The sequence below is a fragment of the Artemia sp. Qi Xiang Cuo genome, chromosome 19, assembly GCF_049724085.1.
Source record: "Artemia sp. Qi Xiang Cuo chromosome 19, ASM4972408v1, whole genome shotgun sequence".
In the NCBI taxonomy this organism is placed as follows: Eukaryota; Metazoa; Arthropoda; class Branchiopoda; order Anostraca; family Artemiidae; genus Artemia; species Artemia sp. Qi Xiang Cuo.
Genome location: NC_142812.1, coordinates 33972623 through 34044711, shown reverse-complemented (window position 1 = coordinate 34044711; position 72089 = coordinate 33972623). Strand labels below are relative to the sequence as shown.

General features: G+C 36.1%; 3 protein-coding genes across 3 annotated transcripts in view; 2 read left to right on the top strand and 1 right to left on the bottom strand.

Annotated features, from left to right (window-relative positions):
* Positions 1–11191: 11191 nt before the first annotated feature.
* LOC148940765 (uncharacterized) lies at positions 11192–11914 on the bottom strand. Its single transcript, XM_089105068.1, has one exon. It carries the CDS (start codon positions 11912–11914, stop codon positions 11192–11194), a length of 723 nt encoding a protein of 240 aa, XP_088961194.1.
* Positions 11915–22689: 10775 nt separating this feature from the next.
* Positions 22690–53081, top strand: LOC148940764 (uncharacterized). The gene is made up of 3 exons (XM_089104944.1): positions 22690–22781; positions 43864–44501; positions 51774–53081. Exons 1-3 carry the CDS (start codon positions 22768–22770, stop codon positions 52079–52081), a joined length of 960 nt encoding a protein of 319 aa, XP_088961070.1. The 5' UTR covers positions 22690–22767; the 3' UTR covers positions 52082–53081.
* An 8403-nt stretch (positions 53082–61484) lies between these two features.
* Positions 61485–72089, top strand: part of LOC148940762 (kinetochore-associated protein 1-like) — a 340431-nt gene continuing 329826 nt past the window's right edge. The window contains exons 1-2 of the mRNA XM_089105067.1: positions 61485–61680; positions 71232–71479. Of these exons, the coding sequence (XP_088961193.1) occupies positions 61492–61680; positions 71232–71479 (437 nt within the window). The 5' untranslated portion in view covers positions 61485–61491. The remainder of the gene's footprint in view (positions 61681–71231; positions 71480–72089) is intronic.

The following is a 72089-nucleotide window of genomic DNA, read 5'->3' as shown; positions in this document are numbered from 1 at the left end:
ACGGAAAATGCAACTTTTTCAAGTCAACGGCATTTGCAGTTGACGCCAGCACTCGGCACTGGCGCAAGAAATCCAAACTATCGTGAAAATAAATGGCAAAATCGACAAACAAATGTAAATCATTTGGCTAGAGATTCCATGGACATATCTAAATCTCTATTGCAGACGCCGATGTATGAAATAAATCCTCAGGGAAACGTGTCAGGCCCTCAGAAGAATAAATTGGACCCAGAAGGGGCCCAGAATATTTTATAGGTCCAATCCAATAATAGTACCGTCCTTTAGTGATATTAATAATAAGTTACCTATATTTAATGATTTTTATGTTGCAAATATTTACTTTAAGACTTTAATTGACTCTGGTGCAACGGTTAATATCATAAACTCATACGTATTTAATAAGTTGCCTCCGCAAATTAGGCGTCAGAGGAATTTTAATAATCCCAATTTAACTAGCGTGACAGGGCATAAATTTGATGCAAAAGGTTCAATGCGCCTAAACGTACAAAGGGATAATAGAATCTTTCCGACAAATTTTAAAATATGCAATAACTTTCCATATCAGGCCATTATCGGTGCAAATTTTTTAAGGTCGAATAAGGTATTATTAGACAAGGAATTTCTACCTTAAGAAATTGTAACAGAGGTTACGAAGAGAATGTAACGGTAAATAAAATGTCTGGCGGTATAATGTTGCAATCTTTTGAACCTCATGTCTTGCTACAAAGAGGACATGGCATAATCAGAAATTTGTTTAATTATTCTGAGAGACATTGCAAAAATGAAGTAAATTTAAATAATAAGTGGATTGAATCTGCAAAAATGAAAATAGGAGATATGCGACGATATAGGTCGAATGAAATCAAGGAAATAGTTTAATTATGGAAAAAAGTAGTGAGCCCTAATGCGGTTCAGATGCAGCCAATGTTATTGGCGGATAGCGCCAGTCTAAATTTAATAGACAATGAAAATAAAGAAAATATTATGGATTCGCAATACGGAAAACAAAAGTCCCTCCCAAAACGATGCAAAGAATTCAAATATCACAGATGATTGAACCAGTGGATAGCAAATCCAAAATATGGCTCGCAATCCCGTCAAATGAAATTCTTGAAAATCTATTATGCGAAGAACAGATTATATCTCACGACAAAGGAGAAGGTTTTATTTGGGTAACTAATAAACACGAAAATGATACAATTACAATAAAAAAGGGAACATGTTTAGTGCAAATCCAAGTTATCTCGGAGAATGATTTAGATAGATGGGAAAATTCCAAAAGAAACCTAGTTAACGGCATTAAAACCTCAATTAACAAATACCCTCTAACTAAATCGCAATTCTTAAACAAATTTAATATGGATCATATTACGGACTTAGAACTTAAGCAAAAATTATGCAAATTACTATGTAATTTTAAAGATGTATTTTCCGCATCTGAAGGTGACATCGGACTGATACCGTTTTATGAACATTCAATTCTAACGACCGGTAATCCTGTCGTGAAACAGCCATATCGTGTGCCGTATAAGCACAAGGACACAAGGAGTGGTTAAAAAATAAAATTCATGAATTAGAAAAAATGAAATTATACGCCCAAATATAAGTCCGTATTCTGCACCAGTGGTCTTGGTACCAAAAAATAATGGTGATCTTAGACTTGTAGTAGATTATAGAGCCCTTAACAAACAAGTAGTTAGCGATAAATTTCCTTTACCAAGAATAGATGAAATCCTTGACTCTATCTAGAGCAAAAACAAAATTTTTACTTCTTTAGATCTTACCCAAGGCTACCACCAAGTGAAAATAGCCAAAAAAGATGTCTATAAAACTGCGTTTTCTACAACTGAATGCGGCTCCTATGAATACTTCAGAGTATCTTTTGGACTTAAGACAAGTTCAAGGGCGCTAAGTAGACCCTTATTACACCTATTAAGAGGATTAAAGAATATCATTCATTTTGTTGATGATGTCATACGCGTAGGAGAAAACGCTGAACAACACTTAGCAACATTAGCTAATGTGCTCGAGAAATTCAGAGAGGGCAATTTAAAATGCTAGCCCGAAAAAGTAAATTTATTTCAACCTAAGATTAAATTTTAAGAAGTAGTGGTGACGCAAGGAGAGATATCCCCAGAACGAGACAAAATAAAATGTGTTGAAAACCTAAAACCCCCTAGAACTATGAAAGAATTAAGAGGAATTCTAGGTCTTACTGGTTACTTTAAAAAATTCGTGCGCAATTACGCCCAAATTGCGAAACCCCCCACGGAATTAACTTAAGGGGACTCCCAAAATGTTACCTGGTTCCAGGAAGCTCAAACTTCCCTAGACCGTCTCAAAAAGGCACTCACTTCGGAACCAATACTATAGCTGCCTGATTTTTAAAACGGACAATTCGTGGTCACAACCGATGCTAGTTTGAAGGACATTGGCGCTATTCTTTTGCAAATAATCCATGTAGAAAACCCTTATCCTCTAGAGGGAACGCCTAAACAAAAAATAATAGAAAAAGGTATATGCTATTCGAGTAGAACTTTATCAAAAGGTGAAAGTAGTTATTCCGCCACCAACTTAAAATTATTATCTATAATCCATCACTTGGACAAATTTAGACACTATTTAATTGGTAGAAAATTTATACTACGTTCAGACCATAAAATCCTGCAGTACCTGCGCACTTAGCTAGATGGATTTGGAAAATCCAAGACCTAACTTATGAATTTGAATATATAAAAAGTAAACAAAATACGGCCTGAGATTTTTTGTGTAGACTCCCAGAAAATATGCCGTTGGTAAACAAGGAACCCGAAATTTACATCATCAATACTAAGCGCAAAGACAAATACAGGAAAAACAAAGCTACATACACCGTAAGAAAAAATAAGGATAGCCATGACCCCTTGTCTTTAGAAAATATATAAAGAAATAAAAAAAGGACGAAATGTGTTTAGCATTTATTAATTATTTTGTGAATGATGATGAGTTGCCAGATAAAATCAGAACTCTTAGAAAAGAAATAGATCATGTTTACTATGATCTTGATGCAGAAATACTATGCAGAATCGTGACTACTGAAGTTAAAAGAAACAAAACCTCAATAATACCTTTACTACCCCAAAACTTAATAATATCTGCATTCGAATATTTTCATTCGGATATAGGTGGACATTTAGGAATAACGAAACTTTCCATAGATTAAAACAATATTTTTATGTGCCGTCGTCATTAACAAAACTTAAAGAATTTGTAAGTACATGCGAAGCGTGTAATTTAAGAAAAAAACCCCAAGCTTATCCTAACCCCCCAATGGGAAGAGTCCCGGTAGCGAGATTCCCCTTCGATAGCGTCTCATTTGATTTATATGGAACCAGTGGAGGCTTACCTGTTTCCAACAGAGGCCATACTTGTATTCTTTCTGTTATAGATCACTTTTCTGAATTTACTTTTGCTAAAGGATTAAAGAATCAAGGCGCTTACGCCACGAGTAAGGCGTTAGCGAGATTATTTTTAAAATTTGGCATTCCAAATAAGGTTATAAGTGATAACGGAATAAATTTGTTTCAAAAGTAACAAAAGACTTAATGAGTTTTCTTAACAGAGAGAAATTGGTGACATCCCCATATCACCCACAAGGTAATGGTAAAATAGAAACTAGGCATAAAATATTTTCGAATGTATTAGGCATTTATACAAAAGACAACAGGAACGACTGGGATCAATTCTTACCTTATTTAACTAACATAATCAAAACTGCTTATTCAGAAACAACCAAAGACAACCTTTTTTATTTATTATTTGGTTGCGATTTTAGAATCCCATATGATGAGCTTATTGAGTCTCAGTAATATTACAATAACACAGAGGATTACAAACAAGAGTTCATAAATAGGATGAGGAAAACTTATAAGATAGTTAGGCAAGAATTGGAAAAATGTAAAATAAACCAAGAGCTAAGAAACCAACCCAAAGTCAAGGGAACATAGATTTTAAGATAGGAGATTACGTTTTCTTATAAAATGAGGCAAAGGCGGAAGGCAAGAAATTTTCCAATAAATATTCTGGACCGTACAGAATAGGCAAAAAGTATGATAACGATTTTACCTTTAAAATGGCGAACCCCGATAATGGAAGAACCTATAAGGCATATGTTAGTCGAATAAAAAGAGCCAAATTCGCGGAAAGATGGGTACCGCGTCCCTCGTCTACCGGTTCGTCAGATGCAGAAGACGAGCCCCCTAAATCAAGATCGGCTGAGCTAAAACCCTTTAATTTCAAGCAAGACTATTTCGAGAATGATAGTGACGAGTAAAACTTTGAAGAATTTTTAGCTATGAAAAATCTAGTTATTCCTAAAAGAAAATTCCTAATACCAGTGAGAATAAAAACGCCAAAAAGCCAAAAAGTTCATCATCGGAGAGAGCAGGAAAATTACATTATACGATATCTCCGAAAAACCAATTTTTTCCGGATAGAATTTCGACCTCTTGCCCCCCCCAAAGATTTTCAGACGATATGGTATCCCCAGCAACCCCAATAGAGAGACCCCTGTCGCTACAGGAGGAATTGAACAGAGATGTAGAAACTCTGGGTATTACCGTAAAGAAAACTCCTCCCAAAGATACAATCAAAACAAATCTGCGAGAGGTTTTGGATCTAATAAATTTACCCATAAAAAAAGGGCAAAGTACATTGCCTTGGAATCAAACTCCCAGGGAGGCCCGGCAAGGACAATATCATGATATAACTATGTCCAAGGTCAAGCCTAGACAATGGACTTCATGGAGGGAAACACTAGTGCAAAGAATGCCCCATCCCCCTGAAGACATTGCATTTAAACAATGGCGGAACCCCGCAAAAAATTTTGATTCCTCTCAGAGTTCTCAAGAATCTTTCAAATCTCCCGAGTTGAAAACTCATAGCAAGGACATAGAGAATAAACTTCTACTTCCAGAGGAGTAGAAAATTACGAAGGAAGGGCAGGTGATACCACACAAACGCAAAGTGCCACTTCTAAGAGTTCAATGCGAAATCATCGGAAACCAGTTCTGAAGAGCCTGGCTGTTAATCACCCCATATGATAGTTAAAGAAATAGGGAAAGCAAGACCGACTTCAGCGGCCGCGCACGTAAAAGAAACAAAATTAAAGGGGCAAGAATTTTTGAAAAAACAATACAAAAATTTTGATCTTATATCGCTAGCAAAACCTAAAAAGAAAAAACCGAAAGAAACAGAAGAAAAAGTAACTACACAGTCAGGTAGAACGGTTAAGAAACGGGGCAGATTGAATTACCCTTAACAATACAAAAAAAAGATTTTTAATAGTTTGGTGTCATGAAGGAATAATAATTTAAGAACTTGTTGCGAATGAATAAAAATTATACAGCTACAAAAATACGATTGCTACGGAGGATTGTGTCTACTTATTAGGAGCTACCCGGAGGGTGGTGGATTTCAAATCCCTTACGAGAATCAACTGTACCTCTACAAAAATGAACTAATCAATAAACAACCCAAAATGAACCCAGTTATTGAGATTAAAGACGGATTCCATATCGTGGGAAGTTTGGGTTCTGTTTCGCCTACGAACAGTGTTTTGTTCATTTAGTTTGGCCTAACAGTTCCTATGCTCCTCTACGACAGTCAACTTGTATTCCTATAAAGTGGCCAAATTTTAGTAATGGTGATAATCGTTTCTTACCACTTACATTCCTTACAATATTAGTAGACCGAGGGCATAACCTACTAAATGGTGGAAATTTTCTTAAAAGTTTGTATAAAAATTGCTCGAACAAAACTAAATTGTGAATGCATCCACTCATAAAGGCATATCACAACCAGGGTAAAGCTAGGATTTCCATAACCATTCTAATCCTAAAATACTTTTCATAAACAGAAATTCTGTCTTACGCTTACAAATCAATTTTGTTCAGGCAGTGTCATAAAGCAACTCAAAAATTGAATTGACATAAAATAATAATAATAAAATAGTAAATAAATGAATTTTGCAAAAATGGGTAAAATTAATGATAAATTAATTCTAGAAACAAAAAAAGATGAGGCTTAAGAATATCATCATAATCCTCGTTGTTCACGCAGCCACCCAAGATATCGTAAAGCATGGAGTAATATTCAAGCATGAAAATTCATTGCTAGCTAGCCATAATGCATGGAAAATCTTTACGAAATTGGACCCCAAACCCTTCGAAACCTTGTTTCAACAAGTAACAAGACCAGAGACTAACGTACGTGGATAATAGATACGGATTATTCTCAAACAATTTTTGTTGGAACATACTACTGACCGTATATTTCGTATTCGCGATTTCGCTGACCATGAGAACCTTATTGACTTTTAATTATGGAAGAGTTTTGAGACTAAAAAGGCAAAACCCAAAAGAACAACCTGGGGAAATGACTGAAATGCAGAAGTTAAACCCGGAACGCCAAAAGAACTTCTAATCCAAGAACTAAGAAAGACATTAGAAAACAAGTGGGCACAGGGTCTCCACTCGTCCTTACTATGTCCAGTTCCCACATTAGAAGCGTCGTTTGCGTAAAACCGTGCGGTCACGACGCTGCAACATGCGTTTCTTAAACAGCACGGATGTGCGTGAACAATGAAGGCATGAAATATGTTGTAAACTGAGACCTCAAACTAAATGATGTAGTGTAACTTATGTTTAAATGGCTGTTTTAAAAGGGTGTGTAATAACGTATACTAAGGTAAATAATAAGAGACCTTACTTAAAGTAACAATGTCATTTTGTTAAAATCAATACATGTGCATTAATATTGGCATTTGCTTAATATTGCCTTGTAGCGTAACGTTAACCATTAAATGTAACCAATTATATTACTTATTATGTATTATGACGACTTGTTTTAAAGAACATGTGATTCTGCCTATTAATTTTTATTCCAGGAATTGGAATGACATATTGGAAATCAATCATTACAAAACTTAGTTCAGTGCAGATGCAACCCAGTAGCATCTATCTTCATCATACCTCAACCATCGTAGAGTACTCACAATAAATTCCAGGCAATTTTCATCCCAGCTTTGTTTACGAAAAATACGGTTACGTTTTTGATCGTTTCCACTCGATCACAAACCATATTATGTGTCAGGTAACACTATCTAATGAATCTCAATTTCCAGTGAATTTTCGAACTATATAAACACATCAGTCCTGAGAGCCCCATCGACCAGTGCAAGATATAAGTACACAAATATCCCCCGTGATAATCCTTATGGACCCATGCACCATACAACTGTAAAGTTATGATATTTGATGAGCACAGATTATTTGCATGTCGCAGATTCACGCGTTGAATTCCTTTCGACAATTTCTCTAGACCCATCCTATCACCTCTGTCAAATGCGAAAAGTTCCTATCTCTGTTATCCCATAAATGTTACGAGACAGTTTCTGAAAAATGGACCTGGAAACCAACCACTGAATTACAGAAACCAAAATTAACCCCAGTGACTGACCCCTCAGTGACAATATACTCCTCCCACAAGTTAAAGACAATATGTTGAAGAAGTCACTAAATTTTGATGTCAACCCAATCCAGATCCAAACATCAATTCCCCTGTGATTAACCAAGGAATCACCGCAAAAGCTGATAAATTCAAGCCATGAACGAACAATTTTATAAGAGAACTTAATCTCCAAGTGCACAAACGAACAATTTTATACGAGAATTACATTCTCTATGTACTTTAAAATATCCCAAGAACGATATACGGAGAAGAAAATCAACCCATCTATTATCAACGCAGTCCCAGTGTTCAACCCCTTAACGATAAAGCACCTTATGAACTATCCAAAAACAGCAGGTGAGAATGAACTCTGCTATCAAAATTCCACACACCTGTACCTGGGAGCATCATTTCCCGTTTAACAATTAGAGAAAGCGTTTTGTCCAAGACGAACATAACCATGCTTGAACTGTTCTGTGAAGAAACTATATTGTAAGTGTTTTAAATTTTTTTGCCAAGACGAAAGGAGTGAAGGACCATAATTTACAACAGAAGGAGTGATTACGCTAAGAAACACGTAAGGTGGTGAAATAGGTGTGAATTTACACATTTCACATTTTAATAGTTTTGATAAAAAATAGTTTTGAAAAACAACTTCGATAACTTATTATCAGAATTATATAACGAACAAACCCAGTGAAAATGCTTTAATGATTACCAGTGAATGTAGTGAACATATTATTATATTCTTTAAGTCGTTCATTTATTTATATATGTATTGCTAGTAACTTAGACAGAGTTAATGTAAAATCGATGCATTTCCCCATTAATTTAGCGTAGATAGGAAACATAATTATCCTATAGTTAGCAAAGGATAAAACTTGTAAAAGATGAATTTTCAAAAAAATTCTTGTAGCAATAGTAGAATAGTCCCAACCACATAAAACATTTCCCATGATAATGTTTGATACAGTAGGAAATGTAGGAGTCACCAGTGTTAGATGTAGAAAAACCAAAATGAAAAATCTTTAGTATAGTAGCTAGGCTAAACCATAGATAATCTTAGTCCGATAGAGGAACTTTAGAAAGGGATATATAATAAAATAAAAAAAGTAATAGAGAAAATTTTTAGCACTCCTGATTAAGCTTATATAAAAGTATAAAATACCGCAATGTAAATTAAAAATACGTAGGACAAAAAGTAAATAAATCATGAATATTTCAAAAACCCAAGGGCAAGCAAATCCCAATTACGAGACGTCATCAAATAATGGGAAGGGTAATATGTACCGTGAGTAATATGTGATATATTTAAAATACAAAAAATTAAATTCTTTCCTTCTAAGGATAATTCCGACATAAATTAAACTTCCCCTAATTAAGCTTAAATCCCGTTTCAAAGAGTCTAAATTCTTAATCAGCAATACAAAAACTGCATTTTAGTCTCAACCAAACGTCAAGGCTGATCACGTAAGAAAGTTTTTAATTTCATAAAAATACTCGGCAATAAAAAATCACTAAATGCAAAATTTAATGGAATCATAAGTTATCATAGCAGTGTAAATGTTTAGTCATCAAAATATTGAAAACAAATATTTGTATGGGTAGTTAGCATAATTTGTTTAGTTTGCAAACATAATTACAATGTAGCGGGCCCTCCAAGGAGTTGGGCCAATCGTGAAATAGCTCTTAGCGTGCAGAATCAAGAATAGTGTTTTATAATGTTAGAAAAGTGTTTTTCGGACTATTATTAAGTAGAACCCAGGCATTATGATTACAGACATTATGTTCCTACCGAAGTGAAGCCTTGCCCATATACATACATTGTTGTACACCTTAAATGTAAGTTCAATAAATCCATTACTTTTCTATTTGTGTTTGTTCTTATTATATGCCCGTATCTCATCGCACTGTAGATAACTAGTTCAATTGTACTCCATAGGCAGTGCCCCCTAAGGAATCTGATTTGGAGTTAATTCGAGGAAAAGAGGTTACACTTTTGTAGTTACATATTTTATTTTCTCTATAAGATTGAGAGTGGCGCGGTCACCCATTTACCTTACTCCCCATTGCTGTGGCGCAGTCCTCGATGGCACAATTGACACAATCCTTAGCGTTACAAGTGGCACGATCAGAAAACTTATAAGGTGCAAGTTCACAGCTTTAAACCTCAACGGCGCAGAGGGCGGGATCGGTATACAGATAAACCCCTAAACATCACAAGAGGGCAGCTACCCCCTTCCCCTATACACACGTCGTATTGTCCCCAAATAGAAATTTTGAGATAGCCATTCTATTCAAAATAGTCTTAATATCATATAACATGGCTTTTGGGGTTGAAACAAACCCCATTGATCAGGAGCAAGGGTTGTAAGTTATACCCAGGGGGTTTTAATGTTTTTATGGAAGGGATGGTTATTTAACTTCAGAATAGACTCAGTGTTTGTCCCTGAAAAACTTGACTTTGACTTAAAGCTTCTGCTGGTGGACCAGCGTAGAGAGGGAAAGATGTGACTCATCGGCTCCATTCCGACCGGTCCTGCGCAAGCTTGGCATCAGTACCGATCATGGGGAGGAACTGGGTAAGGTTTTTCCTCCCCCTAAACCGGGGTCTTCCACGGGGGCGCTTCCAGCCATTTTGAGGGGATCAAAATTGAAAAGGTTGCTGACAGGGGCTTCTTCTGGCATATGCATTAAGTGGCCAAGCCACCGTAGAGTTCTTACGGCAATCTGACAAGAGTTTGGTGTCTGATCCGTTAGTGTCAGCAGTCGGGTGTTTGAGACGAAGTCGTACCACTTGATCCCTTTGATTCGTCTTAGAACGTTTTTTTTGGGCCAAACCTATGGCATCACGAACAGGAGCAGCTGCCGGCCAAGTTTCAGCACCGTAGAGAAGGACTTGCGTTACAGTCGTGTTGTAGATCCGCATTTTGTTTTTCGGCTAATGTTGGGCTTTGACCACAAGGAGCGGCATAATCGAGCCATAATAGCCGTGACTTTCACGATGTGCGACTGTACTTCCATTTCAATAGAGCTGTTATCCAAGACGGCAGATCCATGGTAAGTAAAACACTTGACAACTTCAATAGTGTGTCCTAATACGTTGAATGTTGGTGAGTTGGCGGAATTTCCTGTCGGGTCAATGATCATTATTTTTGTTTTCTGCCAGCTAATATGTAGTCCCACTTTCAGGTTTTCTTCCGACAGTGTACTGAGAGCTGCCTCGAGTTCAGCTGCAGAAGTACATATCAGGGCAATATCATCTACGAAGTCACAATCGGCTAGGACTCTATCACCCTGTTTCAGTCCAAATTGGAGCCGATTTGTGTTTCCATCCGTGACATAATCAATCGCCACGTTGAAAAGTTGAGGAGCAGCAAAACAGCAGCAGCTTTACACCAGCATTTATTTCGAATAGTAGGCTTCGGCGACCATTAACCTGGACGGATTATTTTGTACCAGTGTAGAGCACCTTGAACAGAAGGCAATATTTTTCAGGGACATCCGTTTGTTTTAGTATAAGCCAAAGGGACTCACGGTCGATCGAGTCGAAAGCTGCTTTAAAGTGAACAAAGGTGATATATGCTGTATGCTGCAACTCACGGACTTTCTCTATGACTTGGCGAATAGTGTATATCTGCTTGGTCGTTGATCTGTTGGGAATTAAACCTGCTTGCTGAATCCGGCGGCACTTAAGAATGAACTAAATACTTTTATCCAGCAAAGTCATGGTGAATAGTTTGCCAGGCACTGACAGGAGGGTGATTCCTCTGTAATTTGAGCAAACGCTACGGCTACCTTTCCACTTCCATAGAGGGAGGATTATTGCTTCCTTCCTCTCTTCAGGTATCAATTCGGTTGACCAGATGAGGGAGAACAGCATGTGCAGCCAAAGTAGCATTGCAAGTCCTCCGAACTTCAGCAGCTCGATGGTGATCCCGCAGGTTCCTGGTGCCTTGTTGTTCTTCATTCTCCGCAGGGCATTTTGTATCTCTTTTGCCGAGGGAGGATCAGGCTCTGGTATATTTTTATATGTTGTTTGCTGAGTGGATGCAATTAGGTTGGGGTCAACGTTGATACTTTCGGCGTTTAGGTTTGCGAAGTGCTCCCTCCATCGATTAAGTTGCGCGTTTTCATCTTCAAGCATTTTGCCAGAGACGGATTTAACTGCGCCTATCTTTGGTGGTTTCCCATCGCTAAGGTCTCTGACAAGCTTGAAAAACGACATGGCGTCACCTTTTCGTGTCGCATCTTCTAGTTCTTCAGCTTTTTTATCAACAAATTGTTGTTTATCACGGTGAAAAATATTGTTTCTGATCCTGTTTAGCCGTCTGTAGGAGGGCATATCTCCAGCCAACCGCGCTTTCCAGCGCTGTTCAATGATTTGCAGCGCTTCTTGCGATAGCCAGGGCTTCTTTGAATACATCATACGATAGACGGTATTAGTGGCAGTTTCTAGTACACTCTTTTTATAAGTCTTCCAGAACGTGTCTGGGCCAACAAGTGTATCCAGGCATTCAAACTTATCCTGAATTTCAACTGAGTACTTTTGGTGGAATGTCTCAATTTTTAGTTTCTGGGTGTCTTTATTTGTCTGGCGCCGTTCCAAAAAGTCCAGAAATTATGTCTTTGAGGACGATACTCCCCCCACAGACCTCAGCGCAAGAGTTGTAAGTTATGTCCTGTGGGTATATAAGGTTTTATAGAAAGCTTCGTCGTAAAAACTTCAAGAAGGGCTCATTCGATTGGAAATTGAAAGGACTAGTGCCCTATTTAATAGTCGAAAGTGATTGGAGGTCAACTAACGCCCCTCTCACGCCCACCATTTCCCCAAACACATCCAATCAAAATTTTGACATAGACATTTTGTTCAACGTAGTTGAAGTTCTGAATATTAGGTCTTTGCCAGTGTTGTCGTAAAAACTTCAAAAAGGGATCATTCAATTGGGAATTGAGAGGACTAGTTCCCTTATTAATATTCAAAAGCGATCGGAGGGTGAATTCCCCCCCGCCCATCATTTCCCCAAATACTTCTAATCAACTTTTTGATATAGCAATTTTGTAGAACACAGTTGAAGACTCCGTAAATTATGTGTTTGGGTATTACAACCCCCCACAGCCCTCAGGGCTATGGTTGCAATTTATGCCCTGGGGGCATATAATGTCTTATAGAAAGTATTGTCGTAAAACTTCAAAAAGGGATCTTTCGATTGCAAATTGAGAGGGTTATTGCACATTTTAATAGTCGAAAGTAATCGGAGGGATAATCCCCCCTAGAGTGGCTTTTTATTTAGCGACAGGTCAAATAAATCACTAAGCCTAAAGGCGCATTACTGTTGAGCAAGCAAAATTTTCCGCAAGTATGTCGATATACAAACCTGTCCTCTCACGTAACATTCTATGTTCAAGCTACTTGCCTGGAGCTTCTTTTGTTAAGTCTGACTAGGTTTAATTTGTTGAAACAAAGAATTACAGGCCTATTTTTTCTTTTTTATTAATTTTGTTTACAAAAAGAAACGTCACTATGTTTTGATATTTTTTTTCACTCTAAACTTTTTTTTTTCTTCAATTCTTGTAAGGTTTCTTAGTTCAGCTCCTGCATAAGGGTTGAGGGGTCTTATCTCCCCTAAATTGGAGGTGATTAGAAATTATATAAAAAAAAGTTTTCAGCTGAAACTAAGGACCAACATTAAAACTTAAAATAAACAGAAATTACTCCATATAAATAAAAAAGGTCATAGCAGTTTTGTTTCTAAATTAAATTTTAATAAAAAAAAGCATAGATTAATTTAAAAGCAAAGTTTTTCCGAGGTAAGTAAAGAGCGAAGTTGAAACTCAGAACGAACAAAAATTATTATTTCAAAGCCTATCTACATATATAAATAAAATTAAGGCAAATAAATCAACTGGTGATATTTTCCTATGATTTTAGGACTACAGAAATTTAGCGCTTTAATGAAAACACAAAAGCCAAGTATAAAAAACAAGAATATTGATTTAAGAGTCAATAGTAAATACATAGCCTCACAACAGCCAAATAATATCAACTCTGGAAATCTAGTTATTTCTCTCTATAAAACGGAGAATTTCAAGTTGTCATGCAAATTCTTAGTCCTACTATTAATACGATTTCTTCACTTCGAACTTGTCTACAAAGTAATCATGAAACTTCCTTTTCAGATCCAAAACGACAGTCAATCATTGAACTGAGCTCATTGTGCAGAAGTTATGCCAAATTAAACGAAAAAATAAACAAATCAACAATCTGAAAATGCCTTACTTTTATACTGTTAAAAGTGCCATTAAAAGGTTTACTTTTACCGTACCATAAATCCTATATTATTCTTTTGTTTTTTCAGTAAAGCGCTAGTTTTCTGTAATCCTACAAAAATAGGGAAGTATCACCATTTGATTTATTTGATATATGTTGGATGCAGAAAATAAGAAGCAGATAATATAAGACTGATTTATAAACCTCTCAATAGTCTTTTACCGATCATGAAATCAATAAATATTACTAAACAATTGTAATTCTTTAAAAAGCAAATGAGCTTGGTTTTCAGTTGTTCAGTAGTTCATTATTTTTAGTTTTTTTGAGAAGCAAGGTGGGAATGTTCTTCAGACAAAAGAGAGGACAATCAGAAAAAAACACATGTTTTTAATTCATTCTTGAACAAAAGCACGAAATATCATTTTTGTTTTTGGCACGACGGTATATTCGCACGCTTCTTTATAACAATATTCAAAGTTGAATCTGAAAAGCGGTTACAATACAAAACTACAGATGTAAATGTATGAAGCGTTTACAATTTCAGTTTCAGCATTCACTATCTTTTATGAAAGTCCCGAAGAGTGTGAATCGCCAACAAAAAAGATTGTTTACAAATAATAAATCTGTCATTTCCACATACTAAATTCGTTAAGTCACGAAGGGATTTCTCATTGTTAGCCACCTAACCAGAAATGAAATAGAGACATTTGAGAGCATGAAAAGCGAAAGACTAGATATTATTGGCAGATGGGAAAAGTTGGAAAGATGACTTCTTACCTGTTACCTGTTATGCCGGTGCCAATATTCTAATTCAGAAATTGCTTGCCTGTTGTGCAGGATTAATAACGTGAATATTAATTGTGAAATTAAACATGACAAATCAAAAACAAATAAAATATCTTATCAAAAACGTTGCAGCAGACATCTCGATTCATTTATCAATAGTTGAACCTGAGGGAAGCTATTAAATAAAAACAAAGTTTTTATGAGGGAAGTAAAGAGCGAAGTTGGAACACAAAACGAACAAAAATTATTACTTCACGGTCTATCTAATATATATATATATATATATATATATATATATATATATATATATATATATATATATATATATATATATATATATATGTATAGCCTACAACCAACTAGTGATATTTCCCTAGGAATTTAGCATTTTAGCTAAATTAGGAATTAAGCATTTTAGGAACATTTCATGATTATTTTGTAGACAGGCTCGAAGCGAAGCCATCTTGATAAGGTTAGGACCATAGACCAGTTTTAGAATTTGTCTCATAGCTTGAAAGTCGCCGTTGTATAGAGAGAATAACCAGATTTCCAGAGTTCATATTATGGTTAGTTCATATTATGGCTCATTTGTTCGTGATTTCTAGTAATATTGAAGCACTCTTTATGCAATTTAATATTGTATATTACTCACTATTGGTATTATAAATTGTAAGACCAGCTAAAATAATTTTTTCAGAAATTTTTTATTTTATACTGAAAGTTACCGATATCACAGCTGGTTTACGACTATGAAAAGCTTTATAGACTAATTTGTTGTTGTGATGCAACGTAATCACTTTTGACTCTAAATAAGTATTCTTTTTTTACTTGGCTTTTGTGTTTTCAGGAAAGTGCTAGTTTCCTATAATCCTACAAATAAAGGGAAATATCATCACTTGGTTTATTTGTACTAATTTTATTAATATATGTTTGATAAACCGTGAAGTAATACTTTTTGTTCGCTTTAAGTTCCAACCTCGCTCTTTACTTTGCTTAGATTTTTTTAAATCAATCTTTGCTCGTTTTTTATTAAAAACATTGGTAATTAGAAATCTTAGTCGCCCAATCGCTTTCAAATCCTGTGGACATGATCGATCATAAATCTTTTAATCATTTTTGGTCTCCAATAGCCTTCAAGTGGCCCAAGTGGCCTTCAAGTGTTAGACTATCTAAATCACCCTTATTGTATAACTATCTGCCTTAGTTCTGCCCTAGGCTGATAGATTATCATCAAAAGATGAAAATAATCATTTTTATACAGCTCTGAAAAAGATCTACCAGCTTTCCCCCTCATGGAGACTATCTAGCTCTCGAGCCTTTCATCATAAAAGGATTACAAAAGTTTTATAGGTTAAATCTTCCTGATTCATCCAATATAGTTCCGAATTTTTTCGAACTAACGAGAAAACATGCACTCTTCTATTATCTAATGAACTGCACACTAATATTCAATTCTGATTACTAGTATGATCAATTCTGCATACTAGTAATCAATTTTGACTCATGGATCCGAATTTACTTTCACGGTACCAGAAAATGCAATAATACCCGGGGCATTCCAAAAATTTGTGAAATTTTCGTCAACAAGGTAATGGCAACCGTCTAAATCAAACAGTTCGTGATAAGTGTTAGCAAGGAGCGACCCGGCTCAATAGTAACCAAAACTCTAAAAAACGGAACTTTGATACCAATAGATATCAAAAGAATCAGCTTTTTATGCTGATTTCAAGTATATAAATATCATTAAGTTTAATTTTACCCATCAAAGGTTCCGAACCTAAGAAAATTTTCCTGATTTTTTTTTTTTTTTAAAGGGAAACAACCCCTAAAAATCAAGTAATCTCATTATCTCAATGAAAATGACACCCATTCAGTGTATCAGAGAACACTGCTGTATAGGTTTCAAGCTCCTATTTGCAACAATGTGGATTTTTTTTTCCAGAAAAAAAAAATCACGAATGCTTGTTTATTTGGTTTTTTCCCCAGGGGCGATCGTATTGACCCGGTGGTCCTAGAATATCGGAAGAGGATTCATTAAAACGGAAATTAAAAGTACTAGTGCCCTTTTTAGGTGACCAAAAAAACTGGAGGGCAACTAGGCCCCTTCCCCCATCCCTTTTTTCCCAAAGTCGTCCGACCAAAATTTTGAGATAGCCATTTTGTTCATCATAGTTGAAAGCCCCAATTGCTATGCCTTTGGGTATAACATGACCCCCCACAGCCCAAGGGCAAACGTCTCTAAGTTATAAAACTTGCCCATTATTTGCGCATAGTATTTATTATTGGGATGAAGGCATAATTTTCGGGTGAGGGGGACACATTTTCTGCTGGGTGTTTTTCCTTGAAGGAATTTTCCATGGGAAGGAAAGTTTCCAGGGAGTGAACTTGTCAGGGGGAATTATACGAACGGAGAGTTTGCCAGAACTTTTATACAAAATTCTTTTTACATGTCTTGCTTTCTCTTTTCCGTCTCAATTTTACGAGCAGATTGGTTAAGAGTAACTTTCCGGGGTAAATTATCACCGGGATTGAATTGTCTAGACGAGATTTCCGTGGGAGGGGGCTTCTCCACGGAGGTGGGCTAGATTTCCTGGCATTATTTAAAAACCGATCAGAAATCAAACAAAAAACAAGTTTTTTCAACTGAAAGTAAGGAGCAACATTAAAACTGAAAACGAGCAGAAATTTTTACGTATATAAAGGGGGTTGCCCCTCCTCAGCACCTAAATCTTTACGGTAAAGTTTGAATTTTGTCCCAATTCTTTAATACAGACTCCTGAAGTACAGGGGCCGTTTAGTTAGATCAATAAAATATTTTTTTTTAAGCACTGACAGACTTCAGCTCAAAGAGCGAGGTGTTGAGGAAGGGGCAACCCCCTTTATATACGTAATAATTTCTGTTTGTTTTAAGTTTCAGTGTTGCTCCTAACTTTCAGTTGAAAAAACTTGTTTTTTTTATTTAATGATTGTGAAGGAGTTGTGCTTCTAGGACTTTTTAGAAGACTGAAAGAATCTCTAGATTGTCCTAAAAAAAGTCTAAAGAGATGGAAGCATCACCTGGAAGAGCGATTTTGCAATGAAGGAGGTTATGTTGAAAAATCTATTGCAATATTGAATGTTGTAAATCCACTGTTTGTTGAAATATCCATTGTAATAGAAAAATCAACAAGCAATTACAAGATTCTACTTAGTTTTTTAATGCTCTTGTACTATCCGAAATATGAGCAATAATTTTATGGAACTAACGGAGTTTTCCTGAAAAACGTCAAGTTTATAACAAAAAGTTTTTTGTTCATACTTTACAAAACAATACATGTTTAGGTACTGAGAACAGGAATTTAGTATGGAACTGAGTATTCCAACATAGGAACCGCCATTGGTTTGGGTTTAACGTTTTAAGTAATTTAATGTTATTCGGAGCAGGAAAGAAAACATACACTCTAATACATAAATACTAATACACTCTAAATACACTAATACATACTGTATTAAAAATGAACTGCACACAAAGAAATACTTTCCAAGATTTTTCTTCACGCATCGGTTTCCTTGGCATTCTAGAAGTAACTAATTTTCTAAAGAAGATTTTTAAGGTTTTCAAAACATAAGAAAATTTCGCACCTCTTACTTATCCCCCTCTCCCCCTGCTAAACACAAAAAAAAATTATCCTGTCTATTAAATAGTAAAAATAAATAAATAATTTGAATACGTATATATAAAAACAAGCAATCCTTCTTTTAGTATACAACTTTGAGTGGTTCCAGAACCACATTCATACAATACTCCAATCCCCAAGTGGCAACCAGTAGGGGTGTTGATTTATTGATCTACCAATAATGCAGCTGAAAACCATGAAACTGGATGACCTCCATGCTCTTTTGAATCAAATTGCTTGACAAGTTTATAAAATAAATGTATCACATTTACGAAAAATAGTGAATTGTCAGAATAATAATCATATTCTGCTTTGTTCACTTGAACCTTGTTCAAGTACTCATTTATCTTAGTTACTAAATTTGGAAGACAATTTTTTTTTCTTTTTTTTTACCAAATAATTACCTGTAACACAAAATAGAAGGGGAAAAGCCATGATTGCAAAAATGCCCAACCAGTAGGCCTAATTGAACGCTTGATATTCTGACTTCACGTCCAACGCTCTACTATCTGGACTACGGCTCTGTTAATATAATTTAATATATTGATGTTTCTAGGATCATAATTGGGTAACTTACTAAGGAGGCTTAGAGGGGGTGTATGCGGGAGATGTTCTTGTAAGCCTTCAGTTAAGGGTTTTGGACCATAATTGCTGCAATGATATCGTTTTATGCTTCCAATCTTTTCATGTTAAGAAGTGGCACCAACAGTGTTGTTTTTAATGCTATATCGCACTTACGGATGGTAGAATTAATAAAAAGGAACATAGATACGAGCAGTATCTTTCGAATGAGTCATTAAACATCACTGTAAACAGTTCTGGTAGCCCACTATCCCCAGCTTCTCTACTTGAGAAATAGCACCAAAAGTGTCATTCTTGGCCCTAAGAAAAGTGTCTTTCTTAGGGCCATTTGCCATTTGCACATGGCGGAATTTATAGGAAGAATGTAGATATGAGTAAGAGCTTTTATATGAGCTATGAAACATCTTTCTATGCTGTTCTGGTAGCCCACTAGCTCCACCCCTTGAGAAATGGCACAAGAAGTGTCATTTTTAGTGTCATATGGCACTTGCAGATGGTAAAATTTATAAGAATTACGTATACATGACAAATAGATTTTAAATGAGAGATTAAACATCTCTCTATGATTTTCTGGTGACCCGCTAGCTGGGGTTGCTACCCGGTGAAAAAAAATCGCTGGATCTTAGTGATTTTTTTAATTACTCGATATGAAGAACAAATAAACCATAATGGGAACTCCGGAAATTCGAACAACGGAACAACGAACAACGGAATATTTCAAGTTATGATACAAATTCTAAAGCTAGTCTATAGTCCTAATGCTATTAAGATAGTTTCACTTCGGTCTTGTCTACAAACTAATCCTGAAATGTCCTTTTACAGAACCAAAACGATGTCCAATTGTTGAACTGAGCTTATTGTTCAGAAGTGATACCAAATTACACAAAAAAAAAGCATAAATAAAGTATCAATGGTAAAATTAGACCCCGGCGCCACGCTGGCACATCGACCGAACGCCGCCAACGAGGGACCCGGTTGACCGCCGCCGAAGTGTAGCAATGCCTCCGGTTCGCTGCAGGTACGCCGCCACCTTCAGAGGTGGCGGCGGACTTTGAATTAATTTTGTGGCAATTCTTTATTGCGTTAACCATATAAAGTAGGAGATTTTCTTTTCTCGTGTGGTTAAGTGTTTTGATTTTTCTGACTAGAAATCAAGCAGGGCTTGCACTATCCCCGAAATTTCGGGGATTTCTCCGAAAATCTATGTGTCACTCTGAAAAAAATTTGGTTCCCCGAATCCCCGAAAATCACCCAATCACTGTGCCACCCCTAGTGATTTATCACTAATGACTATCCCTGCCAAATATAACGTTGTATACCATGATTCTTCACTACTCTCTTGTTCGTTAATTTTCGTCTCTTGTGTTACTTAGCATATAAACCAGACAAATACAATTGCAATGTGCACGGTTCTTCATATGCTGAAAGAAGTATAGTCTTTATGAAATTAAATAATAAAAAAAAACAAGTTTGTTTTAACTGAAAGTAAGGAGCCGACGTTAAAACTTATAACGAACAGCAATTATTCCGTATATGAAAGGGGCTGTCCCCTCCTCAGCGCCTCGCTGGTAACACTAAAGTTTTTTATTGTTTCAAACAGTTTGTGGTAACGAACTGTAAGCAAGGAGCTACCCCGGCTCAATAGTAGCCGAAACTCTAAAAAACGGAAATTTGAAACCAATAGATACATCAAAAGAATCAGATTTTTATGCTGATTTCAAATATATAAGTTTCATCAAGGTTAGTCCTCTCAAGCAATTTTCTCAGGCACGTAACCCATCACAAGTTACGTGCCTCAGAAAATTTACCTTATTTTCGAAAAAAGAGGGAACACCCCCTAGAAGATATAGAACCTCAATGAAAATCACACCATCAGATTCAGCGTATCAGAGAAGGCAGAGAACCCTACTGTAGAGGTTTCAAGCTCCTGTCTACGAAAATGTGGAATGTTGTTTTTTTGCCAGAAGAAAGGTTTTTTTCCAGGGGTGATCGTATCGATCCAGTGGTCCTAGAATATTGCTGGAGGGCTCATTAAAACAGAAATTAAAAGTTCTAGTGCCCTTTTTAAGTTACCAAAAACAATGGAGGACAACTAGGACCCCTCCCACGCTCATTTTTTCCCAAAGTCACCCAATCAAAATTTTGAGGTAGCCATGTTGTTCAACATGGTCGAAAATATAATAACTATGTCTTTTAGGGTGACTTAATCCACCACAGTCCCCGGGGGAAGGGCTGAAAGTTATGAACTTTACCCAATATTTACATATAGTATTGGTTATTGAGAAGTATACAGAAGCTTTCAGGAGGGATTTTTTCTGGTAGTGGGGGATGGGGGTGGGTTGAGGGTTATGTGGGAGAATCTTTCCATGGAGGAACTTTTCATTGGGGAAGGGGCATTGCTATGAAGCGGGCGCTGGATTTTCAAGCAATTTAAAATAACGATCAGAAATTAAAGATAAAAAAAAACAATTTTTTCCACTGAAAGTAAGGAGCAACATCAGAACTTAAAACGAACAGAAATTATTACGTATATGATCTGGGTTCGCTCCCAAGTCAATGCCTCGTTCTTTCCGCCAAAGATTTTTTAATGCTTTCATAGGACCTATTTATTCTAATTAACGGCCTTGGCGATTAAGGGTCATTTTTAAAGAATTGGAACAAAATTCGAACTTTAGCGTAAAGAGCGAGGTATTGAATAGAGGGCAAACCCCCTAATATAACTATTAAAAAAATATGAATATAAAAGTTCGTGACGTAAGTTAATTCGTAAGTTACGTATATTTATTACTAATAAAAACGTTCGTAAATAAAACTAAACAGCTTTCGAGGAAGCCATTTAACCAAATAAAATTAAAATTAATATGCAAATTTTGTTCTAATTATTCATATACGGTGAGCCAAAATCAAAACCTGCATTAATTTAAAAACGCTCGAAAATTAAAAAAAAACAAAAAAAACAAGTTTGTTTAACTGAAAGTAAGGAGCGACATTAAAAATTAAAACGAACAGAAATTATTCCGTATATGAAAGGGGCTGTCCCCTCCTCAACGCCTCACTCTTTACGCCAAAGTTAGACTCTTTCTCACAACTCTATTTTTTAAAACAATAAAAAACTTTAGCATAAAGAGCGAGGCGTTGAGGAGGGGACAGCCCCTTTCATGTACGGAATAATTTCTGTTCGTTTTAAGCTACAATGCCGCTCCTTACTTTCAGTTTAAAAAACTTGTTTTTTTTTATTTAATTAAAAAGCAAAGTGGTGAAAAAGAGCCAAACTTCAGCGTTAAGAGTGAGGCGTTGAGGAGGGGATAGCCCTTTTCATGTACGGAATAATTGCTGTTCGTTTTGAGTTTTATATGTATATTAAATAATTACTGTATATTATGCTGTATATTATGTGTTGCTGTTTGTTTTAAGTTTTATATGTATATTAAATAATTGCGGAGAAATTGCTGTATATTATGTGTATAATAATTTTGGCAGATTTATTCCGGATATGAAGGGTCGCCCCCTCCTCAATACCATTTTCTTTACGCTAAAGCTGTTAGCTCTTTTAAAAAAGCTTCCTATTCTAATTAAACAGCCCCTGTGTTTCAATTTTAGTAAACAGTCAAACTTTAGCGTAAAAAATAAGGTATTAGTTAACTGAATAAAAGTAGTTCAACTGACATTCAGTATCAAAAGTTCTGAGTATTATAAGAGAACAACTGTAAATAGGATATTTTTACCCGACATAAAAAAGCACAAATTAAACTTTGAAGGGCAAAATGTCAATATTGTGTCCCCTGTCAGTCAACTTCGAAACGCTAACTTAAACAAATCCGGCTTAGCTGAAATGTGGCTAAATGTAATCATTATCCTAAATTAGTGATTAGTTGGCATAAGAATTTAAATTTAATGTTCATGAAACGTGTTCCCTTGTTCACTGCCCAGGAGTGCATCAAACAAACAACAACAACAAAGTCTTCACATGAGAGTTTCCTGAAGATGAATAAAAACTGGTACGGTCTGTTCTGGTTTTTGTAAAAATTTTATATCAGGCTATATGAAGGACATTTTGAGAAATGGAATTAGCCTAAGCTTTTACAGGGGTCTTTGGAAAACTTAGTTTTCAGTAGGCCTAAATTTTCTGATCAACTCACTAATGAGATAGCCTGGCTAAGAAATAGACATACATTCAGAATCATAACATCACCTTGAATCCAAGTATAACATTGATTTGAACCAGAAATGATCTTTAGGGCTTAAATCTCTGATCCCTAAGGCTTAGAAGATTGCATATATGATAGGTCTATTACCAGTCTGAGTTTTGACAAAAAGATTATCCTTAATTTAAGTTTTCAATCTGGTTTTTGTTGAATCAGGTTGCTTTTTGACCCTGGTATCCTTATGATGTTTTCAATCTCTTTTCATTGGCTTTACTTTTCAAAAATGTAATTCTTGTTGTTTTGGTAGAATTATAAGCTATATTGAGGAATAACCTATTTCCTAAATCAAAAAATAAACTTTAGATCTTTAAAACCTTATAAATCAGGATTGGGGCTCAAATCACTTTTCTTGTGCCTGATTTTATCAGAAGTCTTATTTTACAAAGTTTCACTTTTATAATAAAAAGGCTGTTAAGTTTAACTGAAGTTCAGTAACATCTGAAGAGAGAAGGAGCAGATGTACTTGCTTCAAATAAAAGTTGGATGATTAGGGTAAAGACCTCTTTTTAGGAAAGATGACTTTTCTTATGGCATTCTGGAAAAATAACAATGGGTTATTGGACCACCCCCTTTTGCTACAGCATGATGCAATGTGAGGGCAGTAACAATAACCCTTCCTTCCTGGTCAAATTTTCACCAATGATTTGTCACCATAAATTGAAAATGTGGTCTCTGTTTTGAAAAGTAATTGAAAAGAAAAATTATATTTAATATTTGTGATTTGTAGAATAAATATCAAGCAGTAAAAGTTATATTTCTAGAATCAGAAGAAGATCTGCTCTCTGTTAATATGTGAATACAGCTGGAACACTAAAAGAATATAGGCTATACTACTAGAAAGGATAACTGATATCTCCAAAAAGAGGTCCTAGTAGATAAGTCAATAAACTAATAATTTAAAGTGTTTGATCTTAAATAGTTTTAATAAGAACAATATTGATGAATAGCTTAGATTTTTAGCTATTCATTAATACATCCAATCCTTCTCAATTCCTTGTTGGTAACAAGATGTGGTGATTTTAGTTTAACATAATTTTGCTCAATTGAATACTGGTTTTTTACCCTAATTTTTCTTATTTTATGCCACTTTCCTTGTTGGTAACAAGATGTGAGGATTTTAGTTTAACATAATTTGGTCAATTGAGTAATGGTTTTTTACCCTAATATTTCTTATTTTATGCCACTTTTCAGCAAATATAGGCTATACATGATTCAATTATGATATAGGAATAAGGGAAACACACTAGGCCCACTCAGTGCATTTTTTCTTAATTATTCAAAATTTTCTACCTGTTTTATCCCCCTCCCTGATTGTTCCTTATATAGCCCTAGGATATACTACTACTAACAACTCACTAAAGTACCAAACTGCCTAAGACCATTAGCTACAAGGTTCCACCTCTATCCTAATCTATTCAAAGCATCCCTCTTTAAATTTAAATTTCTATTAAGTCCTTACTTATGACATCCTCCATCCTCATTTGGGGTTGACATGCTTTTTGTTTGGACATAGACAGCTAGCCAAATAGGACAGTCATTGTTAATCTGACAACTTTCATCTGCAGAATATGTCCTATCCATCTCAACCTTTTTTTTTTTGTCATAGCCCTAGAAAATGAGATGAAGACACAATTTTCATACTGCTTACAGCTTGACATACAATCAGTAAGATAGGTACCCACAAATATCCATAGACAATTCCTCCAGAAAACATTTAATGAATCCTGCTTCATCTTTTGGAGCAACCATGTTTCAGAACCATGCTTGATCACTGTAGCTTCTAATATTCTAACCTTGATTTGCAGAATTATCTTCCTTTTCTTCCAAACCTTTTTCAACAATGAAAAAACACCATGGGCATTGTAATTCTACTGTTAGTATCTTCACTGACTCCACCTTTATTACTAATATCACACACTTGTCAATATTCTCAGTACCCAATATCACCTCTTCATCTTTATGTATCCCTAGTATAAAGGACTTAGTCTTCTTGTCATTAATCTTCAAACCTATTCTTCTGTCCTAAGATCTCAAAACCTTCAAGGAAATCATTCATTTTTCTAACATTTTTGTCTAGCTCATAGGCATCACAATTGCGCTGCCCGAGTAAAGAACAATGTTGGCACAATGTATTATTTATTTTTTGTTTTCTTCTTCCATACCAGGGATATTTTTTTCTTTTTCCACTTTGTATTGAAGGAGTTGTTGTAGAAACTTTTTAATAATCCAAAGTGATTTGAGGGCAACTCACCCCCCTCTCACATTCACCTTTTCCCCAAACACATCCAATCAAAATTTTTAGATAGCCATTTTATTTAACATAGTTGAAAGTTTTGGAAATTAAGTCTTTAAGGATGACACCCCCCCCCCCTACAGCCCACAGGGCACGTGGGGTAAATTGTGTCCTGGTGCCATATATGGTATTTATAGAAAGCAATGTTGTAGATACTTCAAAAAGGGCTCATTCAATTAGAAATTGAAAGGGCTAGTGCCCTTTTTAATAGTTGAAAGTGATTGAAGGGCAACTAACCCCTGCTTATGCCCACTGTTTCCCCAAACACATCCAATCAAAATTTTGAGATATCCATTTTGTTCAACATAGTTGAAAGTTCTGGAAATTAGGTCTTTTAAGATGACAACCCCCTCAGAGCCCTCAGTGCAAGGGTTATAAGTTATGCCCTGGGGGCATATAAGGTTTATATAGAAAGTTGTTGTAGAAATTTCAAAAAGTGCTCATTTGATTGGAAATTGAAAGGGCTAGTGCCCTTTTAATAGTTGAAGGTGAATGGGGAGTAATTAACCCCCCTCTCATGCCCACCATTTCCCCAAACACATTCAATCAAAGTTTAGAGATAACGTTTTTGTTCAACATAGTTTAAGGTTCCGGAAATTATGTATTTGAGGATGACAAACCCCCCAGAGCCCCCAGGGCAAAGGTTGTAAGTTTTTATAGATAGTGTTGTCATAAAAACTTCAAAAGGGGCTCATTCAATTGGTAATTGAGAGGGCTAGTGCCCCTTTTAATAGTCAAAGGTGATTCGAGAGTAACTAACCCCCTGCTCATGCCCACCATTCCCCCAAACATATCCTATCAAAATTTCCAGATAGCCATTTTGTTCAACATAGTTGAAAATTCTGGAAATTAGGTCTTTCAGGATGACACCCCCCCCCCCGCCCGCAGGGCAAGGCTTGTAAGTTATGCCCTGGGGGCATATAAGGTTTCATTGAAAGCGTTGTTGTAGAAACTTCAAAAGGGCTCACTTGATTGGAAATGGAAAGGGATAGTGCCTTTTTTTATAGTTGAAAGTGATTGGAGAGCAACTAATGCCCCTCTCCTGCCCAACATTTCCCCAAACACATCCAATCAAAATTTTGAGATAGTAATTTTGTTTAATGTAGTTAAAATTTCTGGAAATTAGGTCTTTGAGGTGACAACCCCTGTCACAGCCGTCAGGGCAAGGGTTGTCATTTATACCTATGGGGCTTACACGATGTTTATAGAAAACGTTGTCTTAGAAACTCAAAAAAGGGCTCATTCGACTGAATACCGAATGCGGTGGTATCCGTTTGACTTGTTAAAAGTGATTGGAAGCCTTGACATTTTATAATAAAGATAGATGTGGGTACAACGTATTATTTATTTTTTTGTTGTTGTTTAGACCAGGGCACTTCATATCAAAGGAGTTGTCATAGGATCTTCGAAAAGGGCTCATTCAATTGAAAATAGAAAGGGCTGATGCTCTTTTTAATAGTCAAAAGTGATTAGAGGGCAACTAATCCCACGCCCCCCCTCCCATTTGCCCATTACGTTTAAAAAAACTAAATTTTGCCTTAAGATTAAATCAAAAAGCACAGTGTTAAAGCTAATTCCCAATAAGGCATCTCAGCAGTATACCAAGAACAACTGAGGGTATTATGTTCAAACTTTCGGGGCTACTTCTGCTATTAAAATTTAACCAAATCAGAATAGTGTAATTGAATCCAAGCTATCAAAGAAACTAAATAGATTTTTTTTTGCAAATGGTATCAAGTTTTCTATTTCAGATCAACTAGAGGAGGTATGGAACTAAATTAAACACTACTATTTGTGTCCAAATTTTTAAAAGGGTGTAATTTGTTAAAAATTGCTGAAGATTTTCTCCTGCATACAAATAGCAGGCCAAACTATAAAGTCTTAAGAAAAACGAAAAGATTTAAAGTATTATTTAATTTTTCCCTGAAAAGACTATGTCAATATAAAACGAACAGAAATTAATTAAAAACACTTTTTCCACAAAATAAGTTTTTCAAAGAAAAGTAAAGAACTCCATTGAAACCAAAAATGAGCAAAAATAAAATCAAATAATCTACCAAGCGTGAAACTACCACAAATCAGCATCAATAAATAAATGAAACCAAAACAAACAGAAATTACAACAAATAACCAAGTCAAACTCAAAACAAGCAGAAATTAACATGAGTTGGGCTGAAAACCCCTATGCCTTCCCAAGTCCAGAACATAATATGCAGTTTACTGAAAAAATACAAATGAATGTGCATTGTCAGTTTAATATACATATAATGATCTTTAGTAATCAAAATGTTAATATTATTTGATTTATTAAAGTTATAAAAGTAAAAACATTTAATTTTTTTCAGTAAAGTGCAAATTATGTTCTGGCCTTGGGAAGGCATAGGGGGTTTGAGCTCAACTCATGTTAGTTTCTGCTCCTTTTGAGTTTGACTCGATTATTTATTGTAATTTCTGTTCGTTTTGGGTTTCATTTATTTATTGATGCTGATTTGTGGCAGTTTCATGCTTGGTAGATTATTTAATTTTATTTTTGCTCATTTTTGGTTTAATGGAGTTCTTTACTTTTCTTTGAAAAACTTATTTTGTGGAAAAAGTTTTTTTAATTAATCACTCAAATCATCAGTGTAATCAAAGTCTAGGAGAGTTTTATTTTCCCATTTGATTCCATACTCTCCCATAGCATTTTTTGAGCTCTGTTAGACAAACTCAAAGGTTTAGACAAAACTAAAAACAAACACTTAAACAATAAAATTCTTACATTATAATAGGCTACACAGCATGTTTCTATCAATCACAAAGCCATATTTACTTCATTACTTCCATTGTTATACATGTTCAAAAAGCATTTTAAAATATTATTCGGTATCCAACAGACATGAAAATCTCGTACAATCAGATATAGGTCTAATGGTTTTAACAGGTAAAAGAACCCCTTCAAAAAAAAAAACATTAACAGACACAAAACAATAGACAACTGTATTTATTAGGGCTATATACAGGACCATCATGTCCTAGTATAGGACTGTGCTAGCCAAGTAGTCATTGTGCTGGACTTGCAATTCTTTATCTCTAAGGCCTGGGGTTTGAGCCCTAGTCTTGCTGATTATGTGGTTTAGAATGGGGGCCAGTAATGTGACTCCATAGGTTCTGTCAGAGTCAATCCAGCTCCAAATGGGTACCTAGAGCAATCTGGGAAAAACATGGAAAGAATTAGATTATTTCTCTCAACCATAAATTGATAACCATAAGGTGAAGAACCCCTTCAAAAAAAAAAAACATTAACAGACACAAAACAATAGACAACTGTATTTATTAGGGCTATATACAGGACCATCATGTCCTAGTATAGGACTGTGCTAGCCAAGTAGTCATTGTGCTGGACTTGCAATTCTTTATCTCTAAGGCCTGGGGTTTGAGCCCTAGTCTTGCTGATTATGTGGTTTAGAATGGGGGCCAGTAGTGTGACTCCATAGGTTCTGTCAGAGTCAATCCAGCTCCAAATGGGTACCTAGAGCAATCTGGGAAAAACATGGAAAGAATTAGATTATTTCCCCTCAACCATAAATTGCACTCCCAGCTGAAGGAAGAGAATCGGGTGACTATTACATGTTTTATGCAGATCATTATCAGCACACAAAAGAGTTTTAAGAAAAGAATGTACAGGACCATCATGGAGGGAGATGCATTTATATATGAAATGATTATCAGATTTAGAAAGAGCATAAAAACACATTGAGAAGTGTACTCACCATTTTTTTATGTCAGTAATAGAATCAGGTTCTTTTCTGGCAGTTCACCCCACTTCCCTGTTGTTCCCAGATATAGCCTAGCCCTAATAATATATTTATCTATTAATTGAAGCTGGATGATATTTAGTTTTGGCTGAGTAAATTACAGTAGATTATAGATAAAATATTATTTGAAACGATTTTAAAAATTGGATAACAACAGAAGGAAACAGGATATCTTATTAATAGAAACATTTAGTATGCTACTTTATTCAGTATGAATTTCATTTTTTTTCTTTTTTTTGCTGTATATGGGACCATCAGGAAAGGAGGATGCATTTTCAGCAAATAATCATAGGCAGTGCAATAGGACTGCCTAAGTAAAGAACAATGTTGGCTCAACGTATTATTTAATTTTTGGTTTGTTTAGACCAGGGCACTTTGTATCAAAGGAGTTGTTGCAGAAACTTTGAAAAGGGCTCATTCAATTGAAAATTGAAAGGGCTAATGCCCTTTTTAATATTCAAACATGATTGGAGGGTAACTAACCCCCCTCCCACACCCACCATTTCCCCAAACACACCCGATCGAAATTTCTGAGATAGCCATTTTGTTCAGCATAGTTGAAAGGTCTGGAAATTATTTCTTTGAAGATGACAACCACCCACAACCCTTAGGGCAAGGGTTGTAAGCTATGCCCTGGGGGCATTTAAGGTTTTTTATAGAAAGTATTGTTGTAGAAACTTCAAAAAGGGCTCATTTGATTGGAACTCGAGAGGGTTGGTGCTCTTTTTAACAATTGAAAGTAACTGGATGGCATAGGGCCCCCATGACCCTCATTTCCCCAAAAACTTCTGATCAAAATTTGATATAGCCATTTTGTTCAACGTAGTTGAAATGTCTGTTAATTTTGTTTTTGAGTGTGACAACTTCCTCCCCCCCACAGCCCTCCGGGCAAGGGTTGTAAGTTATGGCCTCGGGGCATAAGGTTTCTATAGAAAGCACTGTCATAGAAACTTCAAAAAGGGGTCATTCAATTGGAAATTGAGAGGACTAGTACACTTTTAAATAGTTGAAAGTGATCAGATTCAAATGTCTCCCATACCCCCTACACCCATCATTTCCCCAAACACCCCCAATCAAAATTTTGAGATATCCATTTTGTTCAACATGGTTGAAAGGTAAAAAAATTATGTCTTTGAGGGTGACAATCCCCCAGTCCTCAGGGCAAGGGTTGTAAGTTGTGCCCTGGGGGATATAAGGTTTTTATAGAAAGCGTGGTCGTATAAACTTCGAAGAAGGCTCATTAGGTTGGTAATCAGAAGCTCTAGTGCCCTTTTTAAGAGTCAGAGCAATCGGAGGACAGCCAATCCCCCCTCTCCCCCACACGCATGGTATTGTCCCAAAATATATCTAATATAAATTGAGATAGCCATTTTATCAACATAGTCCAAATATCATATAACGAGGCTTTTAGGGTTGAGAAAACCCCAGAGCCTGAGGGCAAGGGTTGTAAATTATGCCCTGGGTCCATTTAAAGTTTTTATGGAAGGTATGGTTGTATAGACTTTAGAGGAGGCTCATTTAGTTCAAAACTGGAAGTCCTAATTCCTTTTTAAGAGTCAAGAGTGATAGAAGGCAGCTAGCTCCCTCCTCCCCCCAGCTACCCATCGTTATCAAACAAATCTGATTAAAATTGTGAGATAACGATTTTGCTCTAAATAGTCTAAAGAACATATAACAATGCCTCTTGGGCTAACACACACACCCCCACCCCCAGTTTCCCAGGTATAGGATTGTAAGTTATGCCCTGGGGGCATATAAGGTTTTTATGCACTGGGCGGTCGTATAAACTTCAGATGGGGCTCATTTGATTTGAAATTGGAAGGTATAATGCTTTTTTTAAAAGTCAAATTGATTTTATAGTATCTAGCCCCCCCCCCCCCGCTCCATGCTCATCTTTTCCCTTAACACCTCCATCAAAATTTGGAGATAACAGTTTTGTTCATCATAGTTGAAGGGTCCAGAAATTATGTCTGTGAGGAAGACAACCCCCTACAGCTCTCAGGGCAAGGGTTGTACACTATGCTCCATGTGCGTATAAGGTTCTTATAGAAAGGGTGGTTGTATATGCTTTGGAGGGGACTCATTGAACTGGTAATCAGAAGTTCTATTGCTCTTTATAAAATTCAAAGTGATCAGAGCACAGCCCCCCCTCCCCACACATACACTAACATGTCATGTTTTCCTGAGATACATCCAATAGAAATTTTTAGACAGTCCTTTTATTCCAAATAGTCCAATTGATCATATAACAGGGCTTTTGGGGTTGATACAAACCGCCAGAGCCTGAGGGCGAGGGTTGTAAGTTATGTCCCTGGGCAATTTATTGTTCTTATGGAAGGGATGGTTGTATAAACTTTAGAGGTGGCTGGCTCATTTGGTTGAAATTGGAAGTTTTAGTACCCTTTTAAGAGTCAATAGTGATCGATGTCAACTAGAACCACCAACTCCCCCCCCACCCCAACTACCTCTGTTTTCACCAAACTGATTGAAATTACGTGATATCAATTTTGTTTTTTTTTATCTAGGGAGGGGGTGCAACCATGGGCGTAGGCAGCATCTTTTGTAGTGGGGGGCAGCCGCTTCTGTGATGGAGGGGGGAGGGATCTTACTAATACCTCCCGAGGTCCTTTGAATATAGCTCTTTAGAAACTAATAATTCTGTATTTCACTAAAACTCGGCCTTTAACATTTTCCATGTTCTACTTTTCCTGCAACAGTATAACATAACAGACCCACTATCCTACTTTCAATTTCCAGAAAACATAAACACCTTAAAAGCGATTTGACACAAACCACATTACGGTTAGATAACAGCTTCTTGTTCTAAGACTTCAATTCAAAAGTTTACAGTTGGGAAAAATTAAATATGAAAATTGGTATAGGGGAGACCGGCCCACGTTCAGCCAAAGCAAACAGTTTCAATATAAAAATCTATGGGGCTTCTGGTGGATTATAAACGCTCTGAAAGATGGTAGTGTATGTTTTTAAAATGTCTGATTTTAATTAATACTTTTACCAAAAATATCAGATTGGATCAGTTTTTATGGTGATTAACTCTGGGATTTTGTTCAATTTTGTCTGAAAGCCTATGCCTACTTACGAATACTAAAAAAACTCGTGGTGTAAACTCACATTGTGTTCTCTTTTCTCTTATTATATGCCTGTTTTTGGCAGCTTCCGAGACGTGCCATCTTCACCAGTTTGCTGTTAGTATTTTTTCATCCCGTGGGATAATGAACTCCCATGTTCGTCCACAATACCTAGGGTAAATTCGGCATGTCGTACCAAGGTGTCCAAAAGTGGCCATGCTTGTAAAAGCTGTGTAACCAACATATTTAAAGGTTGAAGGCAAGCTTAAAACCCAAAACGGTGTTATTTCTGGCGTTGTTGAATCCTTTCAGAACAGTAGGTGAACTGAAGTTCTATTTTTTCCTGTTAAATTTCGTTCAAGATAAAATTCTTAAAAGTAAAACAGAAGAGAAAAGAAAGAAAGGTGGCTGAGATACAAAAGAAAAGAAAATAGCAGTTTTTTCTGTCTTAGTCGACAAAAAGTCAGTCGGATTCTCTGGAAGTACCATGGGTGTCCCTAGAGGAACGCTGCAAGACTACATAAAAAAAAGTTGAGAAGCTGAATATCCCTCAAAAAAGTCTGGACCTGAATTTCTTTACACCCTGTTACAACACATGATAAATATTTACAGAGGAACAAGAAAAAAGACTAAAACTTACTTGAAAACGATAGCTGATATGCTTTTGACTGTATTCTCCTAGAAGCATGTAAATTTGCATGCACTTATGCCATTATTAAGAGCATAAAAACCGGATAACAGAACTGCAAAGGCAGTGGAGACAGTGGAGGAATTATAGGTAAAGATTGGTACCGTTGTTTTATGGATTGCCTTAAAACTCTATCAGTAAGAACGCCAATAAGTACAAGCCTATGACGGACAACTGCTGTCAACTGTCACAGTTTAGGAGCTTTCTTTAACAACCTGGATTGAGGCCTATATAAACACATGTTCAGACCACAAGACATCTGAAGTCTTCACGAATCAGGTCTGAAAAAATCCACAAGCCTGATAAAATCATTGCACAGCAAGGCCAGAAGTAAGTAGGGAAGGTCACGTCAGCAGAAAGAGGTCAGTTGACCACGATTTGTGCTGGTCTTAATGTGTTGGGAATACAGTCCTTCCTCTACTTATTTCCCCGCAAAAACAGTGTCCGGAAATTTTACTCAGGGGAGCTTTACCAGGTACCATTACGATCAGCTCAGAAAATACTTCTGGCTGGATGACTGCCTCTCATTCTTTGCTTTACTTGCAGCATTTTATCAATCAAACCCAAAAAATCAACAGGAAAAAAATATGAAAAAGTCAGAAGTGCTCACTGACACCCCCATGAAAGAATGCATTACTGCTAGGATAAAAGCTGTATCTGCCAAAAAGCCCTAATCCTGGAACGGAAGAAAGTCAGACAAGTGAAAAGACTAAAAATCAAAAGCGTGTCTCTTGCAACAAGAGTTACAGTTAGAGTGACGATTCTGACATCAATGATCCTGTATACAACAACTCTTCAGACCCCAGCATAGACATTGAAGAAAAGCCCCCTACCAGCAACTTCTAATTTGACACTGAGAAAGTCAAGGCTGGTGATTACATTCTGATTGAGCTGAAGAGCAAGAAAGGGAATTCTGTTCACAATATTATTATTATAATATTGCGCAGTAGCAACTGAAGAACTTAAGGTCCACTTTTGGAGGAGACTAGAGCAAGAGACTTTGCGCTAACTGACAAGATGGATAGTGTCTTAAAGACAGAAGTTGAAATAAAACTGCCACCACTGAAAGGTAGAACACCAAGATTAGCGGATCGGCTTACTTTTGGTGTTGATCAGTCAGTGTATAATTTGAAATTAATGCTCTTTAGTTTTTTTAAACCTTAATGAAATTCATTTTGTAGTTTTTTATGCTGACCATATTCTTTCTTAGCTTTATAGCCGAAAAACAAGCTTTAATGTTCCCCTGGTCACTTTTCTTTTTCTTTTGTCCGGTGGCCAAACGTAAGCCAGAGACGACCAAACCAGTGCTGGGGTGGCCCAGGTTTGGCACTCTTGACCACTTGGATAGAGAGGCATCCATGTGGAAAAATGGCGGAGTATTTCTTATTGTCTTTTTCAAGGATGGTATTGAATGAGTTATTTTTGCTTTGGCATGCTCAGCAACGTCTTATCGCTTGAATCAATCCATGGAGAATTAAACAAGTCAAAATCAGCCGATCGTGGGCCAGTCTCCTATCTATATATTGGACCGAAAATCAATATTGAAGATCAAAACGTAAATGTTGGTATCGCAAACAATATTTGGAAATTTCTGTTTATTTCCAGCTTATTTAACCATCTACCAGGTAACATCCAACAAAAAATTCCAACATACGAAAAGTTCTCGCTAATATCTATCGTAAATTTGAAGTTCTTCGGGGGGACAGCTGCCCTCCTCCCCCCCCCCCTTCCCTACGCCCATGGGTGCAACCCCCCCCCCAGAGCCCTGGGGTAAAGGCCTTAAGTTATGACCTGGGGACATGTAAGGTTCTTATGGAATGCATGTAAAGGTATGCATTACATTTACATGCACTAGAAAATTTATTATCTATAATAAGTAATACATTGTGCCAACAATGTTGGCACAATGTATTGTGCCAACATTGTTGGCATTCGATTGGAAATTGAAAGGGATAGTGCCGTTCTTAATAGTCGGAAGTGATTGGAGGGCAACTAACCCCCCTCTCATGCCCACCAATTCCCCAAACAGATTCAATAAAAATTTTTAGATAACCATTTTGTTCAACGTAGTTCCAAGTTCTGGAAATTAGGTCTTTGAGGATGACAACCCCCCCCCCCCACAGCCCTCTGGGCAAGGGTTGTAAGTTTTACCCTGGAGGCAAATAAGGTTCTTATATAAAGCGTTGTTGTAGAAACTTCAAAAAGGGCTCATGTGATTGGAAAATGAAAGGGCTAGTACCCTTGTCAATAGTCGAAAGTGATTAGAGGCCAACTAACCTCCCTCTCACGCCCACCATTTCCCTAAACACATCCAATCAAAATTTTGAGGTAGTCATTTTGTTCAATGTAGTTGAAAGGTCCGGAAATTATATCTTTGAGGATGACACTCCCCCACAGCCCTCAGGGCAAGGGTTGTAAGTTTTACCCTGGGGTCATGTAAAGATTTTATAGAAAGTACTATCGTAGAAACTTCAAAAAGGGCTCATTCGATTGGAAAATGAAATCGCTAGTGCCTTTGTTATTAGTCGGAAGTGATTGGAGGGCAACTAACCCCCTCTCATGCCCATCATTTCCCCGAACAAATTCAATCAAAATTTTGAGATAGCCATTTTCTTCAACGTAGTTGAAAGGTCCGGAAATTATGTGTTTGTGGGTGACAAACCGCTCACAGTCCTCAGGGCAAAGGTTGTAAGTTATGCCCTGGGGGGATATAAGGTTCTTATAGAAAGTGTTGTCGTAGAAACTTCAAAAAGGGCTCATTCAATTTGGAATTGAGAGGGCTAGTGCCTTTATTAATAGTTAAAAGCGATCGGAGGGTGAAGGCTCCCCGACGTGCATCATTTCCCCAAACACTTCTGATCAACATTTTGATATGTCCATTTTGTTGAACGTAGTTGAATGGTCCGGAAATTATGTGTTTGAGTATGACACCCCCAAAACCCCCAGGGCTAAGATTGTAAGTTATACCCTGGGGACATATAAGGCTTTTATAGAAAGGGTTGTCGTAAAAACTTCAAAAAGGGCTCATTTGGTTGAAAACGGAGAGGTCTATTGCCATTTTTAATCATCAAAAGAAATTGGAGGGAGAATCACCCCACCATTTAAAAATTCTTTCTAATGTTTTCACTTTTATAATTTTAAGAAATCAAAAATTAATTAAAATTTTAAGGAATAAATATCAGCATATGTATATTAAACTGACAATGCACATTCATTTGAATTTTTTTCCGTAAAGTACAAATTATATTCTTGCTTTTAGAAAGCATACGGGTTTTGAACCCTACTCGTATTAATTTCTGCTCGTTTTGAGTTTGACTGTTATTTATTTTACTTTCTGTTCGTTTTGGGTCTCATTTATTTATTGATACTGATATGTGGTAGTTGTATGCTTGGTAGATTAGTTGATTCTATTTCTGTTAATTTTTGGTTTAATGGAGTTCTTTACTTTTTTTTGAAAAACTTATTTTGTGGAAAAAGTTTTCTTTAATTAATATTTGAAAATATCATAGAATAAAGAATACAAGGGCACTACTTTTATTTGTTTAGAATGTTTTCTTCAGAAGTAGCCAACCACTATATGTTTATCAATCACTGCAATAACAAATGAATTGTATCATTTGATCTCTTTGTAAGCTCAAACATTTTGTCTTCTAGCCCATTTTCTAGCAATAAGATGAACATACCACTCAATGCACCCTTCTGTGTTCATTCCAGATATACTAATTGCTACAATCATAAGTTTAATTTTGAGCCCTTAAAAGGGCCCTAAGTGACACATTGTCCCTTTTTTAGCTTATAGAGCTAAGATAAAACACTTTGATTTCAAATCTAATGCTAAGTTGATAGTTCACAGTCTTATACTCCCCTTGAATGGATTTATTATAGTCAGATCTGGTAAACTTAAGAAGTTCTAAATCTTATATTACCTTAAATTAGACTTGCTAGCTATAGAGGAAGCCTGTATCTGCCAGTTTTAGTGATGCTAGTGAGCTGACTTGTCTGTGGGGCCCCAAATGGTGCACCATATTTTGTTGAACCATTCCTTGTCCACTGACAATGCTATTGTTGTCAGCCTATAGGCAGGGGCGTAGCTCCAGAATTTCCATTTGGGGGAGGGGCAAGAGGGGTCTATATTCAGATAGTCAAGGGGCATGGGCTATATAATATTTTTTTTCTGCAAATTGTTCGGGGGTAACTACCACCAGGCCTTGGCCTTGGCAACAGCTGCTTATATATGATGATTGAAATTCAGCTCATTGTCATCTACTACATCAAGTTCTCTTTTGGTACAGCTGTGGGAGGTATCTTTGCAGTATTCACCCCTACACTCCATATGGTACTTGGTGCAAGGGCTTTTCTTCCCAAGATGAATGGTCTTGCATTTGTATGCACTAGATTCCAGCTTCTAGGTGTTAGTTTATCGCGTAAATGCATAGAGGTCTGGCTGGGTTGACGGGATATTCTCTGCTGTGTATGCTCAACCTGTAAGTTTCGGATCATATACATACAGGCCTACTTGGGTAGGCCCCAAGACTGTGCCTTGGTGTTGACCATGCCAAGACTGTATATTTTCAACATTTAATAAATATTTTCACAAGTTCAGAGGTTATTTTAGCGTGCTAAATTGTATAGTAAAATTAAAATTACAAAATTACAAGTAAAATTACAATTCTTTCAAATATTGCTTGTTGTAAATAGAAGAACCTCTTGAAAAAATTCAAAAAGAAAAATCAATGCCTTTCTTATCTGTGCTGTCACAATTACACACCAGACCCCCTTGAAATAGCAAATCTTAGGCTGTATATGAAAGTTTACTGATTACGGGAGTTAGTAGGGCAAGGGTTGTAAGTTATGCCCTGGAGGAATGTAAGGTTTTTATAGAAAGAGTGGTCATATAAACGGAGGGGGCTGGTTGGATTGGTAATCAGACGCTCTAGTGCTCTTTTTAGAGTCAAAGTGATCGGAGTGCAGCTACCCCCTCCTCCATACACGTTGTATTGTCCCGAAATGCATCTAATAGAAATTTTGAGATAGCCATTCTATTCAGAATAGTCTAAATATCATATAACAAGAATTTTGGGGTTGAAACAGACCCCAGAAATTAGGGGCAAGGGTTGTAAATTATGCCCAGGGGGTATTCAAGGTTTTTGTGGAATGGATGGTTGTTTAAGTTTAGAAGAGGCTCATTTGGTTGAAAATTGAAAGTTCTAGATCCCTTTTAAGCGTCAAAAGTGATGGACGACAAAAGATTGCATTGTGTGGATACTATGGGTGCCATAACAAGAGTGGGCATTCCCTCCCAATCTCATTTGGACAAAATTCTACATATCTGTCCGCTTTTTACCTTTTTTGCGATTTCGTCTTTTAAAATCAGGTAAGAGCTTGAAACCCTGCTATTCAAATTTTGCAGAGTCATGTTAAGGACCGCCTTCTAAATCCGTTTGTATTCATCAAAAGATAACCGCCCCATTTTGCACAGTAAATCTCTTCTGCATAGCTAATTTTCGGCTTTCATACCTTCCAACCTTAATGTTTTTTTTTGAAAAGTTAAATACTTTTGATCGAATAGTTACTTTTTGACAGGATGTGATGGTTTGCTTAATATCTGCAATAATTACCGACCAGGTTTGTCTGGATACTATCGCTGCCTAATTACTTCCGAACAAGGCGGTTTTACCTTTCTTGAAGCTATTGTGAAACAGAGGCATACTTGGAATTAGATATGCAATTTGATTAATTCATTACTTGTATTCTTTTTTTTTCATTGTCCTCCCTTTGATTACTAATCAAGAAGAGAACTAATATGACGCGTTCTTTTATTACAATTTTCGAAACATTTCCTGGATGCTAAGTTTATATTCAGTTATATTCAGGTGATATTTTCTGAAAATGCTGAGAAGGATGTTGAACTGAATCAAAACACACTATTTGCATGTGCTTTGCCAAAAGGAAGTATCACCAATATCTCAGGAACAAATTAGAGTATTAAGTTGATAATTTCAGGACATATAGAGGTGGATGTTGAAGTAACGAAAAGAAACTATGTGAAACCTACTATTATAATTGCTACGAATACTATTTCTATTGAGGCTAAGGGTATTAAGGTTTTCAGGGAATGTTTAGTCTGGTACTCAAGATATGAGTATTGTCTGAAAGGGCACTGTACGTTTAGAGTGTACCTTTGCCAAACTATGGACGGAGAGTATAGCGTTGATCTCACTAAATCAATTTGAAACCTATTGGGTAGTTACCCCCAACGCTAGTGTTCTGTTAGACTTTCATCGTGAACACAAATCAAAGAATCGATGTTTTTAACTTGGATCCGTATCAAACAGCGAAGAATATAGAATTTTTTGATCCTCTTGGTCTACCATATGCATTCTACACGCCTCAGATTAAAAGATTTCCCACTTGAAAGAAGTGGAAAATCTATTGTTCAAAATCGGAAGCGAGGACAAGATTATCAACCAAAAGCTATGGTTTTCATGCATTTTACATTTTATTTTTCGATGTAGTGACTATACTTACAATGAATTTATCAACATTTCTATAGACAATCCTCGATTGAATGACTTCATAGTAGAAAATACCCTTTCCTACCTGTATAATATTAATTTCAGTGCCCTAAGAATAAAATATTTTAATAATGTATATAAATTTGTTTATTAATGAAACATATATATACAATAAAAAAATTCTTTGTCTTTTATCTTTTAGATTTTTTCTTCTTCGTCATTTAGGTGGCATTTTCCACAACATAATGTAACTTCATTTTTATTATATCTCTTTGTGAAGCCAATGATACTATTATGATTCATATTGTAAAATTCACATGTTTTAATTTACTTATTTAAAGTAATGTCACACACAGTATTCTCATATGAGGAATTTTATTTCTGTATCAGCCAAATAAAAATCACTAGGTTTATAATCATAATTACCATCCTCACAACGATGACATACAAACCATTCTCTCTTGTTGTTTTGACAGTTGAAACGTGTTCCAAATTCTTCTTCCCGAAACATTTTAAATCCACGACGATACCAATCCCTTAGAAATAAACTGAAATCACGTTTTGAGTTTTTTCCAATCATACCAAGGTAAACATTTTCCCATCGATCAAACTTATCATAGTGACAATTTGAATATAGGTATGCTCTAGGGTGAGAGTTGTAAATCACTTCAAGACAGGAATTACAGTCCTTAATTTGTACCGCATATCCTCTATGCAATTTACAGGGATTGCATAACCTACACCTTTCGTTATAGTCATCAACAGTAGTGCAGTTCTCAGATGACGACCAGCTGCCCAATTTATGTAAACAGAGTGGACATGCGTAGAACATTTTCTTCGCTTTTGAATCTCACATCACCAAATAGAAACTGAGTTGCAAACGATAGGAATGTTCTTTTTTATGTGTAGGGAGAGAGACATGGGCGCCCATAAGGGCTGAATGATGGTGTCATATATTTGTATTAATTTGAAAAACTTTCCACAGAATAAGTTTCAAAGAAAAGTGAAGAACTCTATTAAGCCAAAAATGGGCAGAAATAAAGTCAAATAATTTTCCAAGCGTAAACCTACCACAAATCACTATCAACAGTTAAATTAAACTCAAAATGAACAGAAATCATAATAAATAGCCGAGTCAACTCAAAAAGAGCAAAGATTAACATTAATAGGGCTGACAACCCCCATGCATTCTCAAGACCAGAACATAACTTAGGCTTTACTGAAAAAAATACTAATAAAAAAAATGACCATGGATCGTCAGTTTAATTTACCTATACTGATATTTATTCCTCAAAATAAAGAATGGGTAAAAAAAGTGAGCAAAAAAGTTTTTTACTTATTTAAGTAAAAATTAGTGAAAACATTTAAACATATTTTGTTTTCAGTAAAGCTCATAGTTTGTTTTGATTTAGTTCAACGTCCGCCTAAATATTTCTTATATTTAATTACTGAAGACATTGTTATATTCTCTTGGACTATTGGCTACAAAATGGCTGTCTCACAATTTCGATCGAATGTGTTTGGGGGAAAGATGATATCCGGGAGCGGGGGGGCTAGCTGCCCTCCGATAAATTTGACTACTAAAAACGGCTCTTCAACTTCCGATTTCCAATCCAATGAGCCCCCTCCGAAATTTGTACGACCACAGTTTCCATAAAAACCTTAAATGCCCTCGGGTCATAGCTTACAACCCTTGCCCTGAGGACTGTGAGGGGGCTCATCCTCAAAGACATAATTTCTGGACTTTTAAACTACGTCAAAAAAAACAATCTCGAAATGTTGACTGGAAGTGTTTGGGCGTAGGGGGGTGGTTGCCCTCCCATCACTTTTGACTATTAAAGAAGGTACTAGCCCTTTCAATTATCAACTGACTGAGCCCTTTTTGAAGTTTCTACGACAACAAATGGCCATCTTAAAATTTCTATCAGGTGTGTTTCTGGAAAATACGACTTGTGTGTGTGTGCGGGGGGGGGGGGGTATTTACCGGCTGATCATTTTGATTTTTAAAAAGAGCAATATAACTTCTGATTACCAATCCATTGAGCCCTCTTTGAAGTTTATACGAACACCATTTCTATAAAAAACCTAACATGACTTCGGGCATAACTTATAATCTCTGACCTGAAGGCTATATGGGGGGGGGGGGTATCCTCAAAGACAAAATTTCTGAGCCTTTCAACTACATTTAACAAAAAGGATATATCAAAAATTATGATTGAATGTGTTTGGGGAAATGATTGGTGTATGGAGAGGGGCTGTATGACCTCCAATCACTTTTGACTGTTAAAAAGGCCAGTAGAAATTCTGATTACGATTCAAATGAGCCCCCTTTGAGGTCTATACGACCACCCTTTCTTTAAAAAAAACCTTATATCCCCACAGGGCATAAGTTACAACCCTTGCCCTGAGGGTTGTGGGGGGGGGTTGTCATTCCCAAAGTCACAATTTCCGGACCTTAAAGCTAAATTGAACAAAATTGGCTATCTCAAAACTTTGATTGGATGTGTTTGGGGAAGAGATTGACATGGGGGCGGGGGAGCTGGTTCCCCTTCATGAGCTCTTTTGAAGTTCCTATGACATTTTTTTCTATAAGAAGTGCCCTGGTCTAAAAAGAACAAAATATTGTGCCCACATTGCTCTTTACTTAGGCTAGGGCTGCCTATGATATTTTGTCTTGAGATTTCAATTATACAGCACTGGAAGTGCCGATTAGATTAGGTAAGCCCCCCCCCCCATAAAATTCAGTCTATGGGCGCCCATGGAGAGGGAGGAGTAATCAAGTGACGTTAAAATCAATTATATCTGTTTAGACAGGATTTTTTAAATACTCGACTGTTCTCACGAAAAATAGTCTTAACTAAACATGGAAACTTGAATGTTTTTAGGTAGTGTTCAAGAGCAAATTCGTAATATAATTTTGTTTTGTTTCAATTAGTATGTAAATAAATCGAGTAAATGCGTTTGGCCCACAACTTAAAAGCCTCATACATTAATCCAAAGTTGGGGAATCATTTTCCGTGATATTGTCAAGCATTCTTTCAGAGAATATTTTCTTTTGCACTGACAGCCTCTAAAATTGATCATTTAGATTCAAACATTTTTCCAATGTCACAAGATTCCTCATGATTTTTTGTTTCTCAAATCCATCCTTTTTTTGTTCTTGACAATCCCACTACCGATTATAGAATAAACTAACAGAGCCAAGATTCTCTCTACTTTGTGCACACTCTCAACGCTTATTGGTTCCCTAGAGAGAGGAGTAAACGATCAACTAAAATATCTAACAAGAAATCAAAAATAATTACAAAATATTTTTTATTGTCAGAAATGTAGTAATAGAATAATTTACATTTCACTTTTTTTTCACGAGGCGAGTAAATCCGTTGTTCTCTATGTGCTTCATGATTGCATTCAATCCATGTTGTAGTCTGGTTGTGTACATTATATTCACATTTGCTGCGAAACATAATTGTTCTTCCAACTTAAAATTACTCAAAGATAAAACATATCTACCAAACATCTCATCCCACTGAAAAATTAGTCGACAATCCTTTCCAATCTCAACTGCTACATTGGGGGCTCTTGTCTTCATATCATCACTGTCAACTCCTTCAAGTTGCAATAGTGTAAAATATCTTGTTTTTAGATATTAGAATGTTTTTCGAACTTGAATCAATGTAAACTAATCAATTGTCTATGGGAACTGTGATACTAAGTAACTCTCCATCAAACTTTTATACCAATGATCAATTGATGATTGCCGGGTGGGTACCGTGCACCTGACTGCTTGTATCCAAAGGCCCATTTGACCAAGAAATAACAGCTGACAAGCGTTTCCTGGAAATATTTTTATCACTGGATGCTAAGATGAGGTTATGTGTCGTAGGAATGGTGGGAGTACATGGCGCTTAAAGTCATTGAGGGACCCCGGGGTAGGGCTGCGCTAAACCAATTGAGGAACTCCAGGGGTACATGGCGCTCAAACCAATTGAGGGACCCCGGGGATGGATTACGCTTAAACCAATTGAGGGAACCGGGGGGTACATGGTGCTTAAACCAATTGAGGGACCCCAGGGGTGCATGGTGATTAAACCACTTGAGGAACCCTGGGGCTGGGCTGCGTTTAAACCAATTGAGGGACCCCGGGGGGTACGTGGCGCTTAAACCAATTGAAGGACCCCGGGTTAGGGCTACGCTTAAACCAATCAAAGGACCCTGGGGGTGGGCTGCGCTTAAACCAATTGACTCCATACTACTTCTAAGCTCCATGAAATGCCATTGAACTGTTGAAAAACAGCACCTTTACGTCATACCCTGAAACAGAAGCTTGGCGTGCTCCTGATTCCAGACCACGAGGTAGTTTAGTATAGAAATTGAAAGTTTGATTGTTTGCACCTTATTTGATTTTTTTTCCTGCTAAAATAATATTTTATCATGACTGATTTTATTTTTAAATTTAAATGTTCTGCCAAAGTAATCTAATTTGTATTTTTTAGGAACCACGCAAAAATATCAATCATTAACTTAGATGAACTGAAAGCTCAGAGAGACGGTGTTGACTATAATTCAGAAGAAGGGTCTGGTACCCCAAGCGATACCAGTTTTGAATTAAGTGATCAATTTACAGATGAGGAAAATGACATAAATGCATCTCATTCTAAGCAAAAGAGAATCGAAAGACTTAATAGAAATATACCCCATTCTACCCCTAAGAAAATAGACAAAGATTATTTGTCAGGAACTAAAATTCATGAGCGTACAGTGAGCAACAACTATGGTTTGGTATTAGCTCCAAAACTAGATGTATTTGCAAGAAATGGAAATCCCTTGAAAGTTTGTCTGATCGGAGGTTCAAGGATAGATACTGATACTTTAACGGCGTGTGGGGCAAAACTTGTAAAACAAACAGATGATTACGACTTGATTTTAGCATCTAGGGATACAAATCAGGACAGAATTAAGGATGATATTTTCTCTGTCGATTATATTCATATGTGTGTCAGAAAGAAGAAATTGGTGGATGTCATACCATTTCGACTAAATAAAATTTCAAAATTCTACAACCCTGAAATTTTCGAGTCAATTGTTCAAGGGATCGCTGATCGAAGTTCCTTGCAGCCCAAAGACTCACCAGGTAATTAGTATTTATTTGCTAAATAATATATTGAAAATGTACTTGATTTTTATATAGGTTGCTCATTAGTGTATTTAAATAATTTCTTAGACCTCGCTGTCTTTCCAATTACACTTCAATATAAGCGAGAATAAAAACGGGATAAAACTTTTATGGCAGTCAAACTTGGAAAAAACAAAATAATATATATATATATATATATATATATATATATATATATATATATATATATATATATATATATATATATATATATATATATATATATATATATATATATATATATATATATATAATAATATATATTTATATAAAATATATTTTATAGCCATAATATAGAAAAATCAATGTTGCTGATAGATTACTATCGTTACATATCAAACAACTTGTCTACTTTATTAGTTCATTCGAGCAATCTCCATTTTTATTGTTGGTGTTTTTTCTTGATATTCTGACCAATAAAAATCATACTGTCCTACGCATATATAGCATTCAATCAAATGCAAATGAAACTCAAGCTGTTTAGTTTTTGAGAGGAGGGGGGACACCACTCTCATTTAAAAAGCTTCATTAGTCTTGTGATAATATTTATTATTTTGTGTTGTTGCTGATATGACAAATGAAAAAGACACAGCTCGAGATATAAACTGACTTTAGTAAAGTGGAAATGACGCTTGATTACTCATTTTAGCCTTTGTTCAAGATACAAGATTTTTAGATTCAAGATTCGTACTTACACACAATACACAAACACATATATCCAAACAGAGCCAACATCGATCTAAGCTTGAAACAAAGTCTACGTTTTATAAAAAAAAAACAATTCATTAATCACCTAAATCACAAAAATAATGAAAACAAAGAAAAAGTAAAACCCCCAAACATGGCAAATTGGGACAGTAAAAAGAACAAAAAGGAATAGGCTAAACCAGTGTGGCAAGATCACAACACTATGCTACAAAACATTCAAGTACAAGATAACCATGTCATCAGTAATAAATTATATGTTCTGTTATATTTTTTTTTTCTTTGAAAAGAGCGGTAATTTAGTCTGTTTTTGAATTCAATGTTTAGTTTAAGCTTATTTGCTATAAAAGTGGATTTGAAATCGAATCGACAATCTAGCTCTTTTACAATCCGTTTTTGTTTTAGGATCTGCATGTTTGATCTGATTATTCATATTAATTTCTATTGGTTTTATGCTCCGTTTTCTCATTGATACTAATTTTACTTATTTTAAGTGTTAATTATATGAAAAAAATTCAAATGAAAGTAAAGAGCGACATTCAAGCTTAAAATGAAGAGAAATTATCCAGTAAATAAGGGTTGGCTACCCTTCCTTAACTCCCCGCTCTTCACGCTTAAGTTTTATAGTATTATTCTAACAATATTTCCAAGTTCAACAAATGTAAATAAAGGGTACTTGCAAGTGTGTTTTTACTGATTGCCTAGTGGAACTTTTAAAGTGAAATTTTATTGCTTCACGCAAATGCACATTATTCAACTCTTCCATTTTTAGGTATAGTGAAGGCAAAAAGTTAAAATTTGGGGCCTACAAAATTTGTTTGCCTAGTGTCAGATGTCATATTTGAATACAGCTGATCCTAGAAGTATTTTGTTTTCATTAAGGTCCCCCTGGCATATCCAAGGTCTGCATATCTTGTAAGGTACAACCATAACAGAGAAAAAAAACTGAGGTCAGTTTTGATCATCACGAACCGATACAGCCAGAATTAGTTTCAATTTTTTGTCTGCATAGCAGTCCAACCCACCCAAGAAACTTATGAATGTCCTTTTCAAGCCGATTAGAGAGATGGAGTTTAAAATCCCACTTTTATGTGTCTTGAATCTTATAATCCTTAGATTTGGAATTGCCAAAAATATTTAAAGTCAAGTTCCTGGGTTGAGAAAAAGAATGAAGAGTCCTAACTGATCGAAAAACAGTTTCGGGACTATTTTTGGCGAAACATTTTTTTTTTACCTTTTTTTCTCTGAACAAGGGTTGCCTTGACCTAAAAGGTTACGAGTATATGGTATGTCTTTAAGCTATTAAGAAAAAACTGTGGGTCTCTTTTTGGACCACGATATTTAGGAGACAAAATATATTTTGGGACTTTTGTCCCTACCCCTAAACATAATTCATGAATTCTCCTTACCCTCTCTAAACACTCCTTGGAGTTTTAAATCGATCCGTACAATCATTTCCAAGATATAACATATTCTATTCTGCTATTTTCATATGTAAATAATTTTTCGATTACTCGAAGGGTTAATAGTGATAAAACGTTTAGGTGGATTGAAGATGAAGAGTTGTTGGCCCCCACATCTCTTCCTCTAATCACAAAATGTATGATCCCCTTGCCTCCTCCTCCCTAAACATTCTGGTAGTTTCAGCTCGATCTCCGCAAGTCGTTACCGAGATGTTTCCGATATGCTATTTACAGGCCAATGAGTCTTTGGGGGAATAGTAAAATGTAATATTGTATGTGTATTTCATGATGAATATATCTTATTTTAACGTGGGTGCAGGATTTCTTTTGATTTACAGCTGCCCTTTCCTGGTGTTTAAATTTTTTTCGTACCTAGTTTAGTTAGTTTGATTTTCAATATATTGGGAAAAGCAGTCGGTTTTTACTTTTCATTAACAAAACTTGCAGAAAAGGTAGCCTTTCCTCTTCTTCAAACTCTACTCTAGATTTAACCTAGACCAAAAGACACTATGTGCATCCAGGTTATCAAAAGGGCGTGTCTGCAATATCTTTTGATCGACTAAGAGTATTAACTTGGAGCTTTCAGGGTTATTTCTATTACTACTGCTATGATTGCAACGGCGACTACTTGTAACTGTAACTACTTACGATTACTTGTGACTGCGAATACTTGTGGTTACGAATGGGACTACTTGGGGCTGCAATTACTTTTGACTGTGACTACTTGAGACTACGTCAACTTATGACTGAGTCTGCGACTACTTGCTTCGACATATGACTGCAATGAACTGCAAATGCGAATACTTGTGACTACGACTACTACTGGTAGCAATCTGGTTGTGACTGCTACTACTAGTAGTACTATTAAACTAAATAAAAAGGGATTAAGTGGACCCGGCTTGTCAAAAGAGCTTTTCTACAATATCTCAAGAATGGCCAAGGTTATTAAGTTAAAAAATCCGGAGGATGTTGAACTAAATCAAAAGATTATTTGCATCCACGGGCTCTAAAGGGCGTATCAGAAATATCTCAGGAACTGCTAAGGTCAATAAGTTAATACTTTCAGAGAATGTTGTGGGAATGTAATACCAAATCAAAAGACACTAAGTTCATTCAGGTTGTCAAAAGGCCGTACCTGGGAGTTTCTATATTTATCTCAAGAGCGGCTGTGGGTATTAAGTTGAAAAATTTCAGAGAATTTTGAGTGGATATTGAACTTGAAGTGACTGTGTCCATCCCGGTTGTCAAAAAAGAGTGTCTACAATATCTCAGAAATGCTTTTTAAGTTCAAGTTCAAACTTTTAGGAAATTTCGATTCGGACATGAACTAAATAAAAAGACGCCATATGTATCCAGGTTGTCAAAATGGTATATCTGCAATATCTCAGGAACGGATAATTAAGATGGAACCTCCAGAAAATTTTGAGGGGGGATATTAAGTTTATTCCATTTTCATTCATATGTAATCTTTCGAACGTTTTCTAAGGACTTTTCTTTCGAGCATATTATCGAGAAATTGCTGTTGAATCACAAGCTCAAGATCGGTTCCATTTTCATTCATATGTAATCTTTCGAACTTTTTCCAAGGACTATTCTTTCGAGCATATTATCTAGAAATCGCTGTTGAATCAAAAGCTCAAGAACGGTTCCAAACCCTGATTTCTAATTGTACCAAATTTATTTAAAATTAAAATTTAGCTGAAAACGAGAAAAAATGGAGAAACATTGATAATATTAACCACTAAAAAAACTTTGACAGTCAAAAACAAACAGAAATAAATAAAAAAAAAACTTCCCCAAAAAACGTTTTTCAAGGAAAATTAAAGAGCTGTATTAAAGCTTAAGGCTATCAGTGACCAAAAATCATAGGCAGCGCTGTCTAAGTAAAGGGCAATGTTGGCACAATATATGATTTATTTGTTATTTTTTTACCAAGGCACTTCGTATAGAAGGAGTTGTCATAAAAACTTCGGAAGGAGCTCATTCGATTGTAAATTGAAACCTCTAGTGCCGTTTTTAAGAGTCAAAAGTGATCGGAGGCAACATGCCCCCTCCCAGGCTCATCAATTCCCCAAACACATCGAATCAAAATTTTGAGATAGCCATTTTGTTCAGCATAGTTAAAGGTCCAGTAACTATGTCTTTTGGGATGTCCCCCCCACAGCCCTCGGAGCAAGGGCTGCAAGTTACGCAATTCGCTCATTGTTTAAATATAGTATTTGTTATTAAGAAAGATATTCAGGCATTCAGGTGCAACATTTCAGAGACTTTTGAGGGGAGTGTTAAACTCAATCCAAACACGTTATATGCATACGGCTTGTTAAGAGGGAACTTCCAGGAAATGATAAGAGGAAGGATCATTTGACCAAAAAGGCAATACTTACACGCTACTATTACTAATACCATTACTACAACTACTGCTTTAGCAAATACAACCAAGGCTGAGGGTATTGAAGTGAAAAGTTGAGAAAATGTTGAGGGGAAAGTTGCACTAAATCAAAACATACTATGTGCATACAGATTGTCCAAAGGATGTCTCAGTAATATCTTTGGAACGACTTACCTCATCAATCTTAAACTTCCAGGGTATCATGAAGGGGATATTCAACAGGCAAAGCGGCAACATGTACATACTACTACTGCTATTATACTGCTTCTACTATTCTTGCTGTTACTACTAATACAACACTACTACTGCTCCTGCTACTACCAATAGTTCATTGATACTAGTAATTTTAATAATAAGGGTGTGAAAGGGAAAATTTGAGAGAATATAAAGGGGAAATTTGAACTAAATCAAGCGTATATAGATTGTCGAAAGGGCGTATCTCAGTAATGGACAAGGTATTAAGTTGGAACTTTCAGGCAATGCTTCTGTGGCATGTACTACCAAGGCTGAGAATATTGAAGTCAATATTTGACGAAATGTTGAGGGAAAAGTTGAACCAAATCAAAACATACTATGTGCATACAGATTGTCAAAAGAGTGTATCAGCAATGTCTTTGGAACGGCTTATCATATCAAGATGAAACTTAAAGGGTATCATGGGGGGATATTCAACTTGGCCAAAAGGCAACATCCGTGTACTACTACTGCTATTAATACTACTGCTAATACTGTTACTATTACTACTAATACAACACTACTATTGCTCCTACTACTACCACTATTACTATGATACTAGTACTATTAAGGCTAAGGGTGTGAAGGTGAAATCTATGTGCATGCAGATTGTCAAAAGGGTGTATCTCAGGAATGGATTAGGGAATTAAGGTGGAACTTTCAGGGAATGCTTAAAAGGGAAGATCAATTGACCGAAAGGCATTATGCGCACGCTACTACAAATACTACTACCATTGCTACTTTAGTACTACTCCAACTACTACTTCCAGTGCAACTACTACTAACGCTAAGAGTAATAAGACGAAAATTACAGGAAGTGTTGAGGGGGAAGCTGAGCTACATTAATAAACATTATGAATATACAGGTTATCAAAAGAGTATATCAGCAATAGCATGGCAATGCTACTAGTGATATTGATGCTACTAGTCCTTGTGCCATTTCTGTTAATACCACTACTAGTCCTACAACTATTACTACTAGTACTCCTACTCTTACTACTGTGACTACTATTAGGCCTACAACTATGGTTAAGTGTATGGAGGTGATGTTTTCAGGGAATATTTAGGGGGAGGCGTTGCTCCCACTGTCTTAAGGAAATACTTTTTTTGTATTTCCATTTTCTTTTAGTCGCCCCTCCCCTTCCCCTTACATCTGTATGGATGGGTGGCAATGTATTCATCTTCTAACTCGTTTTTGAAAAATTATCAGATATGCCCTTACGTTTTCAGCACGAAGAAATAATCTTACACAATTAGACAACATAATAAATATCTTAATTGTACCTATTAAGTGTCTGAAGAGTAGGAGGCTAGAACTAAGTTAGTTCAAAGCAAGAAATTTGTAAGGATAGTACATAATAAACATATATTATTGTTATATAGGCTACTATACTTTGCTATGAGTGTTATAATCATGTGCTATTATTTTGTGTGATTTTCCATTTTTTTGCCATGGCCCAAAGCGGCTTTTATTGCAATAAATATCTATCTATCTATCTATCTATAATGCAACAATACTTACCAAATTGTCTATTTTTCTAACTAAGGTAAAAAAAAAAAAATCTTAGATAAAATTGTCTTTCCACTTCCCAATAAATGTAGGCTACGGATTTCTTTTTGAAAAAGATTTTCTTTATCACACTGTGAAGTACCGCAACCGATTTGCACTGTAGATTTGTTCTTGAAAATTTCACAAAAATTCCGACATGTAGAGCCCAACTTAGGCAATTCAAATTAGGCAATTTGTTTTTCAACTGTTTCTTGAATTTTCTCAGATTTAACTGTCAGACTGAACTGACCGAAAGAAAATTAATGAAAAGCAAGCTCTTTGTGCGATATAATATTAGCAAATGAGTTAAGAAAAAGGGGCTTACAATTTTGCGCCTTTGAGTAAAAGTGCTTTCTTTATTGTTGGGAGAAACAGAAATGTAGCAAAGCCTGTTGGGGTAAATTAAAACCAAAAACTTTTTTTTATGAATTTTTGAAAAGAAGAAACATAAATGCTATAGAATAGGCATGGGTAAACAACCTGATTTTGTTCAGTTTTGTCTTTTTCTAAAAAGATGAACATTAGTAAAACGTGTATACAATAGATGTGCTGTTTCTGTTTTTTAAGAAAACAACACAAGGGTTAATAAAGCCCAAACAGTGCCAATGATTATCCTAGATACCATCTTGAATAGACAGCACACTATTCAATTAATATTTATGCTATCATCGTTGTACACGGCCAAATATTTCCGACTTGTGTGATTTTTACCTGGCCATGAGGATTCTACAAAAACATGCAGGCCTATTCTAACCAATATAGTTTAAACATTTTTCTTTTGAATTCTGTTCATCTTTCATAGTAATTCTTTTACAAACGTTAAGGGGTATATCCCCCATCTATGAAAATGCCTTTTTATAAATAGCCTATATTATTATTCTTTTTTCCAGTTCCACAACCAGTATTTTCAGACACGATGAGCACATCCAGCTATAGCAAAAGAAGTCGATTACCATACAGATATAATGAACAGAAGAAAATAGTTGAATATATAATAAGGAACAAACTTTATAACGAGGTGAAAGGAACTTTGATTTGGAAAGAAATGGAGCAAGAAGAAAACTTGTTATCAAACAGAACCTGGCAGTCTATGAAAGAAAATTTTCTCAAAAAGATATATCCAAATATCAACGCTTTTGGCTTAATTCAGTCAGAAATCTCAAATTTTAGAAGGGGATTTGCCAAAAGCTACTATTAAATTGCCTTGCATTGCGTGATTATAAGTACTGAAATATCATATTTTATGCAGATATGCCTAACGTAGTTGCAAAATCAAGAAAAATTCTTTGATATAATAAATCATATAGTTTTTTCGCTTTGCCCATCTCATAACCATGTTCACAATTGTAATTTACTGTTAAAACCATTTGTGCTCTTTTAGAAGAAGCCAATAATCACAAAAATATTTTAATTGTAAAATAAAAAGATGACAATTTGTGCAAAGGTAATGTTTGTGTACAAGAAAATTTATGTTAATTAAAAGGGAATCACAAAAATAAAACCATATTCTTGGTTATTTTTTTAGTTTCACTTGGATATTTGATTTTTTATCAACCTCATAGCCTTCTTCCGTTAAACATTTGTAAAAAAAAAAAGGATAGATGAAAAAAGGATTCGAACAATCAGAAGAAGTTCTGTGTTCGATTGAGAAAGCGAGAATCATTTTGTTTTTATAATCGCGCTGTTTGAAGTTAAAGTCGATAATGAAAATTTTATAACCAGTGGTAATGAGAAGAATTGATTCAAATAAACCTGGTTGACAACACTCAGTAAACCTATTCCTTTACAGTTAAAACATTATTCTCTTCCTTGTTGTTAATCTTCAGGCTTCGTGGATGTATAACAAGTATTTTTATAGGGAACCTTTTTTTCCAATCGGTACCAAATATTATTCGTAAGGCTGCGCTCAAGATTGTTTTTTCTTGGCTACGGAACATTCATGAATTATGTAACCTTCGCCTTATGCAAAAAGTCTATTTCCCTTTCTAACAGATTTGTCCTCCTACTCCCCACTACTGGATACAGCCAAATTATTCATGTTCGAAGAAAAAATTTGTCGCATGTTTATCCAGTAAACTTAATCTGCACTGAGTTAAACTGATGGTACATCATTATCATAGTGTCAAGTGATTATTAGAGTGTTTATTCCTTTATTATTTCTTGTCTTTACAGATTAATAAACACCAAGTTACTTCTGATCTGATTAAGAATGATCGTCTTACTGGTAGGACCCTGATTGTGAAGAAGGAGTTCTCCTTCTCGTATTTTGTAGATGGATTTTTGCTGGCTCTGGCGGAATTTTTTCTCGCACACTAGTTCAAAGTATTTCTACGTGATCCCCTTCCTCTGCCCCGCAGTAATTCATTCAATATTTAAACCGTAAAATATAAAGTATAACATAAATTTACTATTTTCATGTCGCATTATCAATATAACTTAAGGATTGTTTTCACTTTCTAAAGGTAAAAAAGCAGGGTCATATTTTTGTTTCTTTGCTTTTTTTTTGCAAATGTTGTAACCAAACCATTAATTTAGATGCCTTGTGTCATTCTTTTCTCACTGGGAGTTGATACCAGTCCAACCAATCTATCTCTGTTCAACAATGACAGGAAGCAAGTTTTTATAAGCTTCATCTTGGAGAAGCTTCTTTTTCCATGTACCATAATTACTAGTATTGTTTATAGAACCCACAGAGCAATATACCGATTAGGCATATTTCCTCCAATTCAGATACTAAAAAGAAATCAATGGGCTGTGTAAGTCCGGAAGCCACAGCAAAACCGGCAGCATCCAATTGCAAGAATATTGGCAAGCCATCCCTGAAAAGGTTTTGTGAGCTGTTGGCCTGGCAAAATATTTCCATGCTAAACCTTTTTGAAATTCCTTGTTTAACTATGCAGTAATTATACCATGCCTAGTCAAAATTCCGAACTTTCTGGACAGACAGTGATTACTAGCCATGCATTCAATATACAGGGTTCGGACTCGCCTATAAATTCCAATAAATTCCTATATTTTAATGCACTCCTATAAAATGCCTATATTTTGGTTAAAATCCTATTATTCCGATATTTTCGGCTCAAGAGCACCAAGAACATTGCTCATGATTTGCAATTTTCACTGCTTGTTAAGTAAGCCAAGATGTGCTTTTCTTTGCTTTTGACTCTGCTTCTAGACTGTGCTGTCTTTCGGTGTAGATCGATAATTAATTACAACTGTTGAGCTGTTTGAACTTAACTAATGCTTTGTGTTGGGATTAGTAAGCTGCTTCTTCCTGGGCTATGCTGTTGTGTTGACTTAGTAGCCTATGTTTTGTTTTTTGTCATTTTAGGCCTGTCAGAAATGAGCGAAGACCAGTATATAGGCCAGCAGTCTCTGCTTAATGAGACTGTGAGTTCTTGCGACTTATGTGTTTCCTGGCTGAACGCTATAAAAGGCTGATGCGAATACGGCACAGTTTCGGACATATCCACATTTTTTCTTTATGACCTTTTAATCGGGGATGCTATTTTGCAGGTGATGCTTGGTAATTAGGTATGGGGCCTACCAAGTTCAATAGTTCATGGCTTGCTAAGACGAATTGCAGCGGTAGAAAGAATGGTGTAAGACTGGGAACGAGCAGTACTCGTTCTTTTGCAAACTCTGCTTGAAAAATCTTGGTTGAACAGCTAGGGTTGCTCAGCTAAACCAACATGTGCAATCTGCAGAACACAAAGCCGCAGTTACTGCTCAACTACATCTACTACAGCTTCACCTCACCGGATAATCTCGAGTTTATGAAACAACCAAGGATAAACCATTAGTTGGTACAAACATGTTTTGTGAGCGTGATGCCGCTTATAAAGCTGAGTTAATATGGGCACTTCAGACGGTAAAGAGTTCCATGTGTGCTAACTCTTCAGACTATATTGTCGCAACCTTTCATGCGATGTTCCCCGGTAAGATCTCCGACAGAATGTCCCTATGTGCGAAGAAACTGACGTATCTGATCACCAATGCGCTGCATCCTAACTATAAGCAAATGCTTGTGAAGGACATTCAGTCATATTTAGTACTATAACATGACGAGACAACCAACAACGCTGGTATTAAAGAGTTACAAATACGTGTTCGATATTGGTCCTCATACAGAAACGAAATCCAGAGCAGACATTTATGCACAAGTTTTATGGGCCACGCGACAAGTGATGACATGTATAGGAAGATTATGTCAGCCATTGAGCAGAATCAGCTACCACTTGAAAAACTGATCACGCTTGGAAATGAACAAAAGCGTTTGGAACAAGTTCAATGCCGGAAAAAAGAAAGTGACGGGAAAGGGAATGTTGAACATTGGTACTTGCAACATCCACGTAATTCGTAACGCTTTCTTGAAAGGTCTTCAGGTGTTCGAAGAAGAAAATTCCGACTTTGTTATTCTTGTGCATTCATTTTTCGACGGCTGGCCTACACGTTGTGAAGACTATCGAAAGTGCCAAAAGAAAGTGGGAGTTCCAGAGAATGATTTCATGAAGCATGTCCCAAGCCACTGGCTGTCGGGCGTGCCCTCGCTAGAATCATGCAGCAGTGGCCAGCAATTTTAGAGTACTTCCTGAACTTCGTGCCGAGAGAGAAAAAACTGAAGAATCTTTTGTCCACTCCCAAATTTCTGAAGATTGTGGCTTATAACACAAGTGCAACGATGAAGGCCCAGCTCGAGTTTGTTCTAGCCTCAGCAGAACTGTTCATGAGTTTCACCCAACTATTCCAGAGCGAAGAGCCTCTCATTCATGTTCTGCACTTAGAGATCAAAACACTAGTTGTGACGCTTTGCGGACGGGTCTTTACTCCAGGTTTCGTCACTGAGACTGAAAATTTCTCACCAGAAATGTTGAACCTTACTGAAAAATTTTCAGAAAATCCCATAGTTTCAGAAAATGTAGAACGAGCTTTCGGTGAGAAAGCAACACTGAAACACAAGGACATTTTCTATGTCAATGTGCGAAAATATTTTATTGCGGGTATTCGCCATATTTTGAACAAAGGTCCTCTGGAAAGGGATGGTTTTCTAGAGGCTTTACGCTGTTTGAGTCCGATCAACATGAAGGATTCAAGAAGCATTGCAGAAAGCCGTTGTGGCACGCGACATTACGATTGGAGTAAGCTCAGACGTCGCCTAGGCTGAGTGGCTGCTTTTGCGAACGGAAACTGGACCCCGTGAGGACATTACTCTCATCGATCATTTGTGGAGCCGTTCTTTTGGACTGGTGACTGAGCGCGGGGACAGCAAGTACCCGGAACTTACCAAGCTTATCAAAGCGGTGCTGATGTTGTCGCATGGCAGTGCAGATGTTGAGCGTGGGTTCTTGCATTCTGGTTAGATTCTTGGTGAAGACCAGGCCTTGATGTCTGAACGCGTTCTGGATGCGAGACTCATGGTATATGACACGTTGAGGCTTTATGGAGGAAAACCAGAACGGTTTGTCATTACAAAAGAGCTGTTGAATCTTGCACGTTCTGCACGTTCTTGGTATCAGCAATATCTTAATCAAAAGAAAAAATAAGGACTATATGAGAAGGAGGAAGCAGCTTTTGACGAGAACAACAAGCGGAAGTTGCAGAAGGTCCACGACAAAAGGAAAGAAATGGAAGACCTGGAAAGCAAAAGGGAAAAACTTAGAGCATCAGAGCAAGAAAAGAGAGGACAGTAGCAGATACTCTACTTCAGGAAGCGACCAAAAGAATGAAGAAGGCTACCGAGTCCAAGAGTTCTATAGACATTGCCCTAGCTGTTTCTTTGCTCGAAGGAGCTGTAAAGTCCAGAACAAGTGAAAGAGAACAGATGGTGGAATCGGCAAGAATGGATCAGTCTCTTGCAAAGAGAAAAACTGACCTCATATCGAAATTGATGCCCAAGAAGCAACAAGAGTGACTCCAAATATTTTACCTGTATCAGTCAATCGTTTGCACAGTATGTGTATCTGATTTTTTACTATTTGTACGGTTTGTATTTGAAATAAAAAAATAAATGCAAAAAACTCGGGAAATGACGAATTTATGTGATCAGGTATCCTACGCCATCTACCACAGATCTGATCCCGAGGACTTCCGAATCCTATATTTGGGCCCGGGAAATCCTATAAAATAGGACAGAGCCTATAATTTTAAACGAACCGACCTGTCCGAACCCTGAATATAGCTTATTGCATTCGATTTCAATTGATATTTATCAATAACAGCTGATGAGAATCAGTATATTTGAAAGAGAGTGGTTTTCGTTGACTATCAGTGAGGAAGATCAATTTCAATCGATTGCAATAAGCTATATTGAACGCGGGGTAAAATTACACAATGAAGAAGAAATAAAATAATCTTAATAGCTGTGAAGTGAGGTTCTTCAACTTGGCTTGGCTGAAGGAAGGCAGTTTTCTAGACTTGTTCTTTGGAGTTTCATTGGCATTAGCTATTTCAGGTTGCTAGATATGGAAAATACGCACGATGTATTCGTTTCTTAGCTTTTTAATATTACGAGTATTTTTCCAGTTCTTCTGCAGAAGAATTAAAGTATGAGATTCTAATTTAAATTTTTAAGTTGCAAAGGTTATCTGAGCGTATGCTTTGATTTTATTCAACAGAATTATTGGTTAAATTTTTTCAATTTGAAATCAAGGCTTAGGACAGTTCTTGAACTAAGCTCTTGATTCAGGAAATTTTTTTAGATAATATATTAGAAAGAATCCTGCGAGAATATTCAAAAGATTAAGTAGTATGAAAATGGAATTAGAGGATTAATATATGTCAGAGGTATCAACCAGTTTCTTTTATCTATTTCATTGAAGTCTTTTATTTGTGATTTTGACATGAGTGTGTGCTTGGTGTGGTGTGAAAAAGATGTCATTTGACACTCCGGATACAGAAAATATTTGACACCCTGGATACATAAAATATTTTTGATTGAGCTCAATCCCCCCCTCCACATACCCTGAAAATTTCAACTCAGTAACCTTACCTTTATGAGATATTGCAGATGAACAATACCTCAGAGGAATCTTTCTTAATGAAACAAAAAAGAAGTCTGCCTGGCCCTTTCTAGTTAAATTAAACCGTTCCTTAATGAAACGTAGAAAGTGAGGAATTTGCTGAAATGAGCTTTCTTAATAAAACTGCCTTAAATTACTGTAGAGTAATCGCAACCGAAAGATGCTGCAAGTGCCAAATTTTTTTGACTTCACTGTTTTCGAGCAACAATGACTCTTTAGGTCTCAATTTTCACTCCCTCAAAAACATCTGCAGATGGCGATGCTGATCTTAATGTGCAGGCAATCATGATGGACAACTGTTGCATTTTATCATACTTTTCTGGTCACTGTCGCACTGCAGCACTTACGATATAGACACCTGCACTTTTCCATGGAAAGTCCGAAAATGTCTCACAAAAGTGCGAAAGCTTCCTATGAACACTTGAAAGACGATTTAACATGTGAAAAAAAAGCAATTTGCCAACAGCGACCTTTATTATTTTTCTCTACTGCTCGTACTCTGGCTAAAGTACCTGCACATTTGAATAATTCATATTGGAGTGCAGTGAATTTGACTTGATTCAATCATGTCATTCCTATGTATTAGCGTAGAAGAAGCATTGTCTGGGAATGTTGATACGCCCATTGTTACACTCGGGTTTCTTAGTTGAGCCCTAATCCCAAATGAGCTAACGAATTGACCACAGTGATCCCACTGTTCAAAATCTGAAAGTTTAGACCCGGAAGAAGTATTATAGGGTAATGTTGATACTCCAATTCGTTTGTTGATGCGTTTTCCTGACCTGATGGGAAAATCTAAAACAGCAACACACAATACTTAAAATAAGATTGATCACAAGCGGTGTTTACTTCCAGAAAAAAAGAAAGAGACAAGAGGTACTTCTTGCTCACAGGGAGGGTTCTTCGAAAGACCCCATAGTCTTCTGTTCGTCATTGAGAAAGTAAACTGGCGAGATTTTTCGTAGATCTCAATGATTTATGTGCGCTGCAATATTCAAGCGTAAATGCAGAGTGGAAGTTATCTGAGCTTGATAGCCACAAAATTAAGATCCGATTTTGTATTTCTAACCAAGACTGTTTCCTATATTTAGTACCAGCAGCAGTATGTGCCGAGGGAGAGTGATGGAAATCATCCAATTACATGGAACGTGTTGTCGAAATTGCGATATTACTTACAACAGGGGGAAAAAATTTCCGAGAAAAAGATCGCTCTATTGTTGATGAAGCCGAAGAAGAGATCGTAACTTTCAAGTAGCCCTAATTACTTCTACCAGAGACTAGTTTTATAAGGAAGTTCGAAGGTTAGGATTGTAAATTATTTTTGCTAAAAATTACTGTAGCTGAACCAAATCCTGGCCCTTTGCCGCATCTATACTTAAAGTAGAATAACTATCAATCAAATTTTGCCAGTGTTACCGATCAGTTTTTACAAAGTAAAACATTTGTCGATGTAACATTAGCTTTTGAGGGATAGTTAATTAAAGCGAAGAAAAAGGCATTGTCAGCATTTTCTATCTATTTTTGAATTTTGATAAACTAAAGTTCATGCCCACATCCTATTATAATTTTGAAAGTTTCTAAACTCGACGATTTAAAAGCACTTTTTGGAACAGTCCTGCTGAGAATGAACTAAATTTACTCCTTACGGTTGCATAAAGTTTAGAAATTAGAGTACTTTATAAAATAGAGACATAAGGAAGCAGGCCCTACCTCAGCACAAGAAGATCAGGCTCACTACGACAATATAAAAGCAGTTGTTGGAATAGTGCTGCTCAGAATGAACTTTATAAAATATAAATCTGAGAACACATGCCGTACCTTAGCAAAAGAAGATCAGGTATCACCACGACCTGCCAAAAGAAGGCGATGTTCTGGGGAGTGAACATCCTCCTCCTAGGTCCCCACTAGTCTCACTACGTTCCTTTGGTGCTATCACTCACTATTACACCTCTTCTTTCCTCCAATAAAAGGAAGAAATGTTTTGAAGCTAATAATTGAAGATCTTATCAGAGAAGAAGAAAGGGATTTTTTTTCGTCTTGTTTAGGTTATTGATTGTTCTTATCTGTTTAATTATTCACATTTGGGAGGAGGTTTTCGCGGTCTTACTCACTGTAGCTGTTGCCCTTTAACTTGAAGTTTGATTCCAACGGTTGAGCAAAAATACTATCACTAAGGTTGAACCACCACCTTCAAGTGCCGTTCCCGGCAACTCGGTCTGGTATTTTAATTGCTGTTTCCCCATCTATTTGGGTTTATTGGATCGCTTTCTGTCACTGGGCCTTAAATGTTCCGGTCACAGAATCTTAGGATCCAACGTCGCACAAATTTTTCAGCGGCACGCCCTCAATGAAAGACGCACTGGCATGGAGGAAAGTTTTGGTGGCGCGGTCGTGTACCGCCGATCTGTATGTATGTAAACTTATATTTATGCAGTGATTTGTTGATTTCAATGTGCTAAGTAAGCGTTTGTGCTAAATAACTTTATAAAAGTCTATCAATATTGATTTTTAACCAGAAAACGGGAATAAGAGCTTACAGACAGAGTTGACAGTGGCGTATTTAGGGGGACATTCCACAAAAAAAATCAAACAAAATTTTCTTAAAGAGCTTATTCTTTCAGTTGGAGCAGTCCTCTTGATTTTCTGTACCTTAGTTTAATAATTTATTTGAAGTGGCTCAAAGAAATAAAAATTTCCTCTTTACAGATCTTCTTTGCTTGGAGTATTAACCAGGACTAGAATACTGGAAGCTACAGTGATGATAGTGACCAATCATAGTTTTGAAGTATGGGCGCTCCAAAAACCAGAGGGAGATTTGCTGGATGCTATGTCTGTAATGAGGGTTGGGATGGGTAGGACACGTTCTGCAGATGAAGGGTGACAGATAGTTAAAGATTTTTCTTTTTGGTCAGCTGTCTAGGGCTAAGTGAAAAATAGGTTGTCCTTAACTGGGGTGGAAGGATGTCATAAGGAAAAATTTAAGGGAAATGGGATCTTCCTGGGAGGGTGTAAATAGGGAAGCTTAGAATTGATTGGAATGGAAGAGGAGCCTTCGTAGCCATTTTGGCCTCAGGCGGCTTAGTGCTCCGGTGAGTTTCTAGCAGCAGTAGTAGTAGTAAGAGATTAAAAAGTTAAAAAAAGATCCTTGATTGTATAAATGTTTGACTAATGTTGCTTTCCACCTTTTTATCTGAAAGCGCTCCGCCATTTTGTCTAAATGTCAGCTATTCGCTATTTACTGCAGAAAAGAAAACCAGGGTGATGTACAGTCCATAGAATTTACTGAACTGACTTATTTAATTACGATGTTTGAAGTTGTGAAAAATCAAGGAGAAAGAGAGTATTAAAAGATAAAAGCTATATTCTTTAGTTTAAGGAATAGGAGCTTGTTTTTAGTGTTTTATACTTCTCTGTTAGATTATGTACCGATAAGCTAGTCACTGGGCCGGTGAGTCTTGCCTGTTTGGCATGGATACCGAAGTATTAGGCTTCTCGCACTTTTTGGGTCAAAATTTCTTTTTGACTTTTTGTTTAGTGGCAACACACCGTCAACCCGAGCAATTAATACAAATATCAAAAATTTGAAAAAATGACGGATTGGGGAAATGTCTCAACTAATATAGATTGTGAAGAGGAAGCTACCAATTACGGCTATAATTCTGAGCAGACATTTTTCTCTGGAGCCTTATCAAAGAAAACATTTTTATCAAGTTTGCATTCTTCAGTTGCATGTTTATATGATGTTACTACTTTGGCAATTATACACCCTTCAACACAGGTAATTGTGAACATCAATTTCTTTCAATCCATTGCGTTGAATATCTGGTAAATATCTACCAAATCATATTATTGACTTATGCATAAAGTAAATATACCACTCAATGCCTTTTTTATGCTGATTATGAATATAATAATCATTTCTATTGGAAATAAATTTCAGCCCCCCCCCACTATGTATACAAACTCAGGGTATATATTTCGGTAAATTTCTACCAAATCATATTATTGAGTTAGGAATAAAGTGAATACACCATTTGATGCATTTTTTTTATTCTGATTACAAATATAATAATCATTTCTATTGGAAGCGAATTTCAGCCCCCCCCCTTATATATGCCAATTCAGGGTTAGGTTGTAGAAATTCCAATAGAAATGATGGTAAAATTCTACTTTAGTTACTTTTACCTATATTAGAAAGGGGTGAGGTTAGGAAATTGAAACTTTCAGGGATGGTTCTACAGGCTAAAATGTGTCCTGGGAAGGTATTTTGAAGTACTTATCTCCTCTCCTTCTCCCTCTCGAGGATCCTGAAATTTGCCTACATGACAGGTCTATATCTATTGAAATTTTGACAAAACAAATTTTACATTAATTTTCAATTATTAGTTTCTTTTTCTCTGGCTTTAGTTCTGAGAATTCAATTCCTGTTATTTGAGTAGAAGTTTCAGCCATATCAATGTTAATTTTCAAAATTCAGGAACTGTATTTGCATATCTTTAAAACTTTATAAATCAGGATTGAGCAATGTTGTGAAGCTGAAAACAATTTTGCTGGACTTCATTTTAAGCAGAAGATCTATTTTGCAAGGTTTCACTTTTAAAACACACAGATTCTTAAAAGTCATCAAAGGTTAGGGCCCTCAAGAAGGGGGAGCAGTGGAGGTAGGTACTTCAAAATACCTTCCCTGGACATACTTTAGCCTGTAGATCTATCCCTGAAAATTTCATTTTCCTAACCAAACTCCTTTCCAAGATAGCCAGAAGTAGCTAAAGCAGAATTTTACCGAAATGATTACTATATTCATAATCAGCATAGAAAAAGGCATCAAGTGGTATATTCACTTTATGCATAAGCCAATAATATGATTTGGTAGAAATTTACCTATATTTCTACATTCGGGGGGGTGGGGGCAAATTTTGTTTCTGATGTAAATGGGAGGTACGTTTAAACCTTACCCCCACCCCCCTAATGTAGAAATATATACCCTGAATTGGCATATTTAGGGGGGGGGGCTAAAATTCATTTCCGATAGAAATGCTTATTATATTTGTAATCAGCATAAAAAGGGCATTGAGTGGTAGATTCACTTTATGCATAAGTCAATAATAGGTCAATATATACCAAATCATATTATTGATTTAGTAATAAAGTTAATACACCATTTAATGCCTTTTTTTATGCTTATTACGAATATATTAAGCATTTCTATCGTAATTGAATTTCAGCCCCCCCCCCCCCTATTATATGCCCATTAAGGGTTAGGTTAGGTTAGGTATAACCTATATAGGGGGGGGGCTGAAATTAATTTATGATAGAAATGCTTATTATATTTGGAATCAGGATAAAAAAGGCATTGAATGGTGTATTCACTTTAGGCTAGTCCTAACTCAATAATATGATTTTGTATATATTGACCCAATAATATGATTTGGTAGATATTTACCAAATATCTAATAAATAACTGCTTCAAATTATAGGCTAGATGATAAGGTGCATGCCACCTTGGAAAGTAGGCTAGGCCTAGCCTAATTGAGTTAGGCTTTGGAGAATTAGCAAATTTTGGTAAATATATGCAGAGCTGGATTTGGTAAAACTACTTCAGCTACTTTTGGCTATCTTGGAAAGGGATTATGTTAGGAAAATAAAACTTTCAGGGATGGGTGTACAGGCTAAAGTGTGTCACAGGAAGGTATTTTGAAGTACCTACCTCCACTCCTTCCCTGTCTAGACAGTCCTGACCCTTGATGACCTTTAAAAATCTTTGTGTTAGAAAAGTGAAACCTTGCAAAATAGATCTTCTGCTTAAATGAAGTACAACAAAATTGTTTCCAGCTGCACAACTTTGCTCATTCCCAATTTATAAGGTTTTAAAGATATACAAATACATTTCCTAAATTTTGAAAAAAAAACATTGATATGGCTTAAAATTTTACTCAAATAACAGGAATTGCATTTTCAGAACTAAAGTCAAAGAAAAAGAAACTAATAACTGATAATTAGGGTAAAATATTTTTTTGTCAAAATTTCAATAGATATACACCTGTTATGTATAGGCAGATTGGTAAATTTTAACCAAATCATATTATTGACTTACATATAAAGTGAATATACCACTCAATGCCTTTTTTTATGCTCTTTCCAAGTATAATAACCATTTTTTTGGAAAGGAATTTTACCCCCACCCCTAAATACCAATTAAGGGTATATATTTGCACATTAGGGGGTGGGGGTAAAGTTTAAATTTACCTCCCATTTACATCAGAAATAAAATTTGCCCCCACCCCCCTAATTTGCAAATACATTCCATGAATTGGTATATATTGGAGTTGGGGTAAAATTCATTTCTGACAAAAATGATTATTATATTTGGAAAGAGCATAAATAAAGGCATTGACTGGTATGTTCACTTTATTTGTAAGTCAATAATATGATTTGGTAAAAATCTACTGGCAGATTTCAGGACCCTCTAGAGAGAGAAGGAGTAGAGGTAGGTACTTCAAAATACCTTCCCAGGACATATTTTAACCTGTAGACATATCCCTAAAAGTGCCATTTTCCTAACCTAACCCCTTTCCAAGATAGCCAAAAGTAGCTAAAGTAGAATTTTACCCTGGATTTTAAAGTAAAATTCCACTTTAGCTACTTTTGGCCATCTTAAAAAGGAGCTAGGCTAGGAAAATGGGTACTGTTCTATTAACTGGACTCTTTTATATAGTGCTAGTTTGATTAATGCTAATGAAATAAAATAAAATAGGATGACTATATAATAGTTTAGAAACAAATTTGGGCATATATACAAATTTTAGCATATATTAAATATGTAATCTAACCTTGGTACCTTCCCCCCCCCCCCTCTAAACCCCAAAAAACAACACTTTAAATATTGTACTCACAATTAAAACCATGCTATACATTGTATTTCTCTACAGTGGTGTCTTGTATCATCCCATTAAAAAACAGGTTTTTCAAAGTGTCTTGAGTTTGAGATATAACAAGAGTCCAGTTAACAGATCAGTACTGGAAAATGAAACTTTCAAGGGTGGGTCTACAGGCTAAAGTATGTCCCAGTAAGGTATTTTGAAGTATCTATCTCCACTCCTTCTCCCTCTAGGAGGTCCTGAAATTTGTCTACATGACAGGTCTAGACCTATACCTATTGAAATTTTGACAAAACAACATCTTACCTTAATTTTCAGTTATCAGTTTTTTTTTCTTTGGCTTTAGTTCTGAAAATGCAATTTCAGTTGTATGAGCAGAATTTTAAGCCATATCAATGTTTTATTTCCAAAATTTACAAAATGTATTTGCATATCTTTAAAACCTTATAAATTGGGATTGAGCAAAGTTGTGAAGCTGAAAACAATTTTGTTGTACTTCATTTAAGCAGAAGATCTATTTTGCAAGGTTTCACTTCTATAAGCCACAGATTTTTAAAGGTCACCAAAGGTCAAGACCCTCTAGAGGGAGAAGGAGTGGAGGTAGGTACTTCAAAATAGGCCTATCTTCCTGGGGCATACTTTAGCCTGTAGAGCCACCCCTAAAAGTTTCATTTTCCTAACCTAATCCCTTTCCAAGATAGTCAAAAGTAGCTAAAGTAATATTTTACAGATTTAAATCTTTGATGCCCATAGGCTCAAGTGTTTGTTGACCCTAGGCCCAAGCTATTGTTTTTTGGGGGGACACAGAGATTAATGGGGAAATATAAAAAAATTCAGGGATAGTGGAAGCCCTGAACAGAAGGCAACTGATGAGTGATGAGCCAAAAGTAATACCAGAGAGAATCATTTTTAGGAATCATTTCCTTTCAACAAGGATGTATTTTCCAGGGAGGGGGGTATTTTCTGCAAGTGGGTAAACTCCTTGAACCACAGGGACAAGGTGAAAAGACTACTTGATTCCTACTTTTATGCTCTTTCCAAATATAATAATCAATTCACTTGCAGTTACACCCTCCCCTGATGGTCCAATATGTAACCTTATAGCATATTTGTCCACTGTTTCAGTCTAGTCATATGTTATAGCTCCTAAATTAAACTAATGATCTTCTTAGTCTGGAACTTATCTCTATGTGAAATTGATTCATAATTTACCAAAGTATTATTTGATATACTTTTTAAAAATGGAAAACAAAGAAAAGAAACATGACATTCTGGTTAAAGCAACATCTTGCCTATTCAAAAATGTAAATTTCATTGTTTTAGCATTTTCTTTTAGTTTTTGTATATCTTGGGTATTTAGGGGGAGGGGCCAGAAAAGTTGCAGTTTAACACATTTTTAATGCACTTCCACTATATTTTACCCCTCCCCACAAATGTACAAATATTTCGTCCAAATTATGTATTTCCCCACACATTTTGCCATACTTTACTCTTGTTTCAACCCTTGTACCTGTAAATTAAATCAATGCTGACAAAATCAATAACCTGAAAATGCATGGGAAATATATAATTTGGTCTAGCCTGTAGGCTGATATTTGCACACTATGGGAGTTGGGGGTAAAAAACAGAGGAAGCAGATTCAAAATGCGTTAACTACAATTTTCTGCACCTTATGAAGTAAGAATTCATTTCTCAACATGTTTCCCTCTCAATAGCCCCAGTTCTAGGCTTCTACTGTTTAAGAGTTTGTTTTTAGTTTGGTATAGACCCGTAGGTGAGCTCAGGGTTGACCTGGACGTTTTTTCTTTCTTTCTAATAAATCTTGTTAACTAACAGACATATCTGGGCCTTTCAAGCACCCCAATGTGTGTCTAGGGATTCTGCACCTACAAGAATTTTTTCCGATTTTTACCTTTGCATGTTTTTTTCTGAAACAGTTTAAAAAAACACAAAAATCATCTGAAACAACCCCAGAATACAGGGTTGTTTTGGACATGCCATGAGTTGCCTCAGACATCTTGTAATATAGTTATAAAACTTTTAATTATTATTTAATATCTTAATACAAAACTTCTTTAGTGAAAGTTAAACATAGAAAAATCAAAGTTTAAGCCAAGAGCTTTTGTGGCTCTCTTTGTACTACCTGTCAAAACTGGACATGGAAGTTTCCAGACATAAAATCATCTTTTGAATCTGAATTTTTTTTAGAAACATCACCTTCATGAAATTATAACCAAAATCTGTAACACATGTAGCATAGAAAACATTTCCTTTTCCAACAACAAATATTACAAGAACAAAGTCATCAGCAGATAGGAGATTTGCAATAAACAGATTGTCTGGTTCCAATTCTCCACGATGTAGAGGTTCATAAGAATTATCACCTATGAATAGCATTCTTGTAGTTCATCCTCAATATCTTCACCCTGGTCAGCCATGCTCAGATTTCTTTGGAAGTTTGGCAACAACTTTCTTCTGAGATCTTTTTTCTATTTTCTACTGCTCACTCCAATTCTTCCTTTTCCATTGATCTGTAAGCATTCTAATTCTTCCTCTTTGTTTTACTCCTCTATCCTTGGTAACTGTAGGTGGCACATGGGAAAATAGTATTTGTTGTTTGAGAGATACAAAAATATTTTGTATTATCATCCTATTTTATTTCATTAGCATTAACCAAACTTGACTTCTTTTGTGTATAGCAGTGGGTTACTTATAATGCATAAGTACCAAATGGCCACAGTCCAGGCTTTCTACAGCCAGTCAAAATATTACTCAAGCTAAACTTCTTGAGGTATGGAATACAGCTGAGTTCTGCTGCCTCATATATGGAACTACATTGGCCTGGATCAAAGTTCAACTACTTGTTAAAGTTGTTTCTCAATACTGTTTGAATGGTCTATAGACCAAAACATGTTAAGGTTACAAGCAATGCAAGCAGTGAGCTGGAAGATGTTTAAGATTACCCCATTTTTTTTGCAGTAGTTGACTACTTAGATGTCCAAGTAACCATCATGATTGTCCAGTAACAGTAAAGTTTGGTTTCTTTTGATGATCTGGTATACTTCACGAAATGTTTCATTGTCTCCAAGAAGGTTTCAGAATTAATCTAACCACTTGGATGAGCTAGTCCCAAAACACCCAAGGGGTTCATTTTTCAGCATCTGTGGTTTGAAATTAATCCTTGTAAAGATAAAACTAGGGTGAAGGGTTACCTGTCACACTAACAAAACAGACCATGGTTGCATTTCGAACACGTTTTGCTGATGTCGTTTAGGCCACTTGCTTCTGGCTCTTCTTGGCAAGCACTCTAGGAGTAGGTAATACAGTTGGAACACCTGTTTTTGTTGGTGTTCCAAATATGGTCCAGAAGGATTTGGTATTTAGCATAGACTATGGCAAGGTTATCAAATAATCTTCCCAGAACCACTTTGTTGGAACCACTTGCATTAGCTTGACTTGTTGCCTCAGAAAATCTGATAGAAATCTCACTTTTCTGCTTAAGAAATAGTCATCTAGTCTATCTAAGCTTGTGCCTTCATATTCCAGGATGAAAAAAAATGAAAGAGTATAAAGAGCATTAAAAAAGGCATCAATTGGTATGTTCACTTTATTGATAGATCAGAAATTTGTACTGTTCCATATTAACCTCAATAAAAAAGCTGTACCCTAAATTCTTGGGCTAAACAGACATGCAATGTATCAGATAATATAAATGTCTTTTGTTTCTCTCTTTTTGCATGTATCTCCGCTCTTGGAGTTAATTTGAACAAACAGGGTTGTTTCGGACACTTCCAAAAAGTTGTCCAAACCAATCCAGGTTATGGCATCCAAATCAACCCCTCAGTGTCCATTTCTAAGAAATCACTTCTAGAAATGAAAATAATTAAGGTGAGTCCACTTTGTGACTAGCTGTAGCTAGTGACATGACAAGTCTAAGTACCTGCCAAAACTCAACTATGTACTCACAAAAACAGCATAGCTACAAAACCTGGGACATGTTAGTGGAGACAAAAAAAAATAGCTTAAAAAGTGGTTCATTGGGGAAATCTTTGAAATGAGTGCTTGGAAACTTTTACACAAAGTTGGCCACTTATCAATACTTGTTCCTGATTTCTGGCAAAAATTTTTCTGCAAAACTTAATTTTATAATGGCAGTGTCCAAACCAACCCCAAGCTCCCCTACCCAAGAGATATATACAGGACTGTCAGACAAAGCTGTACCTAGAGGGGGGGGGGGGGTAGGGGGATTTGAAACCCCACCCGAAATGTTCTTTGACTTGTAAAAACGCTACAAAATGGATGTAAACAAATTTTGTATGTGTTTTTTTAGTTTTTTTTTGTGTAAGCTGAGCGGATTGGTGTGCGGAAATTTAGGATCCTTTGTCCAAGAGGGCAAGGGTTCAAATCCTAGTGTACCCAATTATTTGGCTCAGGACAGGGGTAAGTGGCATGACTCTATAGGCCCAACCAGAGTCAACCCAGCTCTAAGAGTCAACCCAACCCCCCATTACACTTCCTGGCTAAAAGGCCAAGAAACAGAGATCAGCACTGCCAGTAGGGGCTGTAAAGTCCAATGCTGTATTCTTAACCTTACCTTACTTATAAACTGTCAGATGTCTCCTAAGAATGGCAGCTGAGAGCTCTGTATCACCTTTCTCTGGTATTACTTTTGGCTCATCACTCATCAATTGCCTTCTTGCCTTCTGTATATATATATGTAGCCAATCACAGTCATGACTTGAAGGTTTGGCATCCCATTCTTTGTCAAGTCTCTTTATGAAAACCTAGGGTGATGCTGAAGAAATGGTCTCTTCACCCATTTGTTCTTATCATTCATCACTCTTTAGCTGAAAAAATGTGTCTTGTTCTTTAGGTGACTGAGGGCTTATGAAACTTCTTTGAGTGACCTTGAGTTTGTCTTTTATTGGCAAGCTGTGCAAAGTACTTATTTTGGTTTGGGTGATTTGGGTTATTAAACTGTAGATGTTGCAATCTTTCCAGATTCTTGAGCTGGTAAAAGCCAGACTAAAGTAAGGAATGGATACAGAGGATAATCATTGAGATGTCAGCATAGAGACTCGCCTTCTTCTAGACAACTCTTGGGATGTAGTTTATGCAAACGTTAAAGAGTGTTGGTCCCAATACTGTTCCCTGAGCTACTCCCTTAGAACATTGCTGACATTAGACATGAAGATCTTAGTAATCTCTCCATAAATTTTTACTTGTTGTTTCCTTTCTGAAAAGATCCTGTGGATTCATACTACAGCATATAAATGTAAACCTACAACTTTTAGCTTCAGACGGAGGCAGACTTTGTCAAAGGTGTTGGCAATATTAAGAGGAGGTAGGTTCATAGGATTCTCTTGGTCAATCAGGTCAGTTTTATGTTCATAGGGATCAATAAGATTTGTATCTACTGAATGATTAGGTCAAAAATTCATACTGACATGGACTCAAATAGGCTGACATTTATGGTTAGCTGTCTTACTGTTGCATCACTAACAGTGTGTTCTCAGATATAATCCTCCATATGATGTAGATAGTTTTAATGGTTGTGCCTTGACTGTTTAGATTTGACTGACTACAAGTGGTGCCTACTGGGGGGGGGCATGTGACTCTCCTTGGATTTGTAAGATACCATTTTTTAGTATTCTTTGTTTTGGAATTCCTTTTTTGGAGTTTCTTTTAAAAAATTAATCAATAAATTTGTCTCTCCCCTAGATTTTGAAAAACACATTTTAAATTTTAACGTACCATTGAATAGGGAATCAAATTGGTTATTCTTTGCACAAAGTAGGGGGCCAGGATTAAATTGCAATAGCAGAAATTAATATGCTTGGAAAGAGTATTGAATAGACAGTGTATGCAGTGGTTTCGTTTGAGGGGGGGCAGTATTTTATTTTATCATTTAGAATATTGTAAGATGAGCTGAACAGAGCCAAGCTCCTGTGTGATATGTATGCAGCTCACGCACCCACTATAATCTACAAATGAAGAATTCAGGTGCACCAACATGTATAATATCAAATGTAAAAAAAATCCTGATAAAAAAAAACTGCCATTAGCTAAATATCAGTGTTTCTAAATAGATCTTGCTGATGATTGGAGATCTGGATTTGTTGGAACAGCACAAATATAGAAAATTCTTCAAACCATGTAGAGTCTTAAAATTCACAACAAATTTCCTTAATAAAATAGTGTATATTAATATTACTAAGGCTCTTTTAGTTAGGATATTAGTTTTAATTTGGTTTTACTGAGGAGTTTTGAGATTAAAGTAATTTCTATATTTCTTAGATTTCTTCTTGATTTTGCTGAGGATGAATATTAGCAAAAGGCCTATAGCCAAAATTTTTGTATCTATTGTTATACTTTTGTCTTTCTTGAAAGTTTCTCAATATATGAAATGTTTTACTCTCGTCTAATCTTGTTTGAATGCTTTCTATTTTAGCCAACAATTCAACCCGCCATTAAGGCATCATCATCAAAATTATCTACATATGTGTCAGTGACATGCAACAATCTGGTTCACCTCTTTGAATTTGGTGAATGTGGAACAGACCATTATACTAGCTTTGATGTTGGATCAAACGTAGAATTATTGTTATGGAGCAATTTGGACGAGGTTATTATCATATGCTGTGAAGACTCATCAGTAACTATGTTTCATGTAGCTAGCAAAAAAGTGCTTTTTAGAAGGTACAAATTTCTCTCACCTTTGTTATCAGTTGAAAGATCTATTTTATGTAAGATTCTGATGCTAGATTTATTAGTGTAAGAAAAAAACTGTACTTACACAACTTGAGCAATTGCCCTTATGCCAGTAGCAAACTGAGTCTGAAGATTACATATGTATGTTGGGGGGGGGGGGGGAAGCAAAGGAAATCTCCTCGCCTAAAATTCGACAATTCTGCTTTTACAACTAATAAAATACAATTTCATATACATGCACATAAAGAACAGAGTTCAATTACAATTTTTGAATTAGGAGCCCTACAATAGGTACAATGCATACTGTTTTTCTTTGGTTTCAATTTACTCCTAATTAGCACATTCCTCCAAAGGAGGAACTGCTTTATTCTGAATCGTCTGGATTCTTCTGTAATTAGCACAAAAATTACTTGCCCTTATAAATATAGTATAAGGTTGGATAATCGTACATAAATAATCGCAAAAACTGGAACAGGGAAAAATTACGAAAACAACGAAGTAAACCTAGGCCTCTTGCTGCCTTGGACGATATAATTGCACTGTGTTTCTTCTGGTTCAAATTGCAATCAACAAAAAATCCCAAATATCTCGTTTCAAA

Excerpts from the sequence above, each read along its gene's own strand:
- LOC148940765 (XM_089105068.1), bottom strand. The coding sequence starts at position 11,914 with ATGTATTCAAAGAAGCCCTGGCTATCGCAAGAAGCGCTGCAAATCATT.
- LOC148940764 (XM_089104944.1), top strand. Across the intron at positions 44,502-51,773 it reads GCAGCCCAAAGACTCACCAG|TTCCACAACCAGTATTTTCA; the intron begins GTAATTAGTATT and ends TCTTTTTTCCAG.